General features: G+C 45.5%; 4 protein-coding genes across 8 annotated transcripts; 2 read left to right on the plus strand and 2 right to left on the minus strand.

The window, feature by feature from the left end:
- Positions 1–1,232: 1,232 nt before the first annotated feature.
- On the minus strand, positions 1,233–22,646 carry ntn5 (netrin 5). 3 transcript variants are annotated; one of them, XM_010905958.2, is made up of 8 exons: positions 22,582–22,646; positions 22,342–22,456; positions 8,367–9,835; positions 8,067–8,255; positions 5,770–5,919; positions 3,737–3,790; positions 3,117–3,197; positions 1,233–3,014 (listed from the first exon to the last, which is right to left on the minus strand). In XM_010905958.2, the coding sequence occupies exons 3-8, from the start codon at positions 9,823–9,825 to the stop codon at positions 2,371–2,373; spliced, it is 2,577 nt and encodes an 858-aa protein (XP_010904260.2). In that variant the 5' UTR covers positions 9,826–9,835; positions 22,342–22,456; positions 22,582–22,646; the 3' UTR covers positions 1,233–2,370. The 3 variants fall into 3 exon arrangements, with proteins under 3 accessions (XP_010904260.2, XP_010904261.2, XP_019898894.2); XM_010905959.3 differs by lacking the exons at positions 22,342–22,456; positions 22,582–22,646 and adding exons at positions 16,747–16,858; positions 16,953–17,395; XM_020043335.2 differs by lacking the exons at positions 22,342–22,456; positions 22,582–22,646 and adding an exon at positions 16,953–17,395.
- An 806-nt stretch (positions 22,647–23,452) lies between these two features.
- Positions 23,453–26,569, minus strand: cnpy4 (canopy FGF signaling regulator 4). The gene is made up of 6 exons (XM_010905957.4): positions 26,379–26,569; positions 26,094–26,220; positions 25,449–25,545; positions 24,792–24,914; positions 24,425–24,542; positions 23,453–24,283 (listed from the first exon to the last, which is right to left on the minus strand). The coding sequence occupies exons 1-6, from the start codon at positions 26,464–26,466 to the stop codon at positions 24,174–24,176; spliced, it is 663 nt and encodes a 220-aa protein (XP_010904259.2). The 5' UTR covers positions 26,467–26,569; the 3' UTR covers positions 23,453–24,173.
- A 4,350-nt stretch (positions 26,570–30,919) lies between these two features.
- LOC105031496 (calpain-5-like) lies at positions 30,920–41,376 on the plus strand. The gene is made up of 13 exons (XM_010905965.3): positions 30,920–30,958; positions 31,597–31,762; positions 33,078–33,209; positions 33,471–33,682; positions 33,955–34,147; positions 34,325–34,527; positions 37,126–37,203; positions 37,345–37,792; positions 38,282–38,404; positions 39,643–39,839; positions 39,964–40,082; positions 40,263–40,399; positions 40,508–41,376. The coding sequence occupies exons 2-13, from the start codon at positions 31,598–31,600 to the stop codon at positions 40,682–40,684; spliced, it is 2,184 nt and encodes a 727-aa protein (XP_010904267.3). The 5' UTR covers positions 30,920–30,958; position 31,597; the 3' UTR covers positions 40,685–41,376.
- Positions 41,377–41,538: 162 nt separating this feature from the next.
- On the plus strand, positions 41,539–43,662 carry LOC109615057 (transmembrane protein 272-like). Of its 3 annotated transcripts, none has more exons than XM_020043342.2 (5): positions 41,539–41,655; positions 42,083–42,156; positions 42,368–42,418; positions 42,648–42,791; positions 42,880–43,662. In XM_020043342.2, exons 1-5 carry the CDS (start codon positions 41,579–41,581, stop codon positions 43,152–43,154), a joined length of 621 nt encoding a protein of 206 aa, XP_019898901.1. In that variant the 5' UTR covers positions 41,539–41,578; the 3' UTR covers positions 43,155–43,662. The 3 variants fall into 3 exon arrangements, with proteins under 3 accessions (XP_019898901.1, XP_019898902.2, XP_019898900.2); XM_020043343.2 differs by having other exon boundaries at positions 41,570–41,655; positions 42,079–42,156; positions 42,591–42,791; XM_020043341.3 differs by having other exon boundaries at positions 41,574–41,655; positions 42,591–42,791.
- The last annotated feature ends 17,412 nt before the right edge of the window (positions 43,663–61,074 follow it).

The raw sequence follows: 61,074 nt of genomic DNA on the forward strand, positions 1-61,074 counted from the left end.
TAAACGTGGCACCCCTGAATAACACGGACTGTTACACATTCCGTAGAGCAGCTAAGCCCTCGTACAAACAGCCTCAGTGTGTGTGTGTGTGTGTGTGTGTGATCCATGTTTATGTATACAGAAAAAAACTAAAAACAATTGGTTAGCTCAAGGTTTTTCCACAGGTCAGGAAAATGTGATTTCCATCTCAGGATAGGTTTAGGGAAATACTTAAAATTGAGCAGTGTTAAAATTGGGGAGACATTAAGGTTTAGGCATTAACAGTTACATTTAGGCATTACTGGTTAGATATTATATCTAGGTTAAGTTTAGGTATATAAATTAGGTTATTGAGGTTAAGGTTAGTGTCCTGGTAAGGGTTAGGTTTAGGTTTAGGGCTAGGGAACATGGATTTCTGAGTCAGGGTTACGTCTCTCGTCCTCACAAGGGTAGAAAACCAAATGTGTGTGTAGTGTTAAAATGGGTGTTGGGAGTGTCAGCATTCAAATGTGTGTGCTTGTGGTAGTAGGAGCGTTGAAGTATTTGTGCGTGTGTGTCCAGGGAGTTTTTAGATGAAACTCAGTGTTGTCAGGGGGTCAACTGGGAAGATGGCTGCTGACAGGTGCATCTCTCCTTCTCTCACCCTCTCTATCATCTTTCTTTCACCCTTTTTCTTACTCTACTCCTTGCATTCACTCTTGCCTCTTTCACTCACACACACAAACACACATTTGTATCAATGTGGGGATCCAGCAATCTGTGTTCCCTGAACCTAACCCTTACCATAAAGTGTACTTAATGTTACCCATAATGACCAAACCTTTTTGCCCTAAACATATCCAAGCCCTAGCGACTCAGCCTAACTCTAAAGCCGTAATGCCAAAACCATTAAGAAACGGAAATTGCATTTGCCCTAGTTGGCCGAATACCCCGTCTGCCGAAAACCTTGTGGGTAAGAGTTTGTCAGTTTTCACTCTCTTCGTGAGGACATCTGATCAGCCTATGACCTGGATTGCAAACACACACGGACACACACTCTGTTCATCTTAATGGCTGATCAGTCATCAGACTCTTACATTTTTTTCCTCCTTTTATTTTCAATCCCAGGCTACATGACAGTATTGGCTGACCAATCACCCACACAGAGGCTAGCACAACAACATGACACCTGACGAATGGGAGCTCCTTCATCTGTCTCCCTCCTGCCCCGCACCCCCCCACCCCCCCACCACCACCCCTCAGCCCCGCGTCCCCTGGGCCATTGTGCTGTATGTTCCGGACCAAAACAGAACTTGTGACATTACATTCGACAAATGCTTTTTAGATCTATATCTCTTGTTTACAAGTTCTGCGGTAGGATTCGGGCTCCATCTGAGGTTAACGTTCCTATTTTAGAATGACTCTGTGTTCCTCCAAATGGCAGTCTGTCGGTGTCGTTTTCTAGAACGCAGTTGCGTGGCTCAGCCCACGGCAACCGTTTTCGGTGAACAGGAACTAGCGTGTCAGCCAACCCAGTTTTTGGGGTCATCTTACAACCACAAAGTACAGTAATCAGCTACACGTTTGTACGTTTCTGTCAAACAGGAAAAACAATATTACCTTTATTTCCATCACCATGGTGACTGTGAGGTAGAGTGTTATATAATATATCTTGTGACACATCTTGTACTCCTACTGCATGAGCCTAAATATTATTACATTTCATCTTTAATGTCTTGTAATCAGGATCTATTACAAATCATAATCAATTCAAAGCATAAATATATTACATATTATTTTTATAGGAAACCCAATGACTTCATATGATGCAATAAGACAACTAATTATTGTCACTGTTACAGTGTAAATTCGGAGAGTCGCAACAATACTAAAGGCTCTCATTCAATCAGTATGGCAGAAGTTCAGAATTACAGTGTTTTAAATGTACAAACGATGTGACTAAATTCATGATATATATTTGCTGTACTGTATAATTCAGCTCTATCAGAAAAGTCAGATTTTTCAGTGATTTTTTTTATATTGAATAGAGCCCTTCAAGTGATTCAGTAGAAAAACATTGTAATGGTAATGTTCATGTGGGCTTCTTCAACATCTGGACTACACATTAAGGTGTGTAAAATACAGGTTGCTCTTGTACCAATGACAAACCTCTCTCATCTACTCCTCACTGACATTTGGAGGGAAAGATGGAGGGACCATCCCTTCATTTGTCTGGACAGAGTACTTAAAAGAGATCCCTCGTTCTCTCGCGCTTCCCCATACATCACCAGCCTCTCTTCTTCTGAGATGAACCGTCAAATGGGTGTACTTTATTGATCCCGACTTTTTGACTTGATTTATTTTATGTCTTCGTCGTCTCTTGTCTTTCCTCTCTCTCATTCCTCCTGCGTTTCAGACAGGGTTCTGGGTAAAACATATGAGACTGGGTGTGGACGGGGAGGGAGTGTGTCCCTGGGTTCGGGGCGGTTCAGGTAGTGCCGAGGGCATGGTACGAGAGTGTGTGTCCATGGAGCGTTTCACAGAGTCCTCTGCCTCTTCTTCCACGTCTTCCTCAGGAACTGAGTGCGCAGTACGCAAACGTGTGTGTGGGTGCACTTTGACCTCTGTCTCTTTCGCTGTCACAAGATGAGGCGGGGTGTATTCTGAGTGCTGGTGTTTCGAGTGGCTCCTTTGGTCGTCGCCACCCCCGGGTAACTTGGGGGGGCAGCGGCCCCTCTTGTCCTGCCCCCTGAACCCTCTCAGTTTGGGGTTCCAGTGTTCCCTCCACTGGAGGGCCAGTGTGGATCTATCAGCCACTAGCCGCCTCTCCTCCGGGCCCCAGCCACGCACCCCATCTTCGGCGCCAATCAGCAGGAAGGTGCGGCCCACCTGAAGAGAAGGGCAGCCGCAGCCAAGGTCGCGGTCGGGAACCCAGAGAGCCTGTGGGCCCCGGCGAACGCGGGATGAAGACCTGGTACGGAACACGGTCTGGATCCAGACTGAGAAGTGCCACCAGGGGCCCGAACGCTCCATGCCCCTGACCTGCAGCTTAAGGACTGGGAGACAAAGACAAAGATGACGGCTTGAACTTGGTGTCAGCTTTACTTTGAACTGCATTCCACAGCCATGCTGCCGTCGTTGTAGTTCCTGGTTCTTACCGAAATCCTTCAGGCAGTAAGTTTCCAGATTCATCCGGACTTTAACCTGGGATGGCTGGCAGTACGAGACACATTCCTCCGCTTGGAGAGGGAGGGAAGAGCGGGAACCAGAGAATGGGGGGGGGGGGGGGTAGAGAGACAGAGGGAGAGCGCCAGCATGAGAGAGAGAGGAAGAGAGAGAATGTATTGAATGAGACAGTGCATCTCACCTCGACACATGTCTGTACCACTAATTACAATATGTTCTGCTTCTATTTGTCATCACAGTATCTTATGTCTGACAGATGCCCCTCTTGAGCCCTGCAACAGGTGAAACATCACCCGAACACCACTAGAGGGAGCTGGAGAGCTACCAGTCATCCTTGGTTGAGACCATTCAGTAACCCTACTCCAGAAGAGGAACTGTTATTTTGTTCCAGTGCTGGCCTAAAAGGCTTGAATTGGCCAAATCAACATGAGCAGGACTTTAATCAGCAAGGCATAGCGCTGAACTTAAAACCTGGCTCTCCAGAACCAGGAAGAGTGACCACTTAAAATCGGACCTGATTTTACAGTTCAGTAAAGGAGGTTATGCTGAAACTTGCAATAGTGTTTTCATTCTCAGCTGAAGCTCTGCTCACCTAGACTGTACTGGGGCTGGTATTCTGGCGTTGTGGGGGTCACCTCCTGGATTCCTGTGGATAAAGACAAAATAGGGAGACAGGTTGTTGTGTAACGAGAGAACAGACAGGGTGGGAATACCAGTTGGCAGGTTGTTCTTACATGAGGGCTGTCTGTGTGTGTGAGTGTGTGAGTGTGTGTGTGTGTGGGTGTGTATGTGTGTGTGCGTGCGTGTCGAATGGTAGAGAATGTGAATATGTGTGCTATGCGTCAATGCCTCTCAGTGCGTACGGAATGCCTGTATGGACGGTGAGTGTGTCAGGACGAGTTGGTGTGCCGTGTGTGGTCCTCAGAGGGTCAGAAACCCGCGCCCTCTAAAGACTGCCCTAACACGCACACACAGATATACGTACACACAGAGTCTTGGGTTAGTGTCTCTGGCTAAGCTTAGCTCATGCTATGGATTGTAGCCCTGGGCTCTGTCTGTGCGTCTGTCTATCATCACCTTTATGACCCTAAGCAATGAAAGACTACCAGCCGTGAAGCGGACATATTCACCCTAACGCGGGGGGGTGCGACTGCGTGTGACCTTGCTTGTGGGTGGCTTGCTGTGCTATACATTTACTATCCTGTGTGTGTGTGTGTGGGTCTCTTTCGGGTCAGATCATATATTACCTCAACTGTCACTCAGTGCTGTGCTCCACTCGTCCTCTCTGACACAACTGGGGCACTCAGAGACACCCTACACCCCCCCCCCCCCCGCCCCCCCCCAGCCACCCCACTCGGGGTCAATATGTGCGTGAGGGAGAGAGTAACCGTGTTCAACTCGCAAACTGTCCATGAATCTTCCTCCGGTGTACGAAAGCGTGAACGCGCGAGACTATTCGCGCGTGTCCCTTCAAAAACGTGTCCCGGCCCATCTGTCCAGGCGCCGGGTTCAGGCGCCCACATGGCCGCCCTGCAGGCTAAACAACCCGGTCTAGTTTTCAGACGATAGATTTAGCCTCGGTGAGCTCGCTGCGTCACAGAGAGGTGCGCGTCCCCCCTCGAAGACGGCCCTCGCGGCAAACGCTGTTGTTAGCGAAGAAGGGTCTGGGAGAGAGGCAGAGCGGGGAGTTAGAGAGAAAGCAAGCGTGGGGAGAGGCAGAAGAAGCGAGAGAGGCTATAGATAGCCATAAGATGGGTTCGGTAGTAAAAACAAACAAGGTTTTCTTTCACTAACTCCTTTCACCGGAAGAGTTATGAGTCTGGAGCTCTTGACGGTGAGGGGGGGGGGGGGGGTGTGCATTGAGGGGTGCGTGACAGGTGTGAAACCCGGACCCGTGTCACCTGATTAGGGCTTAGAAAGTGTCGCCGGCCAGGCCAATCCGCGTGTGGTTATCGGCACTCCCGCGATTAGACTCCGAAACACACGGGGATTAACACTCGGGGTTCAAAAACGCAAAGCCACGATTGCAACAGTGTGGAGGATAAAGTGCTAAGAGTGGCAGCGGAGCTGATCTAGGATCTGAGAGAGCCAAGGCAGGTCTTACAGGCTCCCTGTCTTAACACTGTTGTGGAAACAGTAAAACGGACATTGGTGTAAATCGGAGAAAATTCTGTGGCAATTTGGAGAAATTAATACAGATATTTGAAAGCCGAGAGCGGCCCCTTTTATACTGAGCTACAGTTTGATACAGGCTTAGATGTATTAAATGATGACAAGAACAAGCAAGGTTGAGAGGGCCGCACAGGGAGAGCGGCAGAGCGAGTGATAGTGAGGTCACAGAGTTTGTCACATTTCAAGTTACAACGAGATTAATTGGCAATTAGAAACTAAAACCCCAGATGAGTAAGACTTAAATGACAACAGAGCTCTCCGGTGTTGGCCGGTTTAAGTCAATCCGAAGAATCGCCAGCGACAGCTCCGCCGGGCGCTATTTCTGCTCCGAGCTCAAGGGTGACCGCATTCTTTCAAGAATCCCCATGAGAACGCTATTGTCAGACGGGGTCTGACCTCACAACACAAGAGGCCCGTTCCCAGACGGTGCCCGGGGAGATCCAGTGGACTTACTTATGCAGGGCCGGAGCGGGGAGCGCCCCTGTTTGTAGCCCGCGGCGCAGCGGTTGCACCTCAGCCCAGTCACCCCGTCCCGACACAGGCACTGTCCGGACGTCTGATTACACCAGTGACCAACCGCGCCCAGAGGGTGACACTGACACGCTGCCGAAGAGGGAGGGGAGGAAAACAGGAAGGGACAGGAAGTTAATGTCCGAAAAAATAAAGGGCAGCGCAAAACGAGAACATTGGGCCTGCTCGTGGTATAGCTCCATTGAATTTGAGGAAGAGGAAGAGAGCGAGAGAGAAATGAGGGGAAGGGGGAAGGTATGGAGGAGGGTTACAGGATGAGAAACGGGGGGGGGGGGGGGGGGGGTGACAAACACGGACGGAGGGAAAGATGTAAGAGATTAAATATGACACAAATGGGATGGAAACAATAAATGACAAAGGAGTTTATAGTCAGGCTGGACAGCAGGCAGAAGGGGGGGGGGCTCCTAAAGACCCAGAGAGAAAGAGGAAGCCATTCTTTAGTAGGTCTGTTCTTCCTCCAGGAAGGTAATTTAAACAAAGCCTTACAGCTTCTCCAAACACCTTTAAATAATTAGCTTTACAAGCAGGTCACTAAGGTGTAAATCAGTTGTGCTGGAAAAACAGTGAGTTGGCCAGAACACTGATATAATAAACATGGAGTGTTTCTCAATATATATACTACAGACCTTTGAGCACAAAACTTAAAGCACACAAAAAGAATTGGAACATAGCCAACTAGCTATAACGTTACCAACAAAGACTTCATAGCTTATGTCATCCATTAACCTTGCATTATATTTTTTCTTATATAAAAATATATATATGAATCTGTCCAGACATTGATGTATTGCCATTGTCCCGGCTGGAGGTGTCCAGGTTCAGTCACTGGGGATGTGAAACAATGTTCTTCAGATTTTTTGTTTTATTTTTTTATTAAAAGCAGTCTCCACACTCTCGTCCTCGTGAAAACGTAGCCAATGCATCTACAACATCCTATCTGGTGCCTTGTAAAAGTGTCCACACCGCTGGGGAATCTTTCAAGCTTCTGGCCGCCCTCCTATAGAGACCGATGTGGTTCAGATCTCTGGATATGGTTGACTGGTGCACCATTACTCCACTAACAGCCACTGAACTTTGTAGCTCCTTCAATGTGACTTTCTGTGGCTTCCTTTTTGTTTGAGTTTTGGGGCAAGTCTTTGCTTGGCACTGGATGGTGTGATGCAGCTTTCACTTCCTGATTATTGTTCCAGCTGTCCTCACTGGGATATCCAAACCTATTTTGTACCCTTTTCTTCAGTCACCTGTAGGACCTAAACATACACTGTTATCTCTTGGTTATATTAGCACTTCAGTAACCTGTAGGACGTAAACATACACCATTAACATTAGATATTTGAGGACTTCAGTCAACCCCTCAATGCGCACGCCAGTGTCATAGTCACTTAGGACATGTGACCAGTCAAAGGTCAAATGTCAGGGTGGTTTGCAGCTGGTGGCAACAACACTAGAGCCACTAGACTGGCATACAAGGTATGTTTGTAACACAAACAGGAATAACTGTCCTCTGTCACAATGTAACCACCTCATAAACACTGGGCTAGAGACTCACACTGGTACTGAAGTAGTCACTAAACACTGGATCATACCCTGGTCATTGGCCCATACCTGAACACTGGAGCACACCCTGAATACTGGATAATACCCTTAACACTGGACCACACCCTGAACACTGGATAATACCCTTAACACTGGACCACACCCTGAACACTGGATAATACCCTGAACACTGGACCACACCATGAATACTGGACCAAATTCTGAAAGTTGGACCTCTCCCTGAACACTGCCTCGTTCCCTGAACACTGGATAATATCACCGGATAATATCATGAACACTGGACCACACCCTGAAAGCTGGACCTAACCCTGAACACAGCTTCATTCCCTGAACTCTGGACCACACCCTGAACACTGGACCACACGCTGAAAGCTGGACCTAACTCTGAACACTGCCTCATTCCCTGAACCCTAGATAATACCCGGAACACTGGACCATAACTTGAACACTGGACCACACCCTGAAATCTGGACCACCCGCTGCAGACTGCCTATTACAAAGAGTAACAGATATGCTTTAACAGATGCTGATGCACACACAGTTGGACACACACACTTCATAACATAGATGAGACGCACAGCTGGTGGTGCTATATAATACACACACACAACCGCATTAATACACACACACACACACACACACACACACACACAGTGACTGACGTTGGCAAGCCTTGCGGTTGTTGAGGGGCTTGCTGTGGTCGCGGGTGTATCCATTCTGGCAGTACTGGCAATGGCGTCCCGCCGTGTGATGTCGACACTTCAGACACACCCCCCCACTGCGCCGGCCGGACTGCTGGAAAACCTCCATGCTGAACCGGCACTTCGATGAGTGGCCGTTGCAGTCACAGGCTGGGGGGGGGGGGGGGGGGGGTAGAGATTATTCATTTCAGGTTAGGCAGTTGAGTTTGCATCCGAGTCCCATTATGCACTCACACACACACTAATGTGGGCGGGACTCACGGATGCAGGGGTGTGGCTGGCTAGGCGTGGCTCTTTGCCAGGGTCTGTCGAAGTAGAAGTCCTCGCATACGTCGCAGTCCGCCCCCGCTGTGTGGTGCTCGCACAGGCAAACGGCCTTGCCCGCGTCGTCGCGGCGACACCGCGAGGCGTGCCCACTACACTTACACCTGCCGCCCACCTGCAGATCTGAGAGCGCCAGGGGGGAGCGGGCGGGGGGGTCGGAGATGAGCGGGGAGGGAGGAGCCTGCTGGACGCGATTCCTCGCTTTCAATTTGGAGTTCGGACTGTTGTTTCTCCTCCTCCTCAATTCCCTCCCCTTGTTGCCCCCACCCTGGCCCTGGATTGTCCAATCACAGACGGCGCCATCACGACACCAAACACGGTCCTCCTCCCTACTATGGCCACGCCCTTTTCCATTCCTGTTTCCTCTCTTGTCCACTCCCTGAGAGTCTGCTTCCGACTCCTTCCGGGTCACGTCGTGTCCATCCTCTCCCCGACTCCCCAACTCCCTTGCGTGCCCCCTCTGGGTAGACCTGTCCATTTTCTGTCCTCCGCCTCGCTCTCGCTTCCCAGGCTTTCTCACTGCCGCGAGCCCCAGGGCGTTGGTGTCCCCGTTCACCTGACCCACGACAGCCTCCTTCCTCGACCCCGCCCTCCACCTCAGAAGCCCCCCGCTCGCTCCCGCCCCCGTCCCCGCCCCCCTGTCCGCCGGACTCCCCGCCTTGGTCAGCTGGGACTGGGCTCCCTGGTGGAACACCAGCCGGATGTCCGTGGCCGTCACCCAATCCTGCAGGGTGGGGCTGTAGTCGAAGTCCGGGGAAGACGGCCTTCCGTCCAGCGTGGAAAAGGCCAGGACCATCCCGCCTCGGTGCCTCTGCAGTGGCCGTGGGTCCGAGCAAAGGGGCTCCGTCTCCTGGTGCCTGGTCCTGGCCACTGTCTGGGCCTGGATCCCGAACCTCCCTGGGCAGTCGCTGGAGTAGTGCTGCATGGGCTTCCAGCTCCGCCCGTGGTCCATGGACTTGAGCACGGAGATGGAGACCGGATCCGACGGTTCCCCCTGATGGCAGAACTGCAGGCTGATGTAGGTGATTTCGAAACGCCGGCCCAGGGGGAGGGTGAGGACCCAGTCCCCGCCGCCGCGGCCCCCCGACTGGGCAGTCCAGCAGGTCAGGTTGTGGGGGTTGTGGAGGTCCGTGAGGGTGCTGACGTTGACGGCGTTCTGGCCGGAGGCATCCCGGAGGGACTGCGCGGCGCCGACGGGGACGCCGTAGGCGGCGTTGATGAACTCCGACATGCAGTGGCGCGGGCCCCCGTCCAGGTGGTAGCAGGGATCATGGGGCGAAGTCCAGCTCAGCGGGGAGTGAGCCAGCGAAGGGGGAAGGAGGGACGAGGAGAGAAAGGAGAGGAGGAGGAGGAGGAGGGAGGAGGCGGGGGGCAGGGAGGAGGGCAGGAACATCATGTCATGGAGCCTGTGGGAGAAGGAAGCAAGGTCTCAGGGGATAAAGAGACTGAGTGAAATCATAAAAGCAAAAGATACTGATGGATTTACATGACTTGTGGTCGGAGCCGGAGGGAGGAGCTGTCTGAGGATGAAAGACCACCTGTGCCTTTATTGAAAACACACCGGCTCACACCACACAGCTTAAACCTTTTAACATCCCTCCTATAATCCAACCACGTCTACCGGCACCCATGAAAAGGCCTCCGTCTCTACCCACAGCACCCTTTAAAACACCATTTATCTCCGCATCAGCCCATCAACCCAGACTATACGGATGAGAGGTTTTACAGCAAAGGAATGAGATGTTATGAGCGTGGATGGATCCATACGGATGAAACCTTGTATAGAGTAAGGATGAGAGTGTATGAAGACTGGACGGGTGCATGGAAATGCAGCAGGTCTGTCAACGATGACAAAAACCATTCAGAACAGCTGGGTCTGACAATATAAGCAGGGCAGCATCCATCATCTTTATAGTCCTCCTTTCAAATCCTCGTACCGCCACGCTGCCCCGCTCCACTCGATGCATATGGGTGGAAAGAGCCCAACGTGTAGAGAGAGACTGAATGGGGAGAGAAAGTGTGTGAGAAAGACAGACAGCAAGAGAGGAAGGAAGCAAAGATGGAGACGGAGGGAGGGGAAAGATTTATAGAAGAGAACGCGAGAAATGCATGTTCGGCTTAAAGGCCCTGTACAGTCACATCCTGTAAGAAGACAAACTCACTTGTGCACATTCATGTTGGGAACAGATTCCCTTCCTCGTAAACTGCTTGTGATTTGTTAAATGCATTCGTCTGTCAAGGGTTGATACTGAAACTGGAGAAGGGAACTTAATTTTGTGCCTGCAGTCTTGGGCGAAAAAATTTTTTTTTCCAGTTTTTGTGACAACATGATCTATGACAACAAACTTTGCGGCGTTATGTGAGCTCATACAAATACGCTGAGGAAGAAGAAAACAAGCTTCCCACCAACCACTTCTCTTTACAAGAAATGTCCCACTGAGAAAAATATTTGGAAAAACTTATTTTCAATGTCTTTTCAACCAGATACATTTCTTTAGTCTTTCCAACCAGAAATACATCTGTTTAACATCCTTCTAATCAGATACACGTTTTACTTCAACCAGAAGGATGTATTTTTAACATCTTTACAACTGGAAAGACACCCTTTTAACATCTTCTTTCAAACTGAAAGTCACCTTTCTAACATATTAGTTCAATCTGAACCATGCCTTTTTAAAGTCAGTTCTACCAGAAAGACATCCTTTTAACACATTTTCACTCAGAAAGACCTCTTTTTTTTTTTATGTCTTTCAAAATACGTTTTTCAAGGTCCCTCGCTCAGTGGGTTACAAAGACACACAATGTAAGAATATATTTGTCCTCCAGGCCCTGCTTTCCCCTCCTCTGGATGTCTCTCTCCCTCTGCAGTGCTCCCACTCTCTCTTTCTCTCTGTCTCCGGCTCTTTCTCTGGCTCTTTATCTGGCTCTCTTGCCCCCCTCACTCCTCTCTCTCCCTCTCACTATTCCTATCACCTGCCACCTTCGCTCTTTTCTGGGAATTTCTCTAACTGCATCTAGATTGATGATGTTCTAACAAGCGTTTGACACTGACAGCGCAGTCAGCAGGGCTCTATAAACTCACCCTGTAAGAGAGTGGAGAGGAGAGATGGGTTGGGAGCCTCCCAGTGCTAGTCATCCCACTCAATTAGACCATGGCCCGAAACCTGAGGCTTCCCTTAGGACCACAGCACTGTAAGTGGCTCCAGTGGGGGTTACAATAAGCTTTAGGGCCTGAAAACTCAACTGACCCCTCAAAGCAAGCTAAGGTTCCCCCGTGGCCAGAAAGTGGACCGTTCCCGACCAAGCTGTACGGGATCGGGCGGGTGATGAGGCGTATCAGGCGTATGTTTGGGGGTGTCGTTATTGGAAACGCCACGGCCGACGGGTTAGGTGTTGAGTGATCCAGTGAGCGACCCCTGGGCATTCCACACGTGTTGCGACATGCCCAGCTGGAAACCTGAGCAGGACACTAAAAACTGAGCCTCATTTATCGATTGACTGATTAACTGAAGGTATGGTTTCATAATGGCATCAATGGGCTGGGCTGGCATGGAGGGAGAGGGAATGATGGGGCAAAGATGGTACAGTATAATCAGACTGGGGGGTGGTACCTAATAATCAGACTGGGGGGTGGTACATAATAGTCAGACTGGGGGGTGGTACATAATAGTCAGACTGGGGGGTGGTACATAATAGTCAGACTGGGGGGTGGTACAGTATTGTCAGACTGGGGTGGTGATGCATTATAGTCAGACTCGGGGGGGGGGTGCAGTATTGTCAGACTGGGGGGGTGCAGTATTGTCAGACTGGGGTGGTGGGGCAGTATAGACAGACAGGGGGGTGCAGTATAGACAGACTGGGGTGGTGGAGCAGTATTGTCAGACTGGGGGGGGGGGTGCAGAATAGACAGACTTGGGGGTGGTATAGTACTATCAGACTGGAGACTGGTGCATTATAGTCAGACTGGGGGGGTGGTGTGGTGATGGAGGTTACTACTTGGTGGGTAAGAAGCCAACCAATGACAGAGCACAGAAGGGTTGCCTGCCATTCCCCACGGCGTGATTTGCACTTGTCCTTCTGTGTAGCATCAATGCTAATTAAACAAACAACATGATGGAAGTCAAAGCTCTTTAGGGAGGAGCACAGGGCCCTTTAAAGTGCCCCAAGGACAAATCCAGACACATACCCCCCCCACCTCCCCTCCCCACACCCTAGCCGCTCTGAAACCAGATCGCCAGTCTGACACCAGGGATGTAACCCAGCCACCGGATACCGTTTCAACGGTTTTTCTCCGTCGCTTTCCATAAATTCACACACCAGGCATGTCGGAAGAAGACCACGAATGAGTGGCATTCCTCTTTAAATGACCCCCTCGTCTTTAAAGATGTAAAGAAGATGAGAAAATAATTGACATCCCACATACTGCCCGACAGTACACACACAACCAGCCACCACAACAAGTGAACACGGGGGATGTGCACAAAAGAAGGTTTTCCAGAGTGAATCAGGATCCATTAAGGACATCAAATGCTCTCTTCAAGCATACATCACAACACAGACAGAAATATCAAAACCATCCATCAAAAGGTTTTATCCGACTATTAGGAACGTACATAAGCAAATAGTGTTTAAGTGAGGTCAATGATATCTCTGGAGAGGCAGTGTGCATGGTCTTTAAAAGCAGCCGCCGCAGAAGGAGTCAGCTGGCTGACATAGGCCTGGAAAAACACTTGATGACAACCTGGGACATGTTTACAGCACAGTCTAACATAGTGGGAGTGACTGCACTGGAGTGTCTTCTGCTCGAGTTCTCACTTCACAGCTTCTGTAGCAATCTGCTCTAAGACGATTTGTGTACATTTTAATTCCTTAATACGTATAAGTCTTTATGGTTCCAAAGGGTGTAACGACTTGGAAAAAGTAACTGCTCTGGTGCCGAACGGTCCACAGTGTGATAGCCCGAAGGGAGACAAAAGACATCAGATTGGATAGTGGGATGTCGGAGGGGTTGTAGTATGCGAAGGAAAAATCAGTTTGGACACTTGGGTGTCAGGGTGGTCATGGTCTGAAAGGTGCAATAGAGCTAAAAACAGTGGGGTGAGACAATCTGTTTTGCGAAACCACTAGATGGGGAATCATTATATATATATGGTGGGCAGAAACGGGTCACATGACGATTATAGCAAGTAACGGGGAGGCATCCGGTTTGCAAAGAACTCTGGGTAAAAAAATAAAAATCTGTTCTGCCCTTGAGTCACTCTGGGTAAGTGTCTGCTAAATGACTGAAATGGGTCGGAGTAGGAAAGGAGAATGCTACAAGTCAGCTGTCCTTGCCTCTGTTCCACTGCGGTCTGAATCTGGGTGTTTTGGGGTTGTGTATCAGGGGCAGATGAGCTGGATTTGGCCTGTCTCACACGTTTTAACATTCCTCGTCATGGGCAGCAGCGTAGAGCACGACTCCGCTATTCCATGCACACAGATCTTACCATGACACAAATACTACCGGCAAGATGGAGGCATAGGAGACTGTGCTTTGTAAACAGTGTTGTGAAATAATTGAATTAACCGGCCATATTTCATAGGATTGTCTGATGCACATAAGCACTGGCTCATAAGCGAGGGTTCCTTTTAGCTCTTGTTAGAGAACGCGCCAGGGTTGTGGGTTTGATTCCCAAGGGGTTGCTAATATGAAACTATATGCACTCAGTACTGTAAATCACTCTGTATGTGGGTTCATGTTATATGACAAGAAATGTGCTAGGGGGAAAACTTAGTGAAAACCATGGAGATTTGACATACAACAGGTTATGGCTAAAAGCTATATTCGTGGTAGTAATCTATGTTCGTCTCAAACGATCCCATGGATTACTTCTTTCAAGAGCCTATAACAATACGCATCCTGTCTTTAAGCCTGACGCATGTATTCATGAGCTCTAAATACAGTCCATCTGATCAATTACATGTATTGCCATCTCTCCCAATGTAGAACAGAATAGGACACCTGTTTGGACATGTTATCACAGTTGGCAAGTAACACCTTTGATAATTTCCAATTGTCCGAAACATAACACTGGGCCTACACACCCGGGACTAGAAGAGAAGAATATCCCGCCCTCGCAGCCCTGTATTCCCCAACGGCATTCCGGTCCGCTCCTGCCGGCTCCCTCTCCAACCCGTCGTGTTATTCCACACGGAGCAGATTCCAGGAGCTCTGTTTTAGGTGTAATAATCTAATTTTAGTGGGGCGGTGAGGGAGGTGCAACTGACAGCCTGCACAAAATGGATTATCACCGCTGCCACTCGTATCTTTAGCTTAGGGCCCCTGCCCCGTCCCTCAGGTTCGCACCTCCACGGCGCTGCCAAAAAGGCCGACTGCTACGGGAATGGGAACGCACCGGCTCGAAATCAAGAAGAGAAATGGAACGACACGACGGAGATGACTTGTAAAGTGGATAGCTTTTTAAAACATGCCAGACACCGCAGAATGGACGTATTTCTGGGCTGAATAAGAAAACATGTGCCCTGAAGGCAGCGCGGACATTTCTCACAATTTCCCCTCTTTTTCTTTTCCCACGCTAACCTGTCAGACAAAGCAATTCGCTAACCCATGAACGCTTCGCTTCAATGTAGATATTGAAAAACAGATGGATATGAAATCTTGCCAAAAAGAACCTCATTCAAAATAACAGTGATCCCATTTAAAAGTGACAGTTATCATTTCGGAATCAATGCTTGATTATTATTTTACAAATATAAAATCCAGAAAAAGCAATTGGATGGCCCACTGATTTGAATTTAGAATATGTCTAAATTGTTAAGCTGCATGCTTTTGCTCTTAATCTGCGTTATGTTTAATTAATACTTTTAGATATCACGTTTATTAATTAATACAAACATATTAAGAATGTAGGCCTAAACGAAATAATTAACAGCTTATAACTTGTAATGTCTGGAGCTGAAATTAAATCCCTTCCGGTGGACCTGTATTGACCTTGAACTTGGCAAACGGAACATACTGAAGAAAAGAGCAAACAAAATAGGCAGTTTAGAATTTACCCTGCAAAAAGATCTGTTATTGTTTTTTTTATTTGAAAAAAAATAATCATTATTATAATAAGTAGTATTAGTGAAAGTAGGAATAGTAGTCGTGTTAGTAGGTCCAGAACCATCTTTATATATACAAATATTAATAATTTGCGACGGTAACTTCGAGAACATTCATAAGTAAAAAATATTAGGCTACTAAGCTTCTACTTGGCTATATACGAAAATGTCCCTCAATTTAAGGTCAATCATTTAAGCATTGAGGTTTTCCGGTTTTACCCAAAAACGGTGTAGGCCTAATAATGAAACGCCATTTGAAGATAATTTGTGGGATTGGTAGATCTAAAACCAGTGTATATCCTATTTAGTGGCCTGAGATAACTTTTTTTAAATAGTAACTTTCTGTGCGCGGCAAATTTAAAATGTTTCATAATTGTCAATTCCAAAGCAGAAATTTTACGCATTTACGCTTTGTAATTTTTCAGATGTATATGACAATTTTCGTTTACTTCACTCGAAATAAGTATATTTATTATGGCTGTTGTCCATCGCACAGAAAATGTCTGTATAAAAACCAGGGCCATGTGACTATCTCGGTTTTTAAGGAAAAGGCCATAGGATAATAATGATAATAACATAATTTCAGTAATTGTAATAACTCCAATTATGCTTCATGTAATTGATTAAATGTTTATAGTCCGAGCCCATGATTGAGTGATTTGCCTGTGTGTGTGTGTGTGTGTGTAGGGGGGGTTAAATATAAGCAGTCATGGGTTTTCCAAATTACTTGCAAATTACCTACTTGTTTTAATCGGCACTCTCTTGTCTTTTAATTTTCTACTTAGAAATCAAACGAAAAACAAATAGAATGTACCATGTTGACATGGGCTTGCATTTCTTGGGTAAAAAGTATTTTTTTGTTGAACCAGAATGATTGATTGCCTACAATGTAATCCACTTAATAACATAGTCTTAAACACATTAATATATTGACTCTTAAAAGGATGTTTCACGTAAACCTTTATAGCCTATACAATCATTTATTTGAACTGAATAAGTCAACAAGATTTTGTCATGGAATGTTAACATTAACTCAATATTATTACACAAAAATAAGTATTCGTTTAACGTAGATAATAAGCTATTAGATAAACAATATAGGCTACAATCATGTAACACTATACAGAGACAGCCGTATTCCCATAACGAGAACAGGTGTTTAAGATAAACCATCATGATCTTTTCAATAATCAAATTGATACGTAACACCTACTGTATAGATGATCATCATGGAGGGTGAATATAGCCAACAGCACTCGCAGCGTGAACTCTGGCACTCTCACCGGGTCCAACTAATCAACTTGTCAATGCCTTGTACTTCCGTTCTAAATTTAAAGCAGTTCCCTGAACTTCAGTATGAAAGAAGCCATAGCAATAAAGAAATATACAGAATTAAATATATAAAATGAGAGCGCTCACCATGTGCGTCTCAATGAGCAATCTTCCTTCGCTTCCACGGCCCATGCGGTCTTTATCAATAGTGGCGCCGCAAGTAGACAGTTATCCCGCCGCACAGTGCTGTGCAAACCGAGTGGAGATCCAACTCGCTGCAACCCGCTTGAGTGGTGGGGCGTCCCGTCCTGACCTGACGTCAAGACGCTGCCGCCTCGAAGCTCCAACTCACATCTGCAGAGCCCTACTGCAGTGCTGGAGAGTTAATTCGGCGTTTCAAGTTCTTCACTAGCCAGCAATTTGAAGACAAAAAGTGGTCTCAATTACTGAAGTTCATAATTGCTTTTGAAGACGTCCATCCACTGTAGCATTTTTTCTCTCTTTTCTAAACATGCGATAGAAAACCCTAGAACCACAGACTAGAAGGGGATAGCTCTCACGTGCGGTAGTGAGTAGTATTAGCAGATGAACTGAAGCTAATACAGATGGAAAACATGAAATAAAATAATGGATGGTTGATGGCGGGAGCGTGGAGAAAACTTTCCCAGAAAACCCCATAAAACTGATTAATGACTACCCTCGAGCAATGTTTCCCCAGGTGTGTGTGTTCAAGTAGTTATTCAGTGTAATTTTGAAATGCTATCCTTGGAAAGGTGACAAGGCCAATAAAACAAAACGAGTGGAGAAATGGCACGATGGAGCATCGCGGTTACATTTTGGCAGAGTATACATATCCCAAAGATACACCATACACTCTTGAGTCTTTGGTGGAGGAACATTGTTTTTACGTGAGGGCTGGTGAAGTCAGTCTATGCGGTAGACACCATAAAGACAGATGAAGAAGGTATAGATAAAAACTGTATTAGGGCCATAAAATATGTGCGTGCCTGTCTAGCTTCTCCTGCACCCTGCAGCAATATTTACATTGATGCAACTATTACAGTGGGCCAGAACAAGATAGGGCAATGGTTTCCATACCCCCCCCCCCCCCAGCCCCAATACCTCCCTGGCATAACATTACATCCATTTGCATGTTCTTAACAGAACACACATTGACTTCCCTTTCAAGGGGTTCGGTTGCACAAGTGTTCTGGGTTATATAACAAAAGCAGCATACACAAGCATTTTCCAGACCCCAGCTGTGGCCAAAAGCATTTTTAATATTAAAAAAGTATTTGTCTACAGGTGACTGTCTTAATCCGTTCCCTGGACCTTGTCGGCCACTAGCACCAGTGAAACCACAAACAGTTCAAGAGACTCAGGAAGTGAGGAAAGGTCCGCATTTCTCCCTGTGCTGTTCCCAAATGGACTCAGGACCCAGTGACTTCAATGGCCAGACTTCAAGAGATCCGTCTAGTATATCGGTATGTTTCGGTATATCGGTACTCTTGTACGGCAGAGACATCGCGCCCTGCATAGCCAAACACATGAGCTCCTGTAATAAAGCTAAGCGATTTGATTCTAGCAGGTTTAACCACAGTATAAAAACTGTAGCCTAGCGTTGGAGAGGAGCACTGTCAAACTGACGGCGAATCAGCCAGATTTCTTGAACCAGTCGGCAGAGTCTGTAGCGCTCCACGACGAATGATAAAGTGCCATTGTTCCCACATCAGAGTGGTTGGTCAACAGATTTTTTTCTTTAGAAGAGGGTAATGTAATCTCACCACCTGCCACCCGCACTACGACAGTTCCTGCTGACAGGCGTCAGAATGGGACGGGTAGCAGACTGATGTCTGAAGATCAGTAAAAGACCAGCGACAGCAAGGCCTTCATTCAGGAGACCAACAATAAATCAGAACACACTGACATGAGCTCCCTGTAAGCTTATTAAACCGCATTTCCACTGGTGCTTTACACCAGTACCAGGGCTACATCCGTGATTTATGCCGATGTTCTAGGCTTTCCTGTTCTGACTATAAATTTGGTACCAAGGACTTAAGGAGGGGCTCAGGTGGGGAGACTGTTCAACCTAGCTGACTCTTGAAAATACTATTGTCAGTACTCGGTCAAATTAGCCGTTTGTTCACTGTACATGACATAATACACAATTTTCAGGGATCCATTTTGGTTCAACAACACCACTTTTACAACCAAAAATTCCAGAATTACTTGGTTATTACATTTGTGTAATCAGAAATCAAACTTCATGCTGCAGAGGAAAACGGATGTATTTTAGGTTCAGGTTAAGGTGTCAGGGAGGGAGGTCAACAGTAAATGTGATGTTGAATGTTACATTCTCATTCAACCAACCCACTCTCTTCCTTTTGCGTACATATAACATGGGACTAGCCAGACATTCATATACAGCTCTGGAAAGAATTAAGAGACCACTGCACCTTTTTCATTCCTTTCCAAAAAAGCTGAAAAGCAAAGTTTTGTGTGAGGATTTGCAGTGGTCTCTTAATTTTAACACTCAAAACCTTCCGTTTCGACTTTATTGGAAAGGAAAGAAAAAGGTGCAGTGGTCTCTGAATATTTTCCACAGCTGTAGGTCAGTGTTTCTCAACCCTGCTCCTGGACGTCCCCACCTGCCCTGCATGTTTTAGATCTCCCCCTGCCCTACATACCTGATGTGGCTCATGAAGGAGTTGATAATGAGCGGATCATTTGAATCAGGTGTGACAGAGCAGGGAGAGATCTAAAACATGTTAGCAGGAGGGGCTAAGAGGCCCAGATGAACCTTTCACAAGTATGAACATAGTCAGGCATTGGTGTTCCGGATGGGGACACCTGAAGAAACACAACAGGTTATGGTATGTGATAGAGGGGATCACAAAGACCCCCCCTGCGTTTGTATGACCTCTGCATTGTCTTGCAGGTCACAGCTGGTTTTCCGCTGGTTTTCCGCTGGTTGCGATGAGAATAAAGATAATTGGAATGAAATGTGCAACACCAGCTGATCACACTGTTACTCTGTCAAGCCGGCAACATAGCAGACAGCAGAGTCAACAGGACTGATCTTGGTTGGAGTTCCACCCCAATTAAAACAAAATCCCATTAGGAACATCCAAATCAAAACATGAAAAAGAAAATGGGTATTTAGAACGTGCGACTCCTGTAATAACATCTGTCTGGAAATGTAGCGTGAAAATAAACTCACTGATTTAGTTGAACTTCCTGCTGGTAACTATGTTAACGCTACTCCTTTTTGCAAAGACAGTTACTGAAGGGAAGACCAAGTATTTATTGTATATAGTATATATAACATGTTAATGAGTGATATGGATTGCAGAAGAATGTGAGATAGACAATTTAAATGTCATTATCAAATCAGGTACTTTGAAAACATTTTTGGGATAATGACTGTGAAAAGATTAGTTCCTCCCCACAGTATTTCTTTCCATTCAGCCTACTGGCTGAATTACTAAAGGTTCAACACTGTTGTCTTATCACATTCTATAAACAAAGTCTGCTCACCACATGTTTCAAATGTCAGGCACCTGTCTGCTGTACGTGCCTAACTACGATTAACTGACTTCAGGGCTCAGGCATTTTGTGGGTTTTACGCGCCAACTGAGGACCTGTAATCAATGCCAGGAATTGGCATGGGAGTATCGATAGAAAAATATACATTGGGAACCAATCATTAACCAGACAATTTTCATCTGGTAAGTTTTACCCCTGTACCAGGAGGCTCCAGAGAGGCAGGCAGAAGGGGCTGGAGTAGCTACACTGTGGCATAAGCCTGTCAGAAGTACACATCAAGCCATTGGTTATTAGTCTGGGAAAACCATCAACGCAACTTTTGCGTGATACTGTCCTCCGACCATTTGGGTTCACACTCACTGGAAAATGCTGTCCCTTGTGACTATACCACCTCATATGGGGATGACAGAACATTCTCACGCCACACCAAATCCTTTTCAACCTAAGCAGGAAGGGTTTTGGCATATTTCATTGATTAAAACATGAAACGTTCTTGCTATGACCGTAAACGCCCACGCGTTTCATACAGTGGGGAGAACAGGTTTTTGATACACTGCCGATTTTGCAGGTTTTCCCACTTACAAAGCATGTAGAGGTCTGTAATTTTTATCATAGGTACTCTTCAACTGTGAGTGACGGAATCTAAAACAAAAAATCCAGAAAACCACTTTGTATGATTTTTAAATAATTTGCATTTTATTGTATGACATAAGTATTTGATACATCAGAAAAGCAGAACTTAATATTTGGCACGGAAACCTTTGTTTGCAATTACAGAGATCATATGTTTCCTGTAGTTCTTGACCAGGTTTGCACACACTGCAGCAGGGATTTTGGCCCACTCCTCCATACAGAACTTCTCCAGATCCTTCAGGTTTCGGGGCTGTCGCTGGGCAATATGGACTTTCAGCTCCCTCCAAAGATTTTCTATTGGGTTCAGGTCTGGAGACTGGCTAGGCCTCTCCAGGTCCTTGAGATGCTTCTTACGGAGCCACTCCTTAGTTGCCCTGGCTGTGTGTTTCGGGTCGTTGTCATGTCATGCTCTTACTGAGGGAAGGAGGTTGTTGGCCAAGATCTTCCGATACATGGCCCCATCCATTCTCCCCTCAATACGGTCCAGTCGTCCTGTCCCTTCTGCAGGAAAGCATTCCCAACGAATGATGTTTCCACCTCCATGCTTCACAGTTGGGATGGTGTTCTTGGGGTTGTACTCATCCTTCTTCTTCCTCCAAACACGGCGAGTGGAGTTGAGACCAAAAAGCTCTATTTCTGTCTCATTAGACCTCATGACCTTCTCCTATTCCTCCTCTGGATCATCCAGATGGTCATTGGCAAACTTCAGATGGGCCTGGACATGCGCTGGCTCGAGCAGGGGGACCTTGCGTGTGCTGCAGGATTTTAATCCATGACGGCGAAGTGTGTTACTAATGGTTTTCTTTGAGACTGTGGTTCCAGCTCTCTTCAGGTCATTGACCAGGTCCTGCTGTGTAGTTCTGGGCTGATCCCTCACCTTCCTCAATGATCATTGATGCCCCACGAGGTGAAATCTTGCATGGAGCCCCAGACTGAGGGAGATTGAACTTCTTCCATTTTCTAATAATTGCGCCAACAGTTGTTGCCTTCTCACCAAGCAAACAATTTTATCCCTGATGTCCTTACACAGCTCTCTGGTCTTGGCCATTGTGGAGAGGTTGGAGTCTGTTTGTTTGCGTGGGTGGACAGGTGTCTTTTATACAGGTAACAAGTTCAAACAGGTGTAATTAATACAGGTTAATGAGTGGAGAACAGGACTAACAGGTCTGTGAGAGACGGGATTCTTACTGGTTGATAGGTGATAAAATACTGATGTCATGCAATAAAATGCAAATTAATGATTTAAAAATCCTACAATGTGATTTCCTGGATCGGCAGTGTATCAAATACTAGTCCTCCCCACTGTATCTACCCTGTCCGTACGTATTCATTCGGTTCCATTTAACATCCCACTCACCTGTACGATTGTACCACCGGCGTTGACAGGGAACTGGTCGATGTGCTGCCAACAGCGGCGAAGGACGTTTCTGCCCACCGCCGCAACGAACCGACCGGCCCTGATGCAGCAGTCACTGAGAGAACAGCATGTTTACCGGTTAAGCGGGCCTAGTCTAACAGGTGTGAGGACAATCAATTTGCTATCCAAATGGGCAGCAAGAATCCATTCAGCGGCAAGGAATTTCAGATGTAATTTTACCTGTGACACATTAGGTCTATCTGCATTCCTATGACATTGGTGTCTGTCAAAACAGCAGCTGAGGGATTCAGTCAGTCTGATTGGTCGCACCCCAATGATTTATTGTGGTTAACCGAACAACTCTTGCAGAGTTCATACCAATCAGGTGTAGAATACTGGCAGTGCACATGGTCCCAATTAGCCCCAAAGGAATGTTTGCTGTAAGACCCCAGAATCACTCTAACACCATGACTGAGGTATTACAGAATGTTCATTCCCAGTTGGAGAAATCCAAACCAGCCAGGATCCAACCCTATTCAGCTGATTTAGGATGTCTTAAGAATTAAATTAGTCAGGGCTTTTCTCCATCCAGGGACGTCACTGTTGAAAATGTCTGAAACTATTTTATTAGTGTTTCTAAAATACCTGTGCAGCCTCCCCCCAACCCTGTCTTCGTTGATTAATGCTTTTTTTTTTAACCACTGAATTGCCGATAGCAACTTCATTGGGTACAATTTACATAACATTGTGGTTCTTACTAACTGTATGTCATTCTAGATAAAATAATTAACTTAATGACTACAATGTAAAATGTTGGCAATGAACCCTCTGAATTATCAAGGTAATTAGGGACAATTCCAAAATACACCACAAGATGGCAACACAGTACAATGTCACATAACTAGCAGAGGAGAGCCAATTCCAACTTGATAAAAAATGACAACCAAACTGCAATTCAAAATGACATCTTTACCTAATCAAAATGCAAGAGAAATGAAATGTTAGCGTAGTTTCTGAACTGATGGAATTTAAAGGGCAGGAATATACACTTTTCTCTCTCCCTATACTGTAAAAACCATTTAAGCTAAACTACACAGATTCAGACACATTCCAAGATTAACACAGTTTATTTGAATGTAAGAACTGTACATATGGCTTTTTGGAAACATGTATATGAAAACATGTTTTAAAAAATGTACCATAAAGTTGTACAATGATACAAAATGTAAAAAAATAATTAAAACACACTATTCTTGAAAAGGTTCTCGCTGTTGCTTTTAAATTCACTTTCAATCTGTAGTGCAGGATTCTGACTGTCACTCACTTACTGAAAAGGCACATTCATTCTGGTTTGGGAGAATACAAATTGTTGATAACAATTTGATGTAAAACGGAAACCATGAGGATACATTTATAAATCTTCAAAAAGTTGGCCACACACCACTAGATGGCGTCTTGTTCCATGTGCATATTAGAGTAATATCTCATACACGCAGATGTAAAACTTGTAATGTTGCCTTGGCTGGTCAACCATGCATTGTAACCACGCACGAATAGTCATAACTCCCATATGGCAGAGGAAGGCCAGCCTGGTTCTGAAGAGGCACATCCTGGGGCAGGGGTTCCCCTGAATGAGACACTGGCTCATATTAAAGTTGGAGACAAAAACATATAATGGAGGGCTCTCTTCAGGCGCGGTGTCTCAGTCCCTGTGAGCAGCTCAGTGTTGTGCCGGGTTTCAACAACAGGGCCAGTTCCAGCAGCACTCCAGGAACAGGGCTGCCTGCCTCATGGGAAAGAGGGAGTTTACTCAGGGCGACTTGTGTGCGAATTTACAGTTCTCCTGCATCGTGCGTTTTCCCTTCTCCCTCTCCTTCGCTTGCTGCCTCCTCTCCCGATCCTTTTATTCCCATGTCACCCTTCCACACCTCCTGTAGACACTCTGAAAGAGAACAACAAGGTCATTGTTGAACACTCTGAACATGTGAAGCTTTGTTTGTGGTGTTTGCCACTATTCAGGTGTCAGTTTTTAGGGCTTTAAGTGTCAGCTTGCTTTGAAAGTGTGCTTGTATGTGCATTCTACCTAGCTCTGAGGTCTTGAGGACGTGCGTCTCACATAGGAAGCGCTCCAGCCTCTTGTCCTGATGGTTGAAGTACCAGTCCTCTACCACCTCCTCATACTGCTCCAGCATTGTCTCACACTGCAAACGCACACACACAATTATAACCAGAGACACTCACAAAATGTATGCCAGACACACGTACGCGCGCACACACAAATTTGAAACCAGACACAGTCATTACCAAACAAACGTAACCACACTAACATTATTTTCATGATACGCAGCATGGTTTACATAGCTAGCCTGGTTTACATAGCTAGCCTGGTTTACATAGCTAGCCTGGTTTACATAGCTAGCCTGGTTTACATAGCTAGCCTGATTCTGTACCTGTTTTTTCATGTCGGAAACCTCCACAGAAGGTTCATCCCAGAGTTCATAGGGCAGGCCCAGTTCCACCTTCACCCCCTTATGGACAAGGTTCTTCAGAGTAGCCATGGTCTGACTGGTACCCTAAAAGACACACAGACAATTAGTTGATATGTAAGTCATTTAGCAGACACAGAGACACTTATATTTTGTAGTAAATAGAATGTTATATTCCCATACTAGTTTACGGGTGTGTTAGTAACTGTGTTAGTAACTGGTAATTAAGAGATTATGCTTTTAAGGTTGGTGCCTGCAAGCACACTTGACTGGGGAGAAAATATGCTCTAGGGTTCAGGAAGTTTGCCTAACTATTGGCAACCGTGCAAACACCAAGGCACTGAATGAGTACTACAACGTTGTAATCACAGATTGTCCCTTAAGATGGCTGTTATAGGTTTCAAAACCACTTTTAACTTTAACTTTTTATTTAGTTAGCACAATACATAGAATATGACTTCAGCAGTGAGTTCATCTACACTGGCGACAACCAAGTATTTGAAGACGGCAATTTATAAGAGCGATTTAAATTTTTGGCCCTAAATGTATTTCGCTTTTTAAATAACCATAGGATGTTTTATCCAAGTGGTGCCGCCTAAATGCGAACGGCGGAGGGCTGACCTTGGCGTATCGGAGGCTGCCTGGTCTCTCAGCGTGGACACTGTATTGAAGGATCCCTTCACAGATGGTATCCATTGCCTCTGTCAGTCGGGTCTCCCTTCAAACAGAAACAGTAGTTACTTACCTGAAGTGTTATTCTTCTTGCTGAGATGTGCAACCGTAGCAGTAACCGAAATGCATCTCATCTGGCCTGAAGCAATGATTGACGTATTTAGAGGATATGTGTCGAGTTACGTCCAGCATTACCTGGTTTTTGAACTGTTCATTTTTTTTCAGCAGTTCACGATCAAGTGAATCATCCGAAACAATGAAACATTACTTGTTTTTGAATTTGTATTGACATTGGGCATTTTTTCTGGATTGGAGTCTGAATTCCCTTTGCTATTAATGTAAGAATAGCTTTTGGGTTAGGATTATATTTGGGATTTAGACAATGAGCATTATTGTAGGTCTATTTTGACAGAAAGGGAATAGCTCATTTGGACTGAAAATCAATTCTGGTGACAACATGCTTGCTTTGCTCACACAATATTCCGTCGTTTTGACTTTGGTTAATCTCATAAGAACACAGTATACTTTGAACTTTAATATTGAACCATGGTTTGAGATCCCGTGTTATAAACCTTAGGGTCTGGTGTAACGTACGAGGTGTTGTATTTGATCTTGCGTTTGCGTTTCCCAGTGTCCAGGACTGCTCCCAGCTCCAAAACCTCCTTCGATCGTCCCGTCTTATCCAGGGTTGCCTGCAGCTCCACCGTCAGAAACTTACAAACTGAGACAGACAGACAAAAAAGCAAACATTTTAAACGCGTCCAATAACAGAACGCATCCAATAGTAAGACACGAGGACACTCACAGACTGAACCAAACATAGCAAATATAACATTATGGCTAGTGGTGAATGCCTAATCATCATCACATATAGGCTACCTTCGCATCTATTAGGCAGCCTTTCGTCATCGACGGCAAATGCGAAGCTGCACACGCAAAATAAGCATAAGAAAAAGAACGGTTCCATTTCAAATCTCTTTACTTTGTGCCAAATTCCTTCCCTTTACAGACGCCACATCGATATATTTTTTGTGAGACAAGCAGCAAGAACATAGCAGTGCGCATGAGCAATTGACGCAATTCCAAAAGGAAAAAAGACAATCGTGAGCTTTCGATTTAGGAAAACTAGTTGAGCATAGATATGGTCAAACCCAGCAGAACTATAGTAAGAGACAAATGGTTGCACTATAGGCCAATATTGACGTAAAAAACGGTCTCATTTTGCTATGAGATTGTGTCTGCAGCAATCGAGGTAATTCGCTTTTAAGTTCCAACCCGTCATTGATCTCAATGGTGTCAAGAATATTTATTTCGTACTCCTTTTAACATTAACAGTTTTTGCTGTATTACAAGTGCATCTATGAAACATTTTGTGTTATGATTGCAGGCATCAAAGATATCTGACCGGTTGATGATGTTGACATATGACACTGGTCCAGTTCACCTAGACCTCTGGTTGCTTGCCATGTCACCAACAGTGCAATCAGCCAGACTCAGACATATGGACAAAGTAGTTGGCATTGTGACACCATGCAATTCTACGCTCGAGCAAAGAGCACACTTTAGCCAAGAAAGTCAGGTCATGGCATCTAATGAATATATAACAAGCAGTTTCAGCTACTCCAGGAGGTGGCGCTGCAAGCTAGCTCACCTCTCACCGAGTTCGTACCTGACAGGTACTGCAGGTTGTGGAAAGACGTAAATATGCACATCCAACTCGTCAGGTTCAGCACAAAAAAATATATTAGTAACGATAGATGACAGTCTGCAACTCTGATAACGCTCCAACAAAAATCAGTTTGGGATCGAAACGTTGACAATCTGTGCGTTTTATTATATTACATTTTTGTTGGAGCGTTATCAGAGTTGCGGGCTCTGGTCTAACCTAGGTACCGCAGGTTGACATTCACGACAGAACTCTCCTTTTAAGATATTCTGCGTGAGATATATAAACAATTGGGTTAAAGACATTCATCTTGTCGAAAAGACTATATCATTGGTACTATAATTGTCTGTTTGGAGAGACAAAAGTTGTATTTCCACAAAAGTTGACCAGCAAATCCCCTTATTGGTTATCTGCTATAAGGGATCCAGTTTTCTGCAGACAATGCCTGGTGTACTGTGGTTGGCCTTTAATTGAGAGGGGGAAGTCTTTCTCCCCTTCAACCTGTGGCTTTAATTAGAAGTGGGCAGTCTTTCTCCTCTTCAACCCCTTCTTTAATTAGGTGGGGCAGTCTTTCTCCTCTTCAACCCGTGGCTTTAATTAGGGGGGCAGTCTTTCTCTGCTTCAACCTTTCTCCCCAGTCATCTACTTACAGATTGCTATAACATATGAGTTGGTAAGCTGATACTTAAAATACCTATCTAGGCGTTATAAGATCTGTCAGGCATCAGCAATATCTGAACAGAGGATGGCGCCCATAATAAGAGTTCAGAAAGAAATTAGCTATAAGGGACATACCAAAACAACACAGAATGTGTATGGAAGCAGATGATGACTGCACGTTGAATGGAAGTAAAAAAAATACAGTTGACTAGATGGATGTGAAACCAGTAAAATAGTTAATGTAAACTCCGATTAAAAACTCAACACTAATGTGCCCCATAAAAAAACACAATCCAGTTCCCCCAAAAAACTAAAAATGCTGACCAGCACTGGTGTATTGTGTACACCATTTGCACTCCAAATGTGTACACAATAACATACACAGCACCTGAATTTGAATGAAAATGAGAATGTTAGTTGTGAGTCTGGCGATGGAGGAGTTAAAGAAGGGGGTGGGGTGGCGGGGGGGGGGGGGGGGGGTTCCCCCCCCTGTGGACTCAGGTGACAGGGGGCACTCACTTAATGACAACATGGGAGAACGAGTGAGGAGAGAGAGGCCCGGTAAGGAAGGCAAGACCAAATCTAGAGAAATCAAACAACAATGAAGATTTATGTGAAAGTGTAACTGACAAGTATAAAGTCAAAAAAAGACAAAGAGAAAAAGAGAAGGGGATAGACAGAGAGAAGGAAAGAGAGGAAGAGGGATGAGAGAAGTAGAGAGAGGAGGAAAAGTGTCTTGCACAGATAAGGTTTCTGTGAGGTTTTGGGGGTCAGGGAGAGGGCAGAATATTATACTGAGGAGCTGAAGAGAGAAGAAGAACACTACGGTGGAGCGGGATCATGCAGAGGAGCTGAGGTGAGGAGCTGGACCCTGCAGAGGAGCTGAGGGAAGGAGCTGGACCCTACAGAGGAGCTGAGGTGAGGAGCTGGACCCTGCAGAGGAGCTGAGGGAAGGAACTGGACCCTACAGAGGAGCTGAGGGAAGGAGCTGGACCCTGCTGAGGAGCTGAGGGAAGGAACAAGACCTTGCAGAGGAGTTGAGGAGAGGAGCAGGACTGGGCAGAAGGCCTTAAGAGATAAACAGGACCCTGCAAATGAGCTGACGAGAGGAGCTGGACCCTACAGAGGAGCTGAGGAGAGGAGCAGGATCTTGCAGAGGAGTTGAGGAGAGGAGCAGGACTGTGCAGAGGGCTTTAAGAGAGGAGCTGGACCCTGCAAAGGAGCTGAAGAGAGGAGCTGGATCCTGCTGAGGAGATGATGGACACTGCAGAGGAGCTGAGGGGAGGAGCTGGACCCTGCAGAGGAGCTGAAGAGAGGAGCTGGACCCTGCAGAGGAGTTGAGGAGAGGAGTAGGACTGTGCAGAGGGCTTTAAGAGAGGAGCTGGACCCTGCAGAGAAGCTGAAGAGAGGAGCTGGACCCTGCAGAGGAGTTGAAGAGAGGAGCTGGACCCTGCAGAGGAGTTGAGGAGAGAAGCAGGACGGCAGAGGGCTTTAAGAGAGGAGCTGGACCCTACAGAGGAGCTGAGGGGAGGAGCTGGACCCTGCAGAGGAGCTGAAGAGAGGAGCTGGACCCTGCAGAGGAGTTGAGGAGAGGAGTAGGACTGTGCAGAGGGCTTTAAGAGAGGAGCTGGACCCTGCAGAGAAGCTGAAGAGAGGAGCTGGACCCTACAGAGGAGCTGAGAGGAGGAGCTGGACCCTGCAGAGGAGCTGAGGGGAGGAGCTGGACCCTGCAGAGGAGCTGAGGGGAGGAGCTGGACCCTGCAGAGGAGCTGAGGGGAGATGATGGACGCTGCAGTAGGACACACACACATTTGTTTTACAATCCTTGTCGGTACGTGCTAAAAAGAAATTGGTTAGACAGACTCATCAGGTTTTACTCTTTGTTGGGATGTCTGGTCCATGTATAGTAAAACTAGAATCACACACATGCCAATATAAAGGGACGCCAATGATAAAGGGAGAGATCAGATAGTGTTATCGAAGAGGCAACCAAACGCCTTTACCTGTGAGTAACAATAATGACCCTCGCATGGTGTCAGGCACTTCAGACTGGCCAGCTCACCCAATCTTGTGCTTGACAGCACACATTACTTCATAATGTAATGACTGAAGCACTTCTGAAGGGACTTTGTGCTTGGGCCCATGGCCCAGTCTATGAGGCGCTGTGGCTAATTGTGTGTTCTCGCACAGAGCAAGGGAAGGAATATCTTATTGTCTGTCCGCCGGGTTGGGTTACAGTGGCACACAGCTACGGGCTACTGATGTTACCAATGCCTTGTCATGGTTACATTCACACACACCCGCAAATATACACACACAAGTCGGACCAGACCTAGGTCCTATTCTATTTAAAGTCCTTTGAGATGCTTTTGCCTGAAATTCCCTGGTGCTGGGGTCTTAACAACCTAATGCCAATGGTAAAAATATATTGGAAAGATTTGAAATAAAGAGGGGGAGATAGATAGTTTTTTGAACTGTGACCCGCAGTCTCTTGGAACGACACACGCGGAAACCCTCCCCAGGTGGGACACGGGGCATCCAACACGCCAAGACGCTGTGAAAGAGTCGCGAGTTGCGCCGCTGGTGTCGACACCACCCAAAACGAGTGGCCAGGGAGCGAGGCGGACGCGCTGAAACGGACCCTGAAGCCTAAACAAATTGCTTTACGGTCACTAACTGAAATAGTCTCTTAACAATTTGATTGATCTTTTTTTGACTAACTTTTATTTCCTCCAGGATCACTGAACGGTAGTTCAGTGAAGCATATATTCCCAAAGGAGACCCTGCTGACCATGGGACTATGAAGGACAACCAGGAGACCTACAGCTGGTCACTCATCAAGCCCACGAGGGTTGCATAAGAAACAAAGAGGGCAGATGGGAACAGCAGAAGCAGAGCCCGTCTCTTAAAACACATCTATCAATACATTCTGGAAGGTACGGATGTCCCCAAAAAGATATATATATAAAAAAGCAGATATCAAAGACCCTTCCAGGGTTAATGCCGTAGCGGACACAGGAGATGGAATGGTACTTATGACCAAGAAGGAAGGCTTTGCCGGACGTCCCTGAGCTCCAGGAATTCTGTCTTGCCGGAAAACAACGTGGTTAGGCTGACAGGTCACTAAGAACAGGTACACACTTTGTTACCCAGAATGCTCTTATATCTAATTTGTGTTTCACCTGGACATACATATAGTAACACTGCTTTAATTCCAGCTTGACTGAAATAGAGGATAACCGCCACAGAACACTGTCGTATGGCCTATGTCAGCCTAGCTTTTGTCGTGCACAGAAAACACATGCGATCGGTCACTGAACAGAACCCATGTCAGTTCATTTTAGGTGTTAATTTGAAGAAGTGCTTATCCTCGGCGTAGTTCCCCTCAACATGCTGCCCAGAAAGGGCAAGCAAGAGTGTCATTTACTGTTTGTGTGTCGGTATTCAGCACAGCTAGATCCATCGCAGACACACATCAACTCCTGGAATAAACACTGACATAGAAAAGCATCTGCTCACACACACACACACACACACACACACAGAGAGAGAGAGACACACACACTCTCTTACGGCCCTCTTGGCAGTAGCTTGGTGAAATTACTTAAACTGTGTCCTCACCTCATGTCCCCTCCCCCTGACCTCTCTGGCTTTAACCCTTCGAGCTCCTCCCATCTCCATATTCCTGTGAACCATCATCCTCAGGACGTTGTAACATCCTGTTCTAACTAAGGGGCTGCCTCTCTCCTCCCTGTCCTCTCTCATGGACAGTATGCCAGAAAAAGTGTATGGGTTCCAGGGGCAGAGTTACCACAAGTTGAAGAGGTCATGCCTGCGCCGGGGCAAGCTCTTCCAGGACCCCCTGTTCCCCCCCACCGCTATGTCGCTCTTCTACAAACGGGCCCCGCCCCCCGGACTGACATGGAAGAGACCCCAGGTGAGAGGATCAGGGAGGGGTTGGCAGAGGGGGGGAGGGTGCGTAATGGAAGTGTTTTAGGCGGAACAGATAGGTTAAATCAGACAACACACACACACACACACAGAAACAGACATTACACATTTCTACCAAGTTAATCGCTCTTCCTCTCCACAGCAGTGTGAACCCACCCTCCCTTGTTTTCTCAGTGACAGGGGCCTCCCATCTAATTCCGGCAGTATATTTCCACAGTCTAATTCCACTAGTCTTAACTCAAATTCTATTAATTTGTTTTTATTCCAGTTAAACTAGGTTATTATAATTTTTTTCTAATGCAGGCATCAGGACAGCGTAACCCGACACACACCAGAGAGTGTGTGGTGCACATTTGCATAAGTATGCGTGTGTGTTCAAGAAAGCAACGCTCGATCGACGCACCATCTGTGTGCGATGATGAGTGGTGTATCCGAGGAGGTAGCTAATGGTTGGATATTAGGTTCCGGTTTTCTACTCTGAGATTTTGGGCATCTTTGTTGATGGTTAGTTTCTCGGCTCACTTCCTCTTTCACTAGACAGGCCGTGTTTAAGGTGTGCTAACCACAAAGGGTTAATGGTATTGTGTTCCTTAAGCTGCACAGCTCAGGGATTTCAAGAATGAATCCCCCAGGGGTCGAATGTTAAGATGACATACGACAGCATGTCATCTCATTCTGAAGTGACACACACACACACACACGCATGCACAGAAGACTTGGACGCTGTGAACTTCCCCTCCTCAGCTATCATAACTGTCATAAAATCCAGTCAGCTACATACGTCACATGGTAGTTTGAACGGGATACATAATAGGGGAAAACTGAGTTCAGAACTTTTCTAGAGTTACATTTGTACAGGTTATGACCTGTGTGTGTGTGTGTGTTTGTGTGTGTGTCCATCTGTTTTAACGTATGAGTGTGTGTGTTTCCATCTGTTTTAATGTATGAAAGTGTGTGTGTGTGTTTGTGTGTGTGTCCATGTTTTAATGTATGAAAGTGTGTGTGTGTGTTTGTGTGTGTGTCCATCTGTTTTAATGTATAAATGTGTGTGTGTGTGTGTGTTTGTGTGTGTGTCCATCTGTTTTAATGTATGAATGTGTGCAACCCGAAACTGTCAAACTAAGATCAACAGCTTTACATGGACAGGATCTCTCTCTTCTACACTCCTCAAATGACCACGGACTCCATAAACACACACTGATAACTAGACTGGAACCATGTCAAACTAAACTAGATATAAACAAGCTTGTGTACTGTGCTACATGGGAATTATTATCCTTTTTTATCTCCTTCTCTGTCAGGAGCTTTGTAAGGATCCTCGTCTCTTTGTGGATGGGATCAGCACCCAGGACCTGCACCAAGGCATCTTGGGTAACTGTTGGATGGTGGCCGCCACTTCCTGTTTGGCCTCGGAGCCCTCACTGTGGAAGAAGGTGGGAGGCTAAAGGGCAGAGGACAAATCCCTAAAAGTCACCTCATTGATTTACTTCTTGATTTCATTCCACTGATTTCATTTCACTGAAATCATCTCAATGATATTTATACCTGAATTTTGGCACTGGCCTGGAACAAAAGCCTGCACGCACATTTCATTTGTCCAGAACCAGCGTTGGTAACCTTGGTACCAACACATTCGATGACAACCCCCCCTTTTAAAACCTTTTTTTAAAACCGGTCTTGTCTTACACCGCCAGGTGATTCCCGACCACGTGGAACAGGAGTGGAACCCCAAACGTCCTGATCTGTACGCCGGGATCTTCCACTTCCGCTTTTGGCGGCTGGGTCGCTGGACGGACGTCGCGGTGGACGACCTCCTGCCGGTCAGCGAGGACGGAACCCTGCTCTTCTGCCGCTCGGCCACACTGCGAGAGTTCTGGAGTGCCCTGCTGGAGAAGGCCTATGCCAAGTGAGACGTTACAGTCGACTGAAAGAGTTCACCTTTCACCAGTCACCCCAGCACCTCGTTCACCCCCTCAGGGAACTAAAGTTAGAAACATATTTAAAGATGTAAAGAGTTTTTAAATGAGGTCATCAAAATGCAACGAATACGCCACACAGTTAAATGAACCGGTAGTCAACCTAATGCTCCTGATCTTCACTTATCGACTCCTTCTCCATGTTTTTCCAAACCATGCCTCCATCTCCCTGTCTCTCACCCCCGCTCCACCCATTGCCCAGGCTGAACGGCTGCTACGAGGCCCTAGAAGGAGGCAACACAGCGGAGGCCCTGGTCGACTTCACAGGGGGCGTTTCGGAGCCTCTGACTCTGGACCGGGAGGCCCTCGCCCTGCACCCCGACCAGAGGAGGGCGCTGTTTCAGACGCTGACCCAGGCCCACGGAGGTAGAGGCCTCATCACCTGCTCCATACGGGTCAGTGACCGACAGAACGCTTCTCTGCTTAACCGTTGCTGAAACAGGCTAAAAACAGGCTGGAATGTAAAACATTACACCCGGATTGTGAAATGATTAGTCGATAATGCTTACCCGGGGGGTTTGCATGCATAACCCCCCCCCCTCCACCCCCACTGTCTCTCCCTCCCTCTATAGCCAGCGGAGGGGGAGTCGGTAGAGTCCGTTCTAGACTGTGGTCTCGTGCGGGGCCACGCCTACGGTATCACTGCGGTGAGGAAGATGCGCTGGGGAGAGAGGTCGCCATCGTCGGGCAGCCGTGGCGGGACGTCTCGCCTCTTCATGGTCCGCATGAGGAACCCTTGGGGCACAGCCGACTGGACCGGACCCTGGAGCCAGGGGTGAGGGGCCTACTGCCACGGTTCTGGTCATGGGCATAGGTTCAAGTAGTACCGCAGATGTCAGCATTTGGCCCAAAATCACAAGTTCGTACGGCACAGTGGGGTTAAAGTTTCTGTTTGAGAAGCCTTAATTTCCTTCCAGCACACACACTCACGATCAAAGCAGATACATTATTTTTTTAACAGTCAAATGTGTATTACAAAAGTACATCATCATAATTTCATACTTTATATATACAGTATCTCACAAAAGTGAGTAGACCCCTCACATATTTGATTATATCTTTTAATGTCACTGAAGAACACTGAAGAAATGACACTTTGCTACAATGTAAAGTAGTGAGTGTACAGCTTGTATAACAGTGTACATTTGCTGTCCTCTTAAAATAACTCAACACACAGCCATTAATGTCTAAACCGCTGGCAACAAAAGTGAGTACACCCCTAAGTGAAAATGTCCAAATTGGACCAAAATTGTCAATATTTTGTGTGGCCACCATTATTTTCCAGCACTGCCTTAACCCTTCTTGGGCATGGAGTTCACCAGAGCTTCACAGGTTGCCACTGGAGTCCTCTTCTACTCTACGACATCACAGAGCTGCTGGATGTTAGAGACCCTGTGCATCATCTTTAGAAGAAGCTTCCTTCTGGGACGACAGCCATGCAGACCAATTTGATGCAGTGTGCAACGTATGGTCTGAGCACTGACAGGCTGACCCCCCACCCCTTCAACCTCTGCAGCAATGCTGGCAGCACCCATACGTCTATTTCCCAAAGACAACCTCTGGATATGACGCTGAGCACGTGCACTCAACTCTTTTGGTCGACCATGGCGAGGCCTGTTCTGAGTGGAACCTGTCCTGTTAAACCGCTGTATGGTCTTGGCCACCGTGCTGCAGCTCAGTTTTAGGGTCTTGGTAGTCTTCTTATAGCCTAGCCCATCTTTATGTAGAGCAACAATATTTTTTTTCAGATCCTCAGAGAGTTCTTTGCCACGAGGTGCCATGTTGAACTTCCAGTGACCAGTATGAGGGAGTGTGAGAGTGTTAACACCAAATTTAACACACCTGCTCCCCATTCACACCTGAGATCTTGTAACACTAACGAGTCACATGACATAGAGGAGGAAAAATGGCTAATTGGGCCCAATTTGGACATTTTCACTTAGGGTTTTACTCACTTTAGTTGCCAGCGGCTTAGACATTAATGGCTGTGTGTTGAGATATTTTGAGGGGACAGCAAATGTACACTGTTATACAAGCTGTACACTCACTACTTTACATTGCAGCAAAATGTGATTTTCTCAGTGTTGTCACATGAAAAGATATACTTAAATATTTACAAAAATGTGAGGGGTGTACTCACTTTTGTGAGATACTGTAGCGTACATTTCCGGACAGAGAAACAGAGAAAAATTCCTATGAATAAAAGTTTAAACACAAGAACTCTAGTAACCAGAAGATGGAGCTGAGGAGTCCCATTGAGGAAACAAGAGACAGACTGTCCGAACCTCAAGTACACCGAGTTTTGAAATGTGTGAAGGAAACCGAGATTATGTTTCTCACCAGTACATTACTTTTTGACCTGTTTTATTGCACAGAAGACATAGAAGAGATGGGTGACCGGCCTCAGTAAAATGACCTACTGTACAACAGGGGATTTGGGGTCATTCCTCCTTTATAGCACTCTGGTACTCTATAATACACATTTTAATTTGTCTACTAGTTTTTCTCTTCTAATGTTCCTAGAATGGACAGGAAATTAGATATGGGACTAAGCTGCATATGAGGATCTGCCCAAAGTTATATTGTTTTCCAGTAGAACAGATGTCAAAGGTAATGTCTTCCAGCTGCCCTGACGTACAATGTGGGTAGGGAGGCATAACTGTCAGCCCTGTCCATGAAATCTCTGACTCTGAAGTCCTGTTGTGTGAAATGAGAGGCGGGTCAGAGAAAGTCCTACAACATACAGGATCAGCCATGAGGACATTATGATATTTCTTAATAGTGCTGTCTTTACTTAAATAAGAATCTGTGGCCATGCAGAGACAATAATGTGGTTTTTCACGTTTCTCATTTAGACATTCTTTTAAGATATGAGCATACCAATTATCCATGCATCGTCATAGACAAGAACCTGAGTCAAGACACAAAGAAGTATCAAGAAAGGATTTCACTTTTGCCATTCTAAGTTTCAGCTCCATAGCATCATTTAAGGTATATTAAAATTCTCATTCAGGGGACCCATCAAAATTAAAATAAAAACATCAACAAAAAGGAATGTTTTGTCCAATAATCTGGTCATCCAAATAACTCATAAATAAACCGGCATAATCAGGAGAAAATATATAAATAAGAAATAATAATTAAGTCCAATTGAAATCCTGTGGAGGGTTGTTGTCCCCTCTAAGACTGGTTTTAGAATGGTGTTTCTGTTCTAACTGGAAGACAGTAGTGTCTCATGTTCCATTTGACCAACATCTCTACGTTGAGATGACTGTCAGCGATGATCAGTTTCTCTGTCAACCAGATGGCAAAAGGTGTCACCAGGAAACATATGAAGGGAACCCCTGTCGCAGTGCTTATTTGCCCCCTTCAGGTCTCAGCAGTGGCAGCAGGTTGGTCGTGCTGAGAGGGAGAAGATGGGCCTCATAGTCAGAGATGTTGGCGAGTTCTGGTAACAACAAATAGTCTAATAAACGTTACTCTTGAGAAAAGACTGTCTCAGTAACCTAGATTCAATGTAATACCTCACCAATCCGCTACAATTCATGCTGAGCAGCTGAATGACGCCTTCGTCACCCACGACTTTCCCCAGGATGGAGTTCGGAGACTTCTGCCGCCACTTCACAGACATGGTGGTGTGTCGCCTCGTGGAACGGACCCTGCTGTGGCCCAGCGACCACTGGAGAGAAACACGCTGCTCTGGGGAGTGGGCTCAGGCACCCAACGCCCCTGGGGCCTCCACCGGCATCCTCCTCCCCAGCCGCCCTGCCCGTAACCTGGGAAAGGACGTGCCAAAGCCTGGGGGGGTGAACCAGAACCAGAGGGGGGACGGGAGGGAGGCAAGACTTGGGGAGAGAGGGAGGGGTGGCGGGAAAGACAAAGCGCAGGTGGCGAAGGAGGTGGTGAAGAGGAGCAATAGGAAAGTAGAGAGGTTGAAGGAAGATGGGCAGTTGAATGGAGGGTGGGAGAGACAGACTGATAAGAGGAGTAGATGTGGAGGCTGCATCAACAACAAAGGCACCTTTCTACACAACCCCCAGGTGAACCCACACTACAGATTAGTTTTACACAACCCCCAGGTGAACCCACACAACAGATTGGTAGCTAACCACATGGTCTGGATACAATTGAATTAGAGTAAGATTGGTTTTGACCCTGTGGGGGAGAACTGATCCTAATTCAGTTGCTACACTCTGACAGTAGTGATAATTGTTGATATTCTGAGAAGCTTATTAATATTCTGGGACGTACACTAGCATCTCAAATATAGTTCAATACGACAGCATGGAAATAGTTTGTGTTGCTATAACTGCAGTTACTCAACACATACTATTATGGAAACCACTGCAATCTTAATGGTGTGGAAATAGTCCAGGGAATGGCTATTCAGAATGTTGCGGTTAAAAAAGCTAAAAACAGCGCTGGCGCTTAGAGCTAATCTAAATATGTCCCTATAGAACTCCCCTTCTCTCTATCTGACCCCCCCCCCCGTGCCCTGTCCCTCGTCCCTTCCTCTCCGTGTCTCCTAGTTCATGTTCGAGGTGCAGGGGAAGGAGGACGAGGTGTTGATCTGTCTACAGCAAGAGGACAGGAGGATCAAGAGGAAGGACGGAGGAGGAGAGAATCTGCCCATCGGCTTTGAGGTGCTACGGGTGAGTCCCCGGTCTGTGAAGGTGCTACGGGTGAGTCCCCGGTCTGTGAAGGTGCTACGGGTGAGTCCCCGGTCTGTGAAGGTGCTACGGGTGAGTCCCCGGTCTGTGAAGGGGCTACGGGTGAGTCCCCGGTCTGTGAAGGTGCTACGGGTGAGTCCCCAGTCTGTGAAGGTGCTACGGGTGAGTCCCCGGTCTGTGAGGGGCTGTCTGTAGCCCTCTGAATTCCTCAACCATGCACAGGGATGGGTTGACAGACTGGCTCTGCTGCATCCCGTGTAGCTGGTTCTCATCAGCGTGCCTGTTAGTTCAGGTACGCCCCGAACCCAAGCAAAACCCAGCAGATAACCTCCCATACAGACAAACGACTTACCGTGTCCCTTCTCCGTCTTGGTGCGTAGCCGTATTTGTCGGGCTCCTCTGCTCACTCCCACTGATCCGTCGGCTATGCCTCGGAACAGGCAGCAGAACAGGTACCCAAAACACAGGAGATAAGCAGCTGTCGCCTAAATGCAAAAATAACCTCGACAGCGACGGCGGCTCACATCCCCGGCTGAGGAACCAACTCACCCAGCATGAAGGGAAACCCTCCACTTTACCTCAGACTACTTCCTCCTTCCACCCACCCAGATGTTCGCCCACCAATCAGCCGGCTGACAGGCTACAGTCGCACCTCGTTCACCAGACACAACCAGGTCCCTGAAGTCTGACTGTAGAAATGGTCTAAAGGGTCACTCAGTGAATGTCACAGTAATTCCAAATAGTCAATGAATTAATGTAGCAAATTCATTTTACATATAGCGTATGACAATTACATTACAAGTATCAAAGATATACGTTTTTGTGGAGATTCAAGATGTTTGCAAGAGCAAAGATGCAGGCAGAAGGGAGGAAAATGCAAGAGAGGGCTTCCCCAATCCTGGCTCTGGTTTATATCCCAGAACTAAAGGCATGGGGGTTGGTTTACTGACCAAAGGATAACAAACCTGTCCTGAAGAACAGACTCCTTATCAATTAGGGACACACTCCGATCTGTTCTGGGGGCCGTCTCATATGACAGAGTGGTGTTATCTCGAGCAGCAACCTAGCTAGGCAACAACGAGCAAACCTTTCTGTCCCTGCAATCACAGCTTACAGAGACATCTCCAAACCACTAACATCCCAACGATTGCCTATTAGGACCGAAATTAAGTACACAGGTACACATAAATATACTAAATCAGGAAGAATCACCTTCCCAGGTGGAGGCGAACCGGCTGAGCCGTGTGCAGTGCGTGGCAGAGCAGGCGGCCAGCTCCGTGTACATGGACTCCCGCAGCGTGGCCCTACGGGTGGTCCTGAGTCCGGCTCGCTACGTCCTCCTGCCCACCACCTTCCAGCCCGGGGCCACTGGACGCTTCCTGCTGCGACTCTTCTCGCACTCCCACGTCAGCCTCAGGTGAGGCGGGATGAGCAGGGCGTGGTGTTTAGAAGGAAGGAGGGGGGAATGTCTAGTGTGTGTGTGTAGGATCACACAAATCCTTCCCCCCATCTCTCTCCCCCATCTCTCTCCCCCTCTCTAGTGAGTTGAAAGAGGATCTGCCCCCTCCATCAGTGTGGCAGTGTTGCCTGCCCCCACCCTGGGTGGTGACCACCATCCACCTGCGTAGAGCCGCAGGACTCAGCCAGCCCAAACAAACAGGTATAAAACACATCCCCGTGCCATTATGTCACTATTACATCGTCATGGTACGCCACTCATTGACATGACACACGCGGAACGGTGGCGCTACCCTATGACGCTCACGCCAGTCTTAGAGCCGGGGTTTGACCGGCCGTAGGGTTTTCTTTAACCAAGGCCAGTCCCGTCTGTGTCACGTAGCACCGGATGTGTACGCTGTGATCCGGTGTGAGGACGATGCCATGAGAACACGCGTGTTCAAGGGGGATGGGAACCCACAGTTCAACTTGAGGGCCATTTTCTACAGGAGATTTCCCGAAGCGCACATCTCAATAGAGGTTAGAAACCAACGGAAACCCGGACTAGTAAAAGGTTATATGTGATTTGAATTTTATTCGGCAGCATATGTTTTTTTTCTAAATGTGTGTGTGTGTGTGTGTGTGTAGTTGTGGCACCGGGGTCTACTGTGGGACTCTCTCCTGGGCAGAGCTCAACTACAGACCGACAACAGAGAGAGAGGGCGGAGCCGGACACTTGACCTACACGGCGGCCAATCGCGTTCAGGATATCGGGGATGCATCTACGTGGAAACCTCGTCCAGCGAATGCCTGACAGACTTGTGACAGACAGACTTGTGACAGACAGACTTGTGACAGACAGACTTGTGACAGACAGACTTGTGACAGACAGACTGTGGCGCGTTTCTCCCACTGTAAGACAATGTTAAGGATTGCTTTCCTGAAGAGAGAAAAGCATTTAAACATGTCGCTCATAGCTTCAAGCCACAGTCTGGGCGTGGACTGGTGTGATGTAACACTGGATCAGATGCAATTAACACGGACTATTGAGGAACCATTAAGTTCAGAAAAAACACAATGACCAGTTTGCGCCAGCAGTTAAGTTAACGTGTGTCAAAGCGCGACCCAACTTACTTGATATTTCCACTGGACAGATCAGGGTAATTCATCATCCTAAACCAAACCATGCAAACATTAAAAAGACATTTGTTACCTTCTGCCAAGTTTATCTGAGTAGTATGTCATTCACCTTGCATATCTTTAAGATTTGTTTTTGTTACTTTTAAAACTCTTTCCCAATTTACTGGCCATTACACTGTGTTATACCTTTTGTTCTTTGTATGGTATGTTGTATTATAATTGATTGGTTTATCAACAGTGCAATATTTTTTTATTGTGCTTTTCTTTCAAAGCAAGGAAAATTCTAAGTGACCCAAAACATTTGAACTGTAGTATACAAATGAGGAGTAGGTATTTGGGACCTGGCCATCTGAGCTTTTACATAGCTTCATGAAAGGTTCGATCTTTAATGACTATGCCCTCTTTTCAGATTCTGGACACATTGGGATCAGGGATCACTGTGATGAAACACACGCAGACAGTGTTTGTTAGGCAGGAATCTGCTAAACGTGAACCTGACTGATTATACATGTGGAACCTGCTTAGCTGGTGTTTTGACTCGCCCACAGAGTTGACTTTTATAAGACTTCTGTCAACAAAATGTGTCCTCATTCTGCAGACAGTTCGAAACCAGGGGATAATCCTACAGTGATCAGATCTACACAAATAAATTCACGGTAGGAGATGCATTGGGTACATAGCTTGTAGATCTTTGATTGAACCAAAATCACAAACAAATTATTTGAAAACATACAATATTAGATTATAGGCTGTTTGTAATAATGTTTTGTGTAAGATGAATCTGTTCTTGACAAAAAAAGCATGTGTAGAGACACAGTTGGTAACACTATCCCAGCGGTGTCATTGGTGTGTCCAGGTAATTCTTCCTGTGAGAACAGCACATTAAAGGCAATGGTGGTATGGTGTTGACAACAATAGAGAATCAATCACACAACTGAGAATGTAATTAGCCTGTTTGTATCTACACCTAGGAAAAATTTCTTTCTCACAACGGGGAACGTTTCTGTATGTTTCTTGGAACCTGATGAAAAGACTCCGAAGAGGACATTTTAATTGTTATTGTGTGTGTTGTTCCGCAGACAGATCTGTTACTGATTATTCCTTGGTGGAAATCCAGGATTGGAAAATGAACAAAAAGCTTTCCACACAGGATATGGGTAAAATCAAATCACTATCAGCACACCTGTCTTGTGGGAGCACATTCATGCACCAATAAATACATATTTTTTCTGATCTTTTAGATTCCATCCGTTGTAATCTATAGTTAGAATTGAAGTTGAATTGCAGTAAGCTTTGTGTTAGGGATATGCCAAATGCAGGATTGTTCAGTCTGAGCTGGGAGTGATTTGTTCTAATCTCCCCTATCAGTGAGCAGCAATGTAGTACCATTCGCCATGCTTGTTGCGAACATCGTAATTGGTGAGTAGCTAAAATGCAACCTAAAATGTCATACTAAACCCCGCCGTGAATGTACTTACATGTTGTCGTTGTGCCATTATGATTCACTTAGATCTGTAAACGCCACTGACCTCATGCTCTCAGATATAGCATCCGTTTCCACGCTCTGAAAATGTCAGTTGTTATGCTACAGGGTCGGTGTACCTGAATGACTGCCCTCGGCAGCCTTACATTCCCATCTACCTGATAGTGCTGGGGGCCATGGGCGTTGTCCCTGTCTTCTCCTCCTGCTGCTGCCTGATCAGTACACCAGACTCTACATCCTCCCTCAAGGTGCTCTGCAACATCTGTAGTGGCTTGGTGTCCCTATTCCTGTTATGTTGGTTCATCTGCGGTGAGTGTGAGGTGGTAGGTGTATTTAGAATATTGTGTTATTTGTATCAAGTCATTACAATTTGAATGATAAAAATCTCTCTGCGCAGGAAACGTGTGGATCTACTCCATCTACCAGCCCAACTACAACAAGAACATCCCCAACTACAACCAGACTCTGATTAACAACCTGTACTGTAACAGGACACTGTACCTGTTTGCCTTCTGGTCCAACATTCTGGCGTACTTGATACTGTTGGGTTTGTGCGTGGTACTTTGTTGTGGTTGCTGCTGTGGGCTTGCGATAAGCGCTTGCATAGGATGTAGTAAGGCGGAAAGTGTTCAGATTGGCGATAAAAGTAGTCCAGAAGAGGTCATTATGTAGATGTAATACCTAAAAACAACTCAAAATGCAACTGTGTTGTCATCGTGTAACCCATGTTAAAATGTGACATAAGTAAGCTGCATAAATAAGTTTGGAAGTTAAAAGTGATTCATTTAATGTAACGATAATTTAATGTTTAAGATTAAAAGTATGCTGACAGAAAATTCATGTCGCTGCCCCTTTAAGGGACTAGTGACGCTAGACGCTGCACCTGAGTGACGCTGCAGCAGAGACCTGGGGGAGAGCAGAGGAAAATCGGAGAGAGCGAGCGGTGGCTAATAAGCAGGGTAAAGAGTAGTAAAGTTGATCTTGCAGTTGAAAAACATAACTTACCTGGTCGGGAACTGACATGGATTTTTATGAGAACTAAGCCACACCGGCTTTTGTCAGTTTTTTTGCTCAGGTTGAAGCTCGATCGGAGCAAGGATTTGGTCTGCAGTGCGTGCACATGCATAGACGACATTCCAGACATTTCAACCTGCAAGTCATTTAAGGGAGGTTCGTTCCGGGGGTGGTGGGGGGGGGGGTCCTGTTCTGTTACACTTGGTATCGCCCGGGGGTGATCGGTCTAATAAGCGGCAACACACAGCTATAAGGACGGTTTGCTCTCACACGCGCTGCATTTATTGTCACACACGCGCGTGCGCGCGCAGTCACTCTAGTCTAGTGTGCGGTCTTGCTCCAGATTCCGGGAGATTGGATCTCATTTGCGGACGTCAGGGAGCCGCTATCAATATGCGGGAGACTCCCGGAACTTCCTTGGTAGGACTCAAGCGTGCCGCACAAGCCCTGAAAAGTGAAGCCAAAACGTCTCGATCGCCCCCTGGTGAGTGGTCCCAGTATAGGTCATAAACCCCGCCCTCCCCATGTTATTCAATGGGACGCAAGACCAACTAAACAATTAAATTACCCTTCAAATATCTTTTTTCCGAAGCTGGTTTCTGTCATTTACTGTAGTTTGTATCACGCTAATGTAAATTCAAGAGTTTGTTTTTAAAATAAGTTGGTTTTTAGTTAGTTATTTAATGCTCAAAAAACGGTGGTGTGACGTCGTGATTCACAGCTGTGATTGACAGCTATCTGAGCCGAGGAGCCACTGAAGCGCCATCAGGCTTTTTTCGCGATCTTCGGAGGACTGAGGAGATTGGAGCGTTACATTTAATCTCTAAATTTCTATAATTGATATAATTTCACACGGACATAATGGGTTGTTCTGCAGGACATTGTGCTAACCGATCTGGCATTTCCAATCGATCTTTGAATTTTTTTCGGTAAGTTAAATTTATAAGCTATTTAATTAGTAAATAAATGTAAAGGGCTAGCTAACGTTAGCTAAAAGACAACAAGCCTCGTTAATAGCCATGTTAATAGCTAGCAGGTGATCGTTAGCTAGAAGTTACCAATTATTTTTGTATTAGGCCTATTCTAAATTAAGCTTAAACATGATGTAAGTTAGGCTATAACATATCGTCTAGGTTTAACAAGCAAAGGTTGTACTGTACTTGGACTTGCGATTGATTACGGTATGCGCATTCTGCGAGGGAGAGTGAGGGCAGGGCACAGGGGTGGGGCCGTTGATTTCGTGGCTTTACTGCTTTACTTCCTGCTCGCTACTGCGCATAACTACTGCGCAGAACTGGTCCCAAGATAGCTATCTGCGCAGACGCAAGTCCAAGATGTCAGCGCCGTATCGGGACACTGGTGGCTTCAGTTTTCACCAATGGAAAAGAGCGAAAGGGCGTCGTCCATTTTTTTTTACAGTCTATGGTAGGACTAGTCCTTCCAAGGAAGTATCCTTCAGAGGCTAGGCCAGGCTCCTCCTTAGCATTCGAAGAACACGTACAATGGAACAGGCTACCTAGAACTGGTCCAGTGGCGCAGTAAGTGGTGTGATACCGGTGCTACAATCGCATTTAAACATGGACACTTGTGCAGGTTTAAAAAGACTTATGCAGTTGTGTTGAGTTGTGTTAAGAAGAGCGAATGCCTGAGTGAGTGACTGACTGTTAAAAAGTCTTGTTTAACCCTTTGGCGCGTACGATCACACTGGTGTGATCAATCTAGAGTGGTCCCTGGAGCGTACGATCACACCGGTGTGATTAGAACGTCATGTTTAGAACGCACCATTAGCATACCTAGCTACAAGTAACGTAACAATGGCTGGTAAAACCGCGCTATTATTTACTCACATTTAGCTCAAACAGTGTTTATAACTTTATTTCCTGATTGTAATTGTTTCAAGACCATACTATGATATTAACCAGGTAGAAAGCATTCAAATCGGGACAAGAAGTGTTAGTTACGTACCAACAGACAGCCAACACTAATGCACAAAAACAAATTATATTAGCGACTACTACCGATCAAAACCATTGCAAAAACTTTCTAGAAGTTACGTTCCCCGTTGTATGCATTTTATATAGTTTATTCATTTTCACTGCACTGAATAACTGGTCACGATTTGTTAGCTAGCGGGCAGCTGAAGTTTGCTAGCGGTTAGCTGACGTTTTCTAGCTAGCTACAGTAATAAATCAACCAACTTTTGCAGCTCTTAGAATTCGAGTCAACGAGAGAAGCTTGCAATGCAATGCATGTAGTGTTCCTTACCTAGTAAGGTGACTGTTCAAATGCTGGCGTGAGTTCAATTGCTGTAGTGAGTACTGAAGTCACGTGCAAAAAAACTAACGCTGGGGGGTCGGTAAGGAATATTTGAAACTCACGTGTGAAAAGGTTAATAGCGTAGTGGTTAGAGAAGCGGACTTGTGTACTATAGGTCCCGCGTTCGTATCTCCTTGTAGGTGAAGTGAAGTACGCATTGTGAATTATTCCGTATTGACAAAAACATTGCTGGCTAAACCTGAAATTGTATATGTTTATATTGGGACTGTTTCTGGCATGGAAAAGTTCATATTCAGTCTCGCCAGCAATTGCTCAATTCTTATGATTATTCATAAGAAATTAGTAGATACCAGTAAGCCTATTAATGCCACTGGCAAACGCTAACAGCTCATAGACACTATTTCTGGTGGAGGTAAACTTAGTAAGAAACGTTAGTCAGTTTAACAAAATGCTCAATAGTGTTTAGCGACTGGTGAAATGCATAATGCCGTGGCATTATGGTTAAAGACAGTGCCTCTCACATGGAAGGCTCAAGTTAAAATCTATTGTGAACAACAACATGTATTTTATTTCCACGATTCTCTCGTCGTTTCACTAGATGAAAAAGTTAGTTATCGCCACCTTTCTTGATAGTTATTGAATCAATGTCATTCACGAATGAAAGTAAAAAGTATGGAATATGGTTGTTTTGACCCCTTCCGATCAATTACGATGCTTCTGCTTACATGAAAGTCATTTGCAACAGATTCCTCACTAAAGTCACAATTGCGTTGGTCCCCTCAGACAACTACAATCATTGTCAGAAGACATTCTCAAACAGCTTGATCCAACAAGGTTATAATCCTTAACGAAAACAGACGAAAAAACATGGTCATTAACTGAAATAAAAATTAAAACGAGGCATTACAAAAAAATTATAACTAACTAAAACTGTAATGTGTGGTTGACAAAACTAACTATACTAACTATAACTATAAACTAACTATAAAATACAATTATAGAATAAATGTTCTTAGTTTTCGTCTTTGTCAATGTCTTTCCTTTTTTATTGCTATTTAAAACACGCAGAGTATTAGCTCAGCTGTGTTTCCTTTCCCTGCTCTCACTCACATACACACACACACACACACACATACACACACACACACGGGACACAAGTTAATCTTTATTTGTCATGTTCTTTTCTCCGATTAAGCTCCCTGACATTCTGACAGAAATTTCTTGTGTCACTCAAAAATGAGTTGAAAAAATGCGGTTCATCGTGTATGTCTTCTTTAGTCTGTTGGCTATTTCGGTTTTTTTCTTGGCACACGTCGCTTCCACATTTTGCATTTATTGCGGAGTGTAGAATGTTTACATATTTGTGCCCATATGTACATTTTATGTACTGGTTTTATTTTCTAAAATTGTATGATGTTTTTGTTGAGTTATTATTACACAATACTTTTTCTGACCTTTTTGAATCTTGCCCCTGACAAATAGCCCATATTACAAAAAAAGACCAAAACTAACACTAAAACTAATAAAAACTAAACTAAAACTAAGCATTTTCAAAAAAGAAACTAGCGAACCCACTTTAAAAACTAATTAAAACTAAACTGATTTTGAAAACAAAAAGTCAAAGAAATAAAAAAAATATATATATATATATATAAAAACTATAATAACCTTGTGATCCAATGGCTTGAACATCTGGCCTCTAATGAGAATATGTTGATAGAGCTGCCATGACCCGAGATGAAATGAAAATCGGCGGATGCATCTATTTGTTTCTCCCACTACACAAACATTATAAACACTGCTTTTCTGGAGGGAAAAAGCATTTCAACATGGCGCTAATTGCTTCAAGCCACACCTTGACACACATACCAAATGGGAGTAAAAGTATATCAGAGTCCACTTGAGTAATATTAAGGATATTATGTGGTAATTTATTTCAGTAGAAATGTGTCCAGAATGTAGGAAATGTTCCAGTGAACAGATCACATCTCAGCTGTGTTGGTGTGGATTGGTGCAAATTAACACTGGATCAGATGCTATCAAGTCCTGCAGTTGAGATAAGTTAACGTGTAAAAGCGTGACCTAAATTACTTACAGGGGTGACTGGTCCTAGCCCCACCTGTTGTCAACAGAAAGAACTGCAACAAAATTATTTTGATTTCTCAAAGATTACGTCCTATAGTTTATTCTATATTCTAATTTAATCTATGAATATAGCATCTTCCTAAATTGCATATCATTTGTGTTAGGATTTTATTTCGTGTTCATTGGTCCCTGCCTTGCTGCTTCAGACTGCATTCTACCGAATTGTAGTAAGTCATAGGCTAATCGTGAATGTGGGGCTAGCCCCTCTCTCTCACAATGCAATGTACATTGTAAGTGTGGAAATATTAATATGCATGCTCAGAATGTTAGTGTGATCAACATAGATCACACAAATTTGATGCCAAGTGGGGCTGACAGCCGGTAGCCCCACTACAGCATCATTTCGTATTTCAGACCTGATTGGCTGTCTGTCTGTCTGTCTGTCTGTCTGTCTGGCACCTTCATTAGTCGGCAAGAAGAGCGAGGAGGGTAGATTGTCTTAGCTAGCTTGTTAGCTTCACAAACGCCAGATAACTTGAGAAAATGAATAAAGTGGATTTCATACTCAAGCACCTTTTTGAAACCCTTAATTTGGAGGAGAAACTTGAAGTTAAGCGACTTGCTGCCCACCAGCCACGGGATATGGTTAACACTCAAACTGCTGGTAAAAATAACCACAGGTTTAACGTGGAGTGGTTTTTGAAGAAAAAGTGGCTAACGGTGAGCATACAAAAGAAGGCACTCTTCTGTTTTCCATGTCTGCTATTTGGTGGAGATGGTACTTGGTTGAGGATGGGTTACAAAGATTTGAAACATCTTTCTGAGAGGATTGCAAAACATCTGGACAATGCTGTGAAATTGGGCTTACTTGTAAGGGTAAATGTTGCAGCCCAAGTTGACAGTGCATACAGGCGCTCTATTGAGCAGCATAACAAACAGGTGGAGGAAAACAGGTACGTTCTCAGTCGGATCATAACATGTATTAAACTGTGTGGAAAATGTGAAACCGCACTGCGGGGGCACGACGAGTCTGTGGATTCCCTGAATCCTGGAATATTCAGATGCATTTTCGAGACTGTGTGAGGGCAATTTGAGACTTCAGAGGCACTATGATGCTCAGCCCATCTTCAAAGGGACATCTAGCACTGTACAAAAATAACTGTTAGACTGTATGTATGAAGTGTACAGGGAGGAGATAGCCAAGCAAGTGGACACGACATCATGTGTTGCCATACAGGCAGATGAGACAACTGATGTCTCCTGTAAATCACAAATGGTGGTTGTGTTGCGATACATGTTGCCTGACAATACAGTGACAGAGTGGTTTTTGGAGTTTGTGGAAGTCAAAGATAAAACTGGACTCTGCCTCTAATAGCATCAAGGGTGTGCTGGAACCACTGAATCTGGGAGAAAAGCTGATCGCTCAGACTTACGAAGGTGCGGCTGTAATGAGTGGAAACGTCCGAGGGGTACAGACGCTAATGAACGAGACATACCCACATGCTCAATTTGTTCACTGCTATGCTCACCAGCTGAACCTGACTTTGCAGCAACTTTGTTCAGCAAGGATGAGCATCCTGAAGGTGTTTTTTGCATATTTAACTGCTTTTGCCACCTTTTTCTCTGGAGCTCCAAAACGTGTTGCAGCACTTTGCTGAGGCAACACAGAGACGCATTCCAAGGCCACCCGCTGTATGATGGAACTTTAAAAGTAGAACTGTCAATGCAGTTTGGGAAAACCGGGCTACGCTGCTCCTGTGTATGGAGGACGTACGCACACTACCAGGATGGGATGAGGCCACCATAAGTGAGGCGTACAGCCTGTCAAAAACTCCAGGACCGAGCCTTTCTGCAGCTGCTGGATTTTTTTTTCTTCCTTATGCCAGAAGTTAATGTTTTATAGAACACAAAAAAACAAAACGGAGAAACGCAAAAACTGAGCATCGATGCATCTGGGATTAGCAGTGCGCTCACCCGTTTCAAGGAGAATGTCCAGAATATGCAGAAGCAAACTGATGAATGGGCTGCCACCGTTCACAATGGAACAGACGAGCCAGGCCGACGAGTAACCAACACAGCGCTGGTGATGAAGGAGGCATGCGACACAGTCATCTCAAAGGAGGAGCAGAGGTTTTCACAAAGTGACCACCTGATCGCTGCCAAGCTGTTTGACAGCTCGCTCTTCTCACAGTTTGTCCTGTCATTCCCTACATCTGAGCTTGACTGTGCGGTGAAACTATGGAAACGAGGAAAAGTTGAAGTCTGAGCTGACCACTCTGTACCGCCACACTGAGCTTCACACTGGTAAGACGGCCCTGTCTCTGTTAAGATCCATCCATAAGAACAACCTAGTGGAGGCTTTTGCTGAGACAGTCACTCTCTTCAAGTGAGCCCTCAGCCTTGGTGAGTGATAGTATATTTTATCATCCTGCCTTTGTGGTACTGGTCCATGCATTGGTCATATTTTTGTGCTGGATCGATTGATATAGATGGTGATGAGTGTCAGTGTGTCCATGCTTATCTATTAAAGTTGTTCTCATAAAATGGATCCGTATCCCAGAAAGTTATCTTACCGCTTTGTCGTGGACTTCAGTGGTGTTGAGCTCATTGCTGTTGGCGTATGGCCCTGTAGGCACATTGGTTCTGAGCTTGGTTGCATTCCTAATTTAGGTTTTTAAATGTGACAGTGGTAATTTTACATGTGTGAGAGAGAAGGAGAGCAATTACACAAGGAGGTCTCTTTCTCTCTCTCTCCAGTATGTGTACTACAACTCCTGGTAGAAGCAAGACTCTCTGTCATTAAAAGTGTTTTGTGGAGCCACGCTATTTGTTGATGTGTTAAATAAAAACATCAGTAGCAAGAGGGAGTTTTGTAGCTTTTCTGGTATGTATCCTATATTTTGAAATGTTTTGTGCAGCACCAATATTTTACATAACAAAACGCCACTGCTTACCTGACATTTCTGCTGAACAGATCAGGGTACTTCATCAACCAACTGTAAAAAGATATTGGTTACCTTCTGCCAAGTTTATCTGAGTTGTATATCATTTACCATGCATTTCTTTTTGAATGTTTGAAACTCTTTCCCAATAAACTGGCCATTACACTGTTATAATTTTTGTTCTTTGTATGGTATGTTGTTTTTTCATTTATTGATTTTTCTACAGTGTGAGATTTTAATAAATGTGAGCAAGAGTGTACATTCTGAAGGGGCTAACAAGGCCTCTTGTCTGGACTTGGGGACTGTGGAGAGACCTCTGTCACCATGTCTTGTGTGGTATTTATAGGTTTCCAAGTTGTGTGGTATTTTCTCTTTCTCTCTCTCTCTCTCTCTCTCTCTCTGTACATATGTCTCTCCATTTTTCTCTGTCTTTCTCTATCTGTGTTAAGAATGCTGTTCTCTGTACACGAGTTGGTCCCTGAAGCCTACAGGTAGAAGTTCAGGAACCATAAAAAAATAGGTCTTATGTGGAGATTGCTTGGGAGAAACAATGCACCGTACTGAAGTTTAATATGCATTTTAAAGTAGCTCTGCAATCGTAATTTGCTGTGAAAGGGTTAACCTTGGTCATGGGAAATGACATTGCCGGAGGTCTAGCGAGGCAAGGGTTTGACACTCCTGACTCGGAGCAAGTCCCACCTGCTCCGAGTCACTCAAAGGTGAGCTCGGTGTTGTGTATCCAGCGTGTGTGGTGACGCGTGCACAATCACGTCTACACGGGGCGATCCCAGTTGTATTGGCCAGGGAAAGTGTCTGAAGACAATGAGGAGGACGTTGTGTTTCGTAACACTCCTCAGCTGAGTGCACCTTTGAAGAATTCAAATGTTAACATTTTTCTAGACTGTATTTATCCATGTTTTTGTCAATTCATATTTTCATGTCTACAAAAACATTTCTTTTAATAAAGGGATTATAAATAACGAATAAACGTTTATTTTGTTTTTGAAAAAAGTTTTGCAACACAAAATACATGCTCACAGGGATGTAAACATGTGTGCAAACAGTTTTATAGAGATGCGCTTTATGTATGTATAGGACATTTCTGGACACTTTGATTTCAAGTCATAAACATGTTACCAACTCTTGACATGTCGCATTCATATTTATTTCAGAAGTAGATGAGATGTTTGCTAGTGAGTCCTTGTTTCATGTGGATAGTTTCTGATATCCCTGTGAAGAGTTTGAGCAAGGGTGTGATTTGACTACAAATTGAAACCTCCAACTATTCAACCCTTTCCTTTCTTCAGGGAATCTGGTCTGAGAGACTTATCAGCTGATTATTAGCCCTTGATTATGGATTTGGGAGTGCCTGTTCTGGGCTACAACAAAATGGTGAAGTGTCCGCTCCCTGAAAGGGTTTGATACATCTGAAAAACGTCAACATTTGAAAACTAAATTCTCTACATAAACTTCTGAATTCACTGTAAAGAATACACAAAGCTCATTTAAAAAATATTTTATGGATGTTGTGCTTATGTAAAGAATAAATGCATTACATTCTGTTTCATGAATAGGTGAATATACAGACGGGTGACTAATTAAAGGAAAAACCTGAATAAATGAGTGGAGGAACATAATTTCCATTCACGTGTACTGATACAATTAACAACCTATCAGACTCTGAGGCATGTATAAAAATGCTGTGCAGGCCCAATAAACCTCCATTATGAATCAAATTGGCAAGAGACAAGGATCTAAGGGTTCATTAATTGGACGGCACAGATAGCAGGGGCTTCAGTCACAAAGACTCAACTGGTTACTGTTTCAATAGGAAGAGTAAGAGAAGTTAGATCTGCGTTTAGATCCGTGGGACAGACATCACTATATAGGGTTGGGAATGTGTGTCCAAAGCACACATTCAATGACTGTGACGCTCATGCATTGTCGTAATATGCTAGGAAAAACAACAGTAACTCTTTCCCAGGTGACTGAGAATGTCAGTGCAGGATGTGATCAGACTGTTTCAGCAAGAAGAGCCTGTTGAGAACAACACAGAGAGGGATATTATAGTAGAGTTGCAGTGCATGAACTCCTCATTACATAGGTTTTTCCTGTAATTTGTCATCCATCTAAAACAAAAAGTGTCTCAGTAAGGTGTTGAGCCACCACGAGACACTGGAACGGCTTCAATGTAATTTGGCATATAGATTCCACAAGTCTCTGGAATTTTACTGGAGGGATGGAACACCATTCGCTCAAAAGATATGCCACAGACCATGATAGGATGTTAACTGCTCTTTCAAAAGATATGCCACAGAGCATGATAGGATGTTAACTGCTCTTTCAAACGACATGCCACAGAGCATGATAGGATGTTATTACTGCTTTATTGTATAATTCAGTACACCTGTATGGTAGGGTTGCAGTACTGTACATAAACCCTTGATTTCTTTAAGTTTTCCCTTTAATTTGTCATCTCTATGTACTTGGTAGGCTGTGTGTTTCTCCATTCAATACCTCCTATGTGATCTTAATGAATAATAAGAATGTGACTGTTACAGTACTAGTGGCTCTACTTAAACATACATGGGGCATTTCATGGTCTAACAGTCGATTTCCTCTTCCATCTAAAACTTGGAATTGCAATTGTCTGAAAAGGCCCAATAAGTAAAAGCCTTTCAGGATTTCATGAATTTACTGTGTATGTGAGCTTGTTTGTATGATTCTAGGCATGTTGATACAAAACATTGGAGGTTTGCCCTGTAACTCTACATACACGCAGTAATAATAATGACAATAATAATAATACATGAAATGTATATAGCGCTTTTCTAGGAACGAAAGACGCTTTACATCTGGTACAAAACAAAACAGCATCTGAGTAAAGTGATTGGACAGTACACAGAGAAACACAAAGAAAAGGACTCAGACAAGACACTGGGTGAAGGGAAAGGGCAGGGGCTAGGGGTAGGCTTGTTTGCAAGTAACTACCCGTCAAATACCATTTGATGACAAGTAGCTCAGAAATACATCGGCTTGTGTATTTCAGAGACAAAAACATATCAACCCACGTTGGATAGCCTTAGTTAGATGGCCAGATAACAATATGCTGGTAACGCATCCAACGCAACCTACAGAATTGACTTGTACACAATGTCCAGTAAAAATGATCTGAATGACTGCGTTGACTACACTGTGTAGATTTCAATGAAATAAACACAATGTACATTAGGTAGCTAGCTACCCAGCCTCTTATACCTGAGTTTAGTGCACGGCACGCTCCAAGGGGCATCATGAGATGAGTATAGTGGAAATAATATTACCGCGCTTGACGCGCTTCATAAGATGAACGCACTCTGTTTGACAGCCCCTCCCCTGTCCCCGCCTACTTTTACTATGCTCGTTTCACGATTTCCCAGAAGAGAACCAGAAACGTCACAGGCTGATATCTGTCAATGTTTCCTTAACCGAAAACGGATATCAAGCAGGTTATGATTATGATTTGTTTGGCTGTTTAGGGTAGAACAACGATTGGCCACTCCATACACGAATCTTTGAGAACCAGATTTGAATAGTACTGTTAGACTGACTTTTTTGGAATATTAAAAATAGATTTTCTTTGTGTGTTTTTTTTGTTGACCATCCATGAGAGTAAATGTCATTACTGTTCATCAAGTTACATTTGAGAGTGAGCTCATTTGCCAGTTCCATTGCAACTTCCTAATCAGGGACTTAGCATTCTTCTCTACCTGTTCCAGGTCTAAATGTCCCTGATTAGGGGGTTCAAATGGTTAAAAATGGAGTGGAATGGGATTCAAGGGCTGGATTTGAATACCACTGCTCTAAAACAGACACCTGAAAATCGTGCTCTGCTATGTATGTGCCAATATGTGAACTTTCAAACTTGGAATGTAAATGTAAACAAAAGAGGCAGTCAAAGAAAATGTTTTAAAAAAGGTGTGTGTTTTTAAATAATTAGTGGGGGAGGACTTACCTAATGTTACACTATTGGTGGCGTAAATTTCAGATGGTTTATAGTCACTCATTTATGGTCACTCATAAAGGTAAATGTAATTCTTGTCCATCTGGTTACTTTTATACACTGCAAATTAAAAATCAAACTTTGAAATTTGCATATGCTGCTGAGCAACAGAGGGTTGATAGGACATTGGAAGACTGAATCATGTGACTATTCTGACAAAGTCACTATTTGCATTTTGGAAATGGGGATGGATACAAGCCAAATGGCACATTTACTGCCAGTAAACCTTTGTGAATTGCGAACGACCACAACAAGCTGTCGCTAGTTCACAGGCAATCCTGTCCACATCCACCCATCCACTCCCTTTAGCATATAATCTGAAGAGAGAATGATTTAGCCATAGAGGATAAATAGCTTTTTATAGTGGTTTATTACATATAGCCTACATACCGCCCTCAGCTGTGTTTCCCAAACCCAGGTCTGAGGACCAACGCTGGTACGTGGAGGAATTATGATGGGAGCCTAAAGACCAAATGTGTCCGCAAATAGAGAATCAAATTAATTTATGGACCATGTTTTGGCTATGTTAAAATTATTCATTGTGTGGTTAGGGCAGTAGAATTGTAATACACTCCTATGTGTACACAGTTCTCAGCATAAAAGTTGTTTATGTATGTAGATATCATTGTCTGTTTAAAGATAAAACACATTTATAGACAGTTCATGCTGTCATTGAACTCTGTTAGACATGATACTGTACTTCAGAAATCATGGATCAGAGTTATAATAACACATGCTCAATTGTGAGTTGAATATAGCCTACTGTCTGTTACCAATATCAGATGCCAAATAATATATGCAGCAGTTGTTTACTTAACAGAACAAGATGCTCTGTTAAGTAAAGGACGACACACAGAAGACGCCAAAAATCTAATTTACTTTGCACTCAATAGTGTATTTTAAAGTGGTTTGTGTTCTTTCAGAATATATATGAGGCCAGGCCTGGTGTGAATCATTTTACCAATGCCTACTGCACATTTAAGTTTTAATTCAAATTGTTGCCAATCTATTCAAATGGCCTTCTGCTGGCCAACTGAAACAGTGTAAGGAGTCAATCGTGCTTGTAATATCGATAAGGTTTGCAACCGTATGTGTTCTGGCTGACAGCAAAGGGCTCCATTAGTTTGAACAAAATCGTGAAATTGAATTATTTGCAGACTTCTCCCCCAGAGTTGATCACTTAGGCACTGACACGACAGTAACCAAGGTAAGTGGACCACATTGCAATCAAATATATTTCTGAACGGTTTGACTAATGTTTGTGCTCTGTATCGAGCTTTATTTCTCAAAACAATTTGGTCATGACTTAAATTCTCTGTACTGTTCATTCTATAAGGCTGAAATGCATACCATTTGTAATGGAAAAAACATACAAGAAACGGCATTATTAAATGAGGTGTTAGAAGAAGATTTGACAAGGGACAGGGAAGGTGTGGTCAATACTGTGTTAACACTCCATAGGTATAAGCTTGTGTGTGAATAGCATATGCAAATTTATCCACATCACGCTAGAAATGTTGAAATCTATAACTGAAGTGCTTTGAGGCTAAGTGTGGATTCGGAGAATTACAAAGCAGAGATATGTATTGTTTACAACTGGAAAAAAGGACAGCAGCAGTGACCAGTCATGTGACAGCTGTCTATCTTCCTCTATTGGCCAGACTGTGTCACACAAGATGGAGAGAAGAACTCTTTTGCAACGCATCCGAAACCCTTCCAAAACCAGTCCTGCATTATTAGGTGGGATGAAATGTGCCTTACCGAGTCGCATCTTCTAATTTCTTCTGATGTTTGTGTTATTACACATGAGTGTCAATAGGAAACTAAGTGAGAATGTAGATATGTTTTGGGCTTAGTGTAAAAAAGCTGACTCTCTCTCCCCCAGTTGTCACTAAACTACTTGCATGTGTCATCCCCAGTGCTCAGATTGCCATCGGTGAGTAGCTTTAGCAAACATACATTGCCACTACCCACGACTGGCTCAAGCCTTTTGGAGCTCTAAGCAAATTTGATTTGGGGCCCCCTCCCCTAGCGGTCCTTAGTGGCCAGGGGCCCTTAGCGACCATTTATTTTTATGCCTAAAACCAGCCCTGCCACTATAATCTAAAAACTCTCTTACAGCAAATCCCTGTCCCAACCTCTCCTGCCCTTTTGTATTACTGTATAGGGGCGTTGTACCTGAGCGACTGCCCTCAGCAGCACTATATTCCTATTTACCTGGTGGTAATGGGAGCTTTTGGCCTGGCTCTCGCACTGCTCTCAGACCTTCTCTGTGCCCAGGACTCAGAGGGCCGCATTCCAAACCTGCTGAGCTGTGTCCGCACCTCCTGGAACACCCTGACCTCCCTGTTCCTCTTCTGTTGGTTTATCAGCGGTGAGTCTGAGAGAGAGAGGGGAGGGAGAGATAAGAGAGAGGGGGATACACAAAAGAGAGAGCGAGATAGGAGAAGAGGGCAGAGAGAGAGTGGGATAGGAGGAGACAAAGTATCTCTCAATTGAGAAATAAAGTATCCTCAGCAAAAATACCAAGAGAACGTTTTGTAAGAATTGCTGAATCACAATATTTTTACTGCATTAGCTAAAACTGTACATGTGGAAAAAAATATATTTACCAGATTCCTCCAAATGATCTCTTACTCCAGGAAACGTGTGGATCTACTCCATCTACCAGCCCAACTACAACCAGACCATAGCCAACTACAACCAGACCATACCCAACTACAACCAGACCATGCCCAACTACAACCAGACCATACCCAACTACAACCAGACCATACCCAACTACGACCAATCCCGGTCCAACCAGACTCTGACTGAGAAACTCTACTGTAACCGGACACTCTACCTGTTTGCCTTCTGGATCAACACATTACTTTACATTTTGCTTGGTGTGTTGCTGGTGTGGGGATGTTGCCTGTGTGCTTGGAACTTGTTCAGCGATAGTGACACTGAGGACCACAGTGCCTAAGGCAGAACAGGAGAGAGCAGATATAAGACATGGGAGGACAGATATAAGACATGGGAGGACAGAAGAAGAGAGGAGAGGATAGGGTGTATGTTTTGTCAACAAACTAGAGAAAACGAATGGAATCCAGTAATTTCTTCATTTTGTTCTATATGTTATCACATCACACTGCATTAGAACTGAAAAGAAGAATACTTCTGTTTAATGAGCCATGATTTGAATAACATTGAGACTTAACGTGTTTATCTTGTGTTCATTAGTCTGATAAGCAGAAATGTACAGTATCTCACAAAAGTGAGTGCCCCCCTGTAACGAGGACGCGCATGGAGGACGTGCGCCACCCCTCCCGACGTGGTGTTCGGCGCACGTCATCGCCGGCCTTCTAGCCATGCCGCTCCTCCTCCCACACACCTGGTGTCCATTCCCTCATTAGATCGCTTATATAAGTTCCTGTGTTTCTGGCTGTCTTTGTGTGGTATTGTTCTATGTGCGGTGTACGTTTGTATTGAGCTGTCTGCACGCTTGTTTTGCGCCTGTGCGCCTGAGTTTTACGCGTGCCCTTTTGTTAATATATCTATAGCTATTGAAACTACCTCCCTGCGTTGGCTCCTTATTTCACGTACCTACTACAGCGGTTACAGAATACCACACCGTCGAATGGAGTCAGCGGGGAGCGACCTGATTCTGCAGCATGGGACCATGATCGCGTCCCTGGGGGAGGCCGTGACGGAGATGGTCCACGCTTTGCGGCGGTTGGAGGCGAGGCTGCCATCTGAGCAGCAACCCCCGACACAAGACCCGGCTGGAGTGCCCCTGCCATCGTCTCCACCGTCGCCGAGGAGGACCATTCAGCTGAGCCTTCCTCAGGGATTCGGCGGGGACGCTGCCCAGTGCTCCGGGTTCCTGCTCCAGTTGGAGCTCTACTTTGCCTCCCTCAGCCCTCACCCGGGGGATAGCCCTCCCTTGTCTCCTGCCTGAGGGGCAAGGCGTTGGACTGGGCCAACTCCGTTTGGTCCACTAACGGGCCGGAGTTGGCCCATTACGGGGCGTTCGTCGGCCTCTTCCGGGCCGTGTTCGATCACCCGCCCGACGGCAGGGAGGTCGGCGAGCGTCTCGTGCACCTGAGGCAGGGGACAAGGAGCGTACAGGCCTTCGCCCTGGAGTTCAGGACCCTGGCGGCGGGGTCAGGCTGGAACGACAGGGCACTTATTGATCATTTCCGGTGCCACTTACGGTCTGACGTCCGTAGGGAGCTGGCATGCCGGGACGCAATGTTGACATTCGACCAGCTCGTCGACATGGCGATCCGGCTAGACAATCTGCTAGCCACCCGCGGACGCACCGGGAATGATCAGCCTCCTCCGGTACACCCCGTCGCCGGACCTGAACCCATGGAAGTGGGAGGCGCCGCACGTAGGGAGACGGTGCGGTCTAGGGAGTGTTCCTTTTGTGGGAGGAAGGGACACTCTGCCTCCTACTGTTTCCAGCGAGAAAGGGTCGAGCGGAGGAAGCCTGACACCCCTACACCGAGTCAGGTGAGTAGACCACACACACTGTCAGGTCTCTCTGCGAAGCACATGACACTTTTGGTGGCCTTCCCTGATTTTCCTGCTAACTCTCAGTGTAAGGCGCTCGTAGACTCAGGCGCAGCTGGGAATTTTATGGACAGTGGTTACGCACGGAAACTGCGCATTCCGCTGGTGCCATTGTCTCAACCTAGGTCCATTACGGGCTTAGACAGCAAACCACTAGGCACTGGTCTCGTTGAGCACGTCACGGTCCCTATCACGATGACCGTACAGCATGCCCACACGGAACTCATCGAATTCCATGTTATCCACTCACCTGCTTTCCCTGTGGTGCTGGGTCTTCCCTGGTTGTCGAGACACAACCCGACTATTTCCTGGTCGCAGAGAGTATTGACGGGGTGGTCTCAGGGGTGTCAGGAGAGGTGCCTAGGTGTTTCCGTAGGTGCGACCTCGGTGGAAAGTCCAGACAGTGTCTCCGCAGTGCGCATACCCCCGGAATATGCTGATTTAGCGCTGGTTTTTTCTAAGGCCATGGCAAGTCGTTTGCCACCACATCGGCCCGGGGATTGTGCTATAAATTTAGGGGGACGCTGTGCCGCCTTATTGTCATGTGTATCCCCTGTCGCAGGCTGAGACGGCAGCGATGGAGACCTATGTAGCCGAATCCCTGCGGCAGGGGCAGATCCGCCGTTCCACCTCGCCCGCCTCCTCAAGTTTCTTTTTCGTGAGGAAGAAGGATGGGGGTTTGCGTCCGTGCATTGACTACAGGGCGTTAAACAAACTGACGATCCGGTACTCATATCCTATCCCCCTGATTTCCCAATATATTGAGTCAATGCATGGGGCGCGCTTCTTCACGAAACTGGACCTCCGGAGTGCGTACAATTTGGTGAGAATCCGAGAGGGAGACGAGTGGAAAACCGCCTTCAGCACCACCATGGGTCACTACGAATACCTGGTGATGCCGTATGGGTTAATGAATGCCCCGGCAGTGTTTCAGTCCTTTGTGAACGATGTGTTTAGGGACATGCTGGGGCGCGGAGTTGTGGTTTACATTGACGACATCCTCGTGTATTCCGCTACGCGTGCTGAGCATGTGTCTCTCGTTTGCAGGGTGCTGAGGCGGCTGTTGGAGCATGGCTTGTACACTAAAGCAGAGAAATGCGCGTTCTTCCAGCGAGCCGTCTCCTTCCTCGGGTTTCGAATTTCCGCCGATGGGGTGGAAATGGAAGTTGATCGTGTGTCAGCCGTGCGTAATTGGCCCGTTCCTACCACGGTTAAGGCGGTGCAGCGGTTCATTGGGTTTTGCCAATTTCTACCGTAGGTTTATACGGGGCTTCGGCGGCAGCTCCTATCACTTCCTTATTGAAGGGTGGGCCGAGCCAGATCACCTGGACGGCCGAGGCAGACGAGGCATTTCACACCCTTAAGAGAATGTTCACCTCTGCCCCGGTTTTGGCTCACCCCGACCCGTCACTGCCGTTCATAGTGGAGGTGGATGCCTCTGAGGTAGGGATAGGTGCTGTGTTGTCCCAACTATCAGGTACCCCTCCTAAGCGTCGCCCCTGCGCTTTTTACTCGCGGAAGCTCAGTGAGGCAGAGCGCAACTATGGCGTCGGTGATAGGGAGCTGTTGGCTGTGTTTAGCGCCTTGACTGTTTGGAGACATTGGCTCGAAGGAGCGAGACACCCGTTTGTAGTCTGGACCGACCAACAAAACCTGGAGTATATCCGGGCGG

This window comes from Esox lucius, chromosome 24, assembly GCF_011004845.1.
Source record: "Esox lucius isolate fEsoLuc1 chromosome 24, fEsoLuc1.pri, whole genome shotgun sequence".
Classification (NCBI taxonomy): domain Eukaryota; kingdom Metazoa; phylum Chordata; class Actinopteri; order Esociformes; family Esocidae; genus Esox; species Esox lucius.

What these genes read in the sequence shown, in the direction of transcription:
- LOC105031496 (XM_010905965.3), top strand. Translation starts at nt 31,598, where the DNA reads ATGCCAGAAAAAGTGTATGGGTTCCAGGGGCAGAGTTACCACAAGTTG. An exon ending in CTGGAGAAGGCCTATGCCAA is followed by an intron (nt 33,683 to 33,954) that starts GTGAGACGTTAC and finishes CCCATTGCCCAG; the next exon opens with GCTGAACGGCTGCTACGAGG. An exon ending in CACTCCCACGTCAGCCTCAG is followed by an intron (nt 39,840 to 39,963) that starts GTGAGGCGGGAT and finishes CCCCCTCTCTAG; the next exon opens with TGAGTTGAAAGAGGATCTGC.
- ntn5 (XM_010905958.2), bottom strand. Translation starts at nt 9,825, where the DNA reads ATGATGTTCCTGCCCTCCTCCCTGCCCCCCGCCTCCTCCCTCCTCCTC. An exon ending in CCCGCTCCGGCCCTGCATAA is followed by an intron (nt 3,791 to 5,769) that starts GTAAGTCCACTG and finishes CTTTATCCACAG; the next exon opens with GAATCCAGGAGGTGACCCCC. An exon ending in TTACTGCCTGAAGGATTTCG is followed by an intron (nt 3,015 to 3,116) that starts GTAAGAACCAGG and finishes TTTGTCTCCCAG; the next exon opens with TCCTTAAGCTGCAGGTCAGG.
- LOC109615057 (XM_020043341.3), top strand. Translation starts at nt 41,579, where the DNA reads ATGTGTCCTCATTCTGCAGACAGTTCGAAACCAGGGGATAATCCTACA. An exon ending in TCTACACAAATAAATTCACG is followed by an intron (nt 41,656 to 42,082) that starts GTAGGAGATGCA and finishes TTCCGCAGACAG; the next exon opens with ATCTGTTACTGATTATTCCT. An exon ending in TGTTGCGAACATCGTAATTG is followed by an intron (nt 42,419 to 42,590) that starts GTGAGTAGCTAA and finishes GTTATGCTACAG; the next exon opens with GGTCGGTGTACCTGAATGAC.
- cnpy4 (XM_010905957.4), bottom strand. Translation starts at nt 26,466, where the DNA reads ATGGAACCGTTCTTTTTCTTATGCTTATTTTGCGTGTGCAGCTTCGCA. An exon ending in GCAGCCTCCGATACGCCAAG is followed by an intron (nt 24,915 to 25,448) that starts GTCAGCCCTCCG and finishes TGTGTCTTTTAG; the next exon opens with GGTACCAGTCAGACCATGGC. An exon ending in CCTCAAGACCTCAGAGCTAG is followed by an intron (nt 24,284 to 24,424) that starts GTAGAATGCACA and finishes GTTCTCTTTCAG; the next exon opens with AGTGTCTACAGGAGGTGTGG.